The following is a 72089-nucleotide window of genomic DNA, read 5'->3' on the forward strand; positions in this document are numbered from 1 at the left end:
TGCTTGCTGGTCCACGTATCCGTAGTCAGGTGCACCTTGCCACAGATGGCGTTGCGCAGTGCACACCTGATTTTGTCCCCTACTTGGTTGTGCAGGGAAGGGATGGCTCGCCTTGAAAAGTAGTGGCGACTGGGCAGGACGTACTGTGGGACAGCCACCGCCATAAGGCCTTTAAAACTATCTGTCTCCACCAGACGGAATGACAGCATTTCAAAGGCTGTAAAGGCAGTAATTTAGAAATGCTGGAATTCAGGGCTAGGGATCGCGGGTGGGTAGGGGGGTACTTCCTCTTCCTCTCCAGCGTTTGGGAGATGGAGAGCTGAACGATTCCTGGGACATTGTGGAGATGCTTGGTGACCTAGGTGTTGGTGTTGCTGGCAGATCCTCTGTTTGCAGGGTGGCAGGTGGCACTGTCATTCCAGAGGTGAATGAAGAGGCCGAGACTGCAGCAGAAGAGGAAGCAGGAGGAGCCAGAGACCTTTCTTGGTTTTTGAGGTGTCTACTCCACTGCAGCTTGTGCTTTGCACTTAAAGGCCTTCAGGCTCTAATTGCACAGCGTTCAAACCACTCATGTCTTGTCGTCAGCACATTGTCTGAAGAACTGCCACGACAGGGATCTCCTTGGAGCTGGCTTTGGTGTGCACGGTCCCTTGCAGCGGTGGGCAGTAGCAGGCGTACTGTCTAGAGGACGGCCGCTCAGCTTTTGCACCCTGCTCCCTCTTCTGCTGTGCTGGTGGCTTTGTGCGCCCACGCCTCTTCCTCCGAACTACATAGGTCACTCGCATGACCTTGATTCCATGTGGGGTCGAGGACCTCATCGTCCGCCACATCATCTTCCACCCAGTCTTCACCCCTGCCTTCCTTGTCGGTCTGCACACTTTCTAAAGCCCCAGCAGTTGGCACCTGTGTTTCGTCATGATCCGAGACGTGCTGCGATGGTCCTCCCATGTACTTATCTTGAAAGATAAGTGGTTGGGCATCGGTGCACTCAATCTCTTCCACTTCTGGGGCACGGCTAGGTGGATGGCCCTGGGAAACCCTACTAACAGAGTCATCAAAAAGCAGAAGAGACTGCTGCATGACTTGGGTCTCAGACTGCTTGGCTGATTTGCAAGGGGGTGAGGTGTAAGCCTGATGGACATCGGCTGCAGGTGCCAAATGTGGTCTTTCAGCAGGAGACTGGGTGGGAGACAATGTGAAGGAACTGGATCCACTGTCAGCAACCCAATCTGCTATCGCCTGTACTTGTTCAGGCCTCACCATTCGTAGAGCAGCATTAGGCCCGACCAAATACCGCTGGAGGTTTTGTCGCCTACTCGCACCTAAGGAAGGGGTTTCACTTGTGCGTGTAGCTGGATCAGATCGACCACGTCCTCTCCCTGCAACAGGAGCTCCACCAGCAGCACCACGACCTGGGGCACGTCCCTTATTTGACGCTCTCATATTTTTCAAATTTAGGATCTTGCTCTAAATGGGTGTTTAATTAATAGTAGAATAGAACGACAGTATGTAAATGGTGTATCTCACATGGCCTGAACCAGACTAGGCCTCAATTAAAGATTTTTTCCCCCCAAAATGGCTGTATTTCAAATGCCTAAATCAAACCCCTGTATGTAAAGGGTGTATCTCACACTGCCTGACCCACTGTAGGCCTGAATTAAGGATTTCTTTGCCCAAAATAGCTGTATTTCAAATGCCTGAATCAAACCCCTGTATATAGAGGGTGTATCTCACAGGGCCTGAACCAGTGTAGGCCTGAATTAAATATTTCTTTGCACAAAATGGCTGTATTTCAAATGCCTGAGTAAAACCCCTGTATGTAGAGGGTGTATCTCATATGGCCTGAACCAGTATAGGCCTGAATTAAAGATTTCTTTGCACAAAATGGCTGTATTTCAAATGGCTGTATTTCAAATGCCTGAATCTGTATGTAGAGGGTGTATCTCACAGGGCCTGAACCAGTGTAGGCCTAAATTTAATATTTCTTCGCACAAAATGGCTTTATTTCAAATGGCTGTATTTCAAATGCCTGAATCAAACCCCTGTATGTAGAGGGTGTATCTCACATGGCCTGAACCAGTGTAGGCCTGAAATGAATATTGGTGCACCAAATGGCGGTATTTAAAATCTCTGAATCTAACCCAAATGTATTAAGGGTGTATCTCACAATGACATCTGCATCAAAGGCTGCCAACTAAATTTTTTGTGCACAAACAAGTGTTTGTTTAACAACTGATTTTGACAGCAGTATATCAGCCTGTAATTTCACACGTGCTGATCCTGCAAGGCCTGAAAATAGTTGTTTTTATAAAATAAAGTGTGGTTTTTAAAACCCCAGAAAATGATGGGTGTATTTCTAGGTTAAATTGCACACTGACTAATCCAGATGTTATAGATTGTGAAAAAAGTGTTTTTTTGTAACAATATTAACGCTGTATATATTAAACTTGAATTTAACACTTGCAGATCAGGAAAATAGTGTTTTTTGACAAAATAATGTGTTTTTTAAACCCCAGAAAATAATGGGTGTATTTCTAGCTTAAATTGCACACTGACTAATCCAGATGTTGTAGATTGCCAACAAAATGTTTTTTTGGTAACAGAATATGAAAGCTGTATATATTAAACTTGAATTTAACACTTGCAGATCAGGAAAATACAGTTTTTTGACAAAAAAAATGTGTTTTTTAACCGCCTCCGGACCGCCTAACGCAGATCTGCGGTCCGGAGGCGGCAGCTGTGCGCTCAACGATGTATCGGCGCGTCATCTCGCGATAGCCGAGATTTCCTGTGACAGAGAATTCCTGATAACAGCGTCTAATATACCTGCTACCTGGTCCTCTGGTGGTCCCTTTTGTTTGGATCGACCACCAGAGGACACAGGTAGCTGTGTAAAGTAGCACCAACCACCACTACACTATACTACACCCCCCCTGTCACTTATTAACCCCTTATGAACCCCTGATCACTTCATATAGACTCCCTGATCACCCCCCCCCCGTCATTGATCACCCCCCTGTCATTGATCACCCCCCTGTAAGGCTCCATTCAGACGTCTGTATGATTTCTACGGATCCATGGATACATGGATCGGATCCGCAAAACACATACGGACGTCTGAATGGAGCCTTACAGGGGGGTGATCAATGACAAGGGGGTGATCACGCATATAGACTTCCTGATCACTTCCCTGTCATTGATCACCCCTCTGTCATTGATCACCCCCCTGTAAGGCTCCATTCAGACGTCCGTATGATTTTTACAGATCCACAGATACATGGATCGGATCCGCAAAACACATACGGACGTCTGAATGGAGCCTTACAGGGGGGTGATCAATGACAAGGGGGTGATCACGCATATAGACTTCCTGATCACTTCCCTGTCATTGATCACCCCCCTGTCATTGATCACTCCTCTGTAAGGCTCCATTCAGACGTCCGTATGATTTTTACAGATCCACGGATACATGGATCGGATCCGCAAAACACATACGGACGTCTGAATGGAGCCTTACAGGGGGGTGATCACCCATATAGACTCCCTGATCACCCCCCTGTCATTGATCACCCCCCTGTCATTGATAACCCCCCTATCATTGATCACCCCCCTGTAAGGCTCCATTCAGACGTCCGTATGATTTTTACGGATCCACAGATACATGGATCGGATCCGCAAAACACATACGGACGTCTGAATGGAGCCTTACAGGGGGGTGATCAATGACAAGGGGGTGATCACCCATATAGACTTCCTGATCACCCCCCTGTCATTGATCACCCCCCTGTCATTGATCACCCCCCTGTAAGGCTCCATTCAGACGTCCGTATGCGTTTTGCGGATCTGATCCATGTATCCGTGGATCCGTAAAAATCATACGGACGTCTGAATGGAGCATTACAGGGGGGTGATCAATGACAGGGGGGTGATCAATGACAGGGGGGTGATCACCCCATATAGACTCCCTAATCACCCCCCTCTCATTGATCACCCCCTGTAAGGCTCCATTCAGACAAAATTATTATTATTTTTTTTTCTTACAAAGTCTCATATTCCACTAACTTGTGTAAAAAAAAAAAAATCTCACATGAACTCACCATACCCCTCACGGACTTCTTCTCACGCTTTAGGGCCCCTAAAATGCCATGGCAGTATAAATACCCCAAGGTATTCCGTGAGGGGCATATTGAGTCCATGAAAGATTGAAATTTTTGTCCCAAGTTAGCGGAAAGGGAGACTTTGTGAGAAAATACAAAAAAATAATCAATTTCCGCTAACTTGTGCCAAAAAAAAAAAATTCTATGAACTCGCCATGCCCCTCATTGAATACCTTGGGGTGTCTTCTTTCCAAAATGGGGTCACAAGATATTTCTCTCACCCAGCATGGGTATATGTAAAATGACACCCCAAAACACATTCCCCAACTTCTCCTGAGTACGGCGATACCACATGTGTGACACTTTTTTGCCGCCTAGGTGGGCAAAGGGGCACACATTCCAAAGAGCACCTTTAGGATTTCACAGGTCATTTTTTACACATTTAGATTTCAAACTACTTACCACACATTAGGGCACCTAGAATGCCAGGGCAGTATAACTACCCCACAAGTGACCCCATTTTGGAAAGAAGACACCCCAAGGTATTCCGTGAGGGGCATGGCGAGTTCCTAGAATTTTTTAGTTTTTGTCACAAGTTAGCGGAAAATGATGATTTTTGGACTCCCTGATCACCCCCCTGTCATTGATCACCCCCCTGTAAGGCTCCATTCAGACGTCCGTATGCGTTTTGCGTATCCGATCCATGTATCCGTGGATCCGTAAAAATCATACGGACGTCTGAATGGAGCCTTACAGGGGGGTGATCAATGACAGGGGGGTGATCAATGACAGGGGGGTGATCACCCCTTATAGACTCCCTGATCACCCCCCTGTCATTGATCACCCCCTGTAAGGCTCCATTCAGACATTTTTTTTGGCCCAAGTTAGCGAAAATTGTTTTTTTTTTGTGTTTGTTTTTTCTTACAAAGTCTCATATTCCACTAACTTGTGACAAAAAATAAAAAATTCTAGGAACTCGCCATGCCCCTCACGGAATACCTTGGGGTGTCTTCTTTCCAAAATGGGGTCACTTGTGGGGTAGTTATACTGCCCTGGCAATTTAGGGGCCCTAATGTGTGCGAAGTAGTTTGAAATAAAAATCTGTAAAAAATGGCCGGTGAAATCCTAAAGGTGCTCTTTGGAATGTGGGCCCCTTTGCCCACCTAGGCTTCAAAAAAGTGTCACACATCTGGTATCGCCGAGAAGTTGGGGAATGTGTTTTGGGGTGTCATTTTACATATACCCATGCTGGGTGAGATAAATATCTTGGTCAAATGCCAACTTTGTATAAAAAAATTGGAAAAGTTGTCTTTTGCCAAGATATTTCTCTCACCCAGCATGGGTATATGTAAAATGACACCCCAAAACACATTCCCCAACTTCTCCTGAGTACGGCGATACCAGATGTGTGACACTTTTTTGCAGCCTAGGTGGGCAAAGGGGCACACATTCCAAAGAGCACCTTTCGGATTTCACCGGTTATTTTTTACAGATTTTGATTTCAAACTTCTTCTCACGCATCTGGGCCTCTAAAATGCCAGGGCAGTATAACTACCCCACAAGTGACCCCATTTTGGAAAGAAGACACCCCAAGGTATTTTGTGATTGGCATAGTGAGTTCATGGAAGTTTTTATTTTTTGTCACAAGTTAGTGGAATATGAGACTTTGTAAGAAAAAAAAAAGAAAAAAATCATCATTTTCCGCTAACTGACAAAAAATAAAAAGTTCTATGAACTCACTATGCCCATCAGTGAATACCTTAGGGTGTCTACTTTCTGAAATGGGGTCATTTGTGGGGTGTTTGTACTGTCGGGGCATTGTAGAACCTCAGGAAACATGACAGGTGCTCAGAAAGTCAGAGCTGCTTCAAAAAGCGGAAATTCACATTTTTGTACCATAGTTTGTAAACGCTATAACTTTTACCCAAACCATTTTTTTTTTTACCCAAACATTTTTTTTATCAAAGACATGTAGAAAAATAAATTTAGCGAAAAATTTATATATGGATGTCGTTTTTTTTGCAAAATTTTACAACTAAAAGTGAAAAATGTAATTTTTTTGCAAAGAAATCGTTAAATTTCAATTAATAACAAAAAAAGTAAAAATGTCAGCAGCAATGAAATACCACCAAATGAAAGCTCTATTAGTGAGAAGAAAAGGAGGTAAAATTCATTTGGGTGCTAAGTTGCATGACCGAGCAATAAACGGTGAAAGTAGTGTAATGCCGAAGTGTAAAAAGTGGCCTGGTCATTAAGGGGGTTGAAGTGGTTAAACCCCAGAAAATGATGGGTGTATTTCTAGCTTAAATTGCACACTGACTAATCCAGATGTTGTAGATTGCAAAAAAAGTGTTTTTTTTGGTAACAGAATATGAAAGCTGTATATATTAAACTTGAATTTAACACTTGCAGAGCAGGAAAATACAGTTGTTGTTTTTTTAAAAGTGTGTTTTTCAAACCCCAGAAAATGATGGGTGTATTTCTAGCTTAAATTGCACACTGACTAATCCTGATGTTGTAGTTTGCCAAAACAAATGGTGATTTGCAATGTCCCAAAAGCTCTGATGCAGTGCTGGTGCATTGAGCTTGCATAAAATGGCCGCCGCCACCGCCCACCTACCTAACAGAATTATAAAAGTTATTTAATTTTTTTGTCAATGAGCTCAGGGCAGGGTAAAACGATTGTGCCCTGCACCCACACAACTGTTTCTAGGTAGATTGCTGAGTTAGATTCTCTCCTATTCTCTCCCTGAAATCACAAGTCCAGCAGCATCCTCTCCATACACTTGTAACAGCAGAGAGACGTGCAGCGCTACGTGACTCCAGCTTATATCGAGCCTGGGTCACATGCTGCTCTGGCCAATCACAGCCATGCCATTAGTAGGCATGGCTGTGATGGCTTCTAAGGTCAGACAGTTAACCGCTTGTTGATTGGCTGCTCTGTAGCCTTTCAAAAAGTGCCAAGAAAGCGCCGAACACCGAACCCAAACCCGAACTTTTACTGAAATGTTCGGGTTCGGGGTCCAAAAATCTAAAAGTTCGGTACGAACCCGAACTTTACTTCTTTCATTCCTCAATTACAACCCCATATTTGTCTGCTTCTGAGCCAACGCCTGGGGTCCAATCGTATCAAGGTGGGAGCACCGTGACACTCTCATACAACATAAAGGGACATTTTAGACCACCCTATACCACTTGGCCATCCCTACACCTGGGTACCACCACCAATTACAAAAGGGGGCCCGGCCATTGCCGCTACGTTGCACATGGAATATATATTATATTGGTATTCAGGTTAAATCACCGTGTTTGCACTTTGCGATAAATAAGTGGGTTTAGGGTTGCAGTTTGGGCACATGGTCTCTAAAAGGTTCACCATCATTGACATATGGGACGATTAAAGATATTTAAATGAGACGAGATATTTAACAAGGTTGTTCTAAGTTTTTAAGCTTTCCCCTATCTTGTGAACTATCTGATCACTGGGGGCCCCACCAATTAGGAGAACGGGGATCCCATTCCCCCATTGTGATAAAGTGGCAAGTTGTGCATGCACACTGCCGCTCCATTCATTCACTATAGAAGCGCCAGAGATAGCCGAGTACAGCACTCGGCTATCTCTTGTGCTCCCATAGAGAATGAATAAACCGGCAGTGCATATGCCTAACCAGCCACCCCATCAGAACTGCGGAACGGGACCCATGTTCTTGTGATCAGTGAGCATCCCAGCGGTCAGCTAGTTATTCCCTTTCCCAGGGGTCAGCAACCTCTGGCACTCCAGGTGTTGTGAAACTACATTTCCCATCATGCACACTTGCTTGGCTGTTCTCTGAACTACCACAGAAGTGAAAGGAGCATGCTGGGAGATTGTAGTTTCACAACAGCTGGAGTGCCGAAGGTTGTTGATCCCTGCCCTATCATATGGATAGGGGATAACCTTAAAACCTGGCACAACCCCTTTAATAAACTCTAGGTAAAACTGCTTCATTTTTCTTTAAATTTAAGATCTGGAGAAACTCAAAACATGGACATAGCCTATAAAGTATAGTTAACGCAACAGAGAGGAAACATGTCCTCCTAAGAGAACTGCTTTCCCAGAGTAATAGGATAAAATCCATCTTGTTAATCTGTACAGAAATAACATAAGAAGACAATAAAACCAGTATACAAGCCAGGGAACTTAAACATTGTAATATTCAGCTTTTAAAAGTCTACTGTGCGTTCTACAGACAATAATCTGTTTATTTTACAAGACGTTTGTACAGAAGAGCTATTCTAAACTGCTGTCTGTGAAGATAGATCCTGTATATCGCAGATTTATCCTTTTTTAGTACGAAGGACGCCAAAATGCAATTAAAAGATTATAATATGTGCACTGTCCGGTTCTCGAAGTGCTAATGTCTGCTCAAGAAAGATAAATGGTCTTCCATTAAGCTTGTGAAAGTTCCAGAGAAGGATAAAACCTACTGCTTCTAAATCTAAGCTCTAGGAATGGTGTAGCATGTGCACCACCAATATACATCTTCATGAATGATGTCCATAATGGTTTTGAACTTAGTAGCAATGCATAAGCACCTACCTTTGAAATGATTGGTTCATAGCTGGTAACAATTTGTTACAATCAAGGCCACAGATTCAAACCTGATGGATTGAAAACACACAAGATGGCAATGTGTGGCTGGGAAGCAGGGGTCATTTTCAGTTGTGTTTATGTAGAAATGGAAATTAGATTGGACATTTAGTTATATAATTTATGTGACAGGTTTTGTAAAAATTCTGACTTAGATTGAATGTCTTAAATTCAGATTTGCAATCTGTGTTCTACTTCTTCCTTTAAGTAATTGCCAACTTAATACAGTATGTGGTTGAAAACCCTTTTTATTGCTTGCTTCCTCAAAGGGTTTTTTCATGTCTTTTAGATCATATGAAGTCTAGTGTTGAGCGCGAATATTCGAATTGCAATTTTTTTTCTCAAATAACGTAACTTTGAGATTTTGCGAATATTTAGAATATAGTTCTATATATTCGCTGAAATCGAATATTCGTTTTTTTTTTAATTGTTATATTTTTTTCTTTCCCACTTCCCTAAAGTAGTTCTTACCTGTCCTTAGGATTCCTGGCTTCCTGGCTGCTCCAGCCAGTGCCCCGTTGCCGCTTCTGCCGACTTCCGTGCTCATGGGTTCAGGAGATTCATTTTTCCTCATCACCATAGGGAACGTCTCCATATACTAAAATGTACTGTCGGATTTGAGAATTACGTTGAAATCGCAATTCGATTAATTAAAGTTATAATAATCGAATTGCGATTTCATCTTGGACCTGGTTTACTATGGATGGCCCATCCATAGTAAACCAGGTCCAAGTTGAAATCGCAATTCGTTTATTATAACTTTAATTAATTGAATTGCGATTTAAACTTAGCACTGCTATATTCCATATTAGGCTAGAATAACAAATATGGAATATAGCACTATATGTGTATTTTACGAATATTCTTAATATTGCTCTAACTTCGTCTTTTAGAATATTCGTAATATTGTAAAAGACGAAGTTAGAGCAATATTACGAATATTCTAAAAGACGAAGTTAGAGCAATATTACGAATATTCTAAAAGACGAAGTTAGAGCAATATTCGTAATATTCTAAAAGACGAAGTTAGAGCAATATTACAAATATTCTAAAAGACGAAGTTAGAGCAATATTACGAATATTCTAAAAGACGAAGTTAGAGCAATATTAAGAATATTCTAAAAGACGAAGTTAGAGCAATATTACGAATATTCTAAAAGACGAAGTTAGAGCAATATTAAGAATATTCTAAAAGACGAAGTTAGAGCAATATTAAGAATTTTCGTAAAATACACATATAGATTGTAATTTAGCTAATATAGTGCTATAAGCCTTTTTTTTCTCAATTTTTTTTGCCTCTTCTGAACTTCAGTTTTGGAAAATATGTACACTATTAAAAAAATTACTATAGCAGTATATTAGCTAAATTACAATCTATATGTGTATTTTGCGAATATTCTTAATATTGCTCTAACTTCGTCTTTTAGAATATTCGTAATATTACTCTAACATCGTCTTTTAGAATATTCTTAATATTGCTCTAACTTCGTCTTTTAGAATATTCGTAATATTCTAAAAGACGAAGTTAGAGCAATATTACTAATATTCTAAAAGACGAAGTTAGAGCAATATTACGAATATTCTAAAAGACGAAGTTAGAGCAATATTAAGAATATTCGTAAAATACACATATTAGCCTAGCCATAGTCAATTAGTCATAGGAACAGTTGCCTTATACTATCAAAAGAAAAATCGCAATACGCGATTAATTAAATCGCATATTATTCGCGATAAATGGAATAATTACGAATATTCAATTTCGATGAATATAACACGAATATTCAATCAAATATTCGCGAAATATCGCAAAATTGAATATGGCACCTCCCGCTCATCACTAATGAAGTCATAGAAGGTGTTCATCTACTGGGGCCCCCTTCTGTGAGTCATAATGGAGGGTCCTTCGATGGTGGACCCTTGGTCACTCATGGAATGTGATGTCACCATGTAGTGCTCCATTTCTCCGGCAGCCTCCAGCCAGCAGTTGCTTAACCATTTCTCTTTTTTAATTGACTGCATTCTATAGCCATGTTAAAGCAGTTGTCTTCCCAACTTAGTCCAGTCTTCACCTTAGTCCAGACAGTTCCACCCTGTCCTGCTCTTTTCCAAGTCCCTATCTGATCATTGTCTGAGACTATGGCAGAAAAGCTCGCAATACACATGAGACAGTAGTCAGCTAAATGTTTAATGGCCAACAGCCATGTCTCTCTATCCTCTCATACACATCTCAGCTTGGCCAAGCATGCATATGTATGAAATGAGAGAGTCTAGTCGCTGCTAGACAACTTTAATCAATGCCATAACTAGAATACTATGGGCCCTAGGGAAAACTTTGGATCGAGCCCCACCCTGCCCATAATATGGTTGAATGTATTGTACAGTAAAAATGTAGTATTCAACGTGTTACCTAAACTAAATGTGTTAAGCAAACACCTTCAATAGCTTTTCAATGGCTTTTGTTTCAGGATGACACGATGAGTTAAGAAATTTGAGTTAAGAGTTTGTGCGTTAACCCTGCTGCTACATCTGTATGTGATCAGTGGTGGTCCAACGCGTGTAAATGATTGGTGAAGGTCCAACACCTGGGACCCCTGCTGATCAGCTGATTGAGAAGGCACTGGGGCTCCTGTGAGTGCTGTAGCCTTCTTCGTTCCGTCCATTTTATATCGGTTATGCTTGGTATCGAGCAGCTTGTTGGCCATGTGACCGATGAATGTGACATCACTCGACCTAGAGAAAGCTGTGAGTAGACCACGGCACTACTGCGAGCGCCGCTGCCTTCTCAAACAGCTGATTGGCGGGGTTCATGGTTGTCAGACCCCCACCGATCAAATCAGAGGACAGGTCATTAGAACTAAAATCTCAGAAAACCCCTTTAATGCTCTAAAATAACACCAATAAAACTAGCGCTCACCTATGGTATTCCCTGGATGACGTGAATATTGACAACACCATCAGTTGCTTTGCATAGTTGCCAACTGACATTTTGCTATAATCTATCTTTAATCAGAAAATGAGGAGCATACGATTATGTTGGTTTCCCTAATGCACATAGATATTGCACAAAGCGATGTCGCAATAGTGTCCATAATGTGCAGCATTATGGCAAATTGCGGTCCCCAATGCAAGGAACGGCCGACCAACGGGCCCTAAAGCATAGAAATAAAAAGGAGCAGCCTGGGTTTTTAAAAGTAGGCTACAGATGATCTCAGCCTCCTATTAGAACATACAGTATACTCTCATCTATAGGACTACACAACACTCAATTCTAATGGAATTGCGAACATAGTAAACCGCAAAAAACCTTTGTGGCTCAGGTCAGTCTTATGCATTTCATAATTTAGGTATGGCATAATGGACATCAGTCTGTGAGAAGATAAAACCCAGATTATAGAGCACAGTGCTCATTTAATATTTCTGACATGCAGCTCAGGCTTGCACAATTGATGGTATAGTAATCCATGAAAGTATGATATAACAGCAAATAAATTATTCAGAAGAAAAGAGAGAAGATAAGGAAGGACTATATAAAACAGCGGTGGGATTCCCATGCTCTGTACTGCAGTCTCCAAAACAAACAGGCACACAGGAATGGATATGACGGCCGCAGATAACGAGAAGTATGTAAGTATTCTTTAGAAATATAAAACATATTTTTACATATTACGCCACTCAAACCCTTGCATCCCAAAAGGTTTCTCTTAATATATGGATAACTTGACTAAATAGACTTATAAAAGATTAGTCCACTTGGCAAGACTTGAAACAACTCAAATCATCCAAAATGCCTCTCTGCCCAAATAATGAAACTATATACGTACTCACAAATGCTCCTGCTCTCGGTTTTCTGGGATTCTACTTTCAAGAACTATCATTAGGATAAGCCATTAATGAATAATTGTTGAAATCCCACCCTTAGTACCCCACAGATCAGCAGCACAATCTGGCAGCACTATGGGGGTGACATCCATATGCCCACATTTGGTACTGCAGCACAGCTCTGTTCCCTTTGCTGATCGATAGTGGATTCTACTATGGAACTCCCACAGATCATACATTGATAACCTATCTTTACAATAGGCCATTCATGTAAAATCCTGTAAACCCCTTTTAATTTGTCCATAGATGTGAAATTTTTGATACGGGAGTACATGGTGAACTCACTAAAAGAGTTCAACAGGGGCCTGGATGCATTTCTTGAGTATAACAATATTACAAGTTATAGTTACTAGAATTCTGGAGAAGGGTTGTTGATTCTGGAGAAGTGTTGTTGATTTTGGAAAAGGGTTGTTGATTCTGGAGAATGGCTGTTGATTCTGGAGAAGGGTTGTTGATTCTGGAGAAGGGTTGTTGATTCTGGAGAAGGGTTGTTGATTCTGGAGAAGGGTTGTTGATTCTGGAGAAGGGTGGCTGATTCTGGAGAAGGGTGGCTGATTCCGGAGAAGGGTTGTTGATTGGTTTGTTTGTTCTAACAAACCCAAAATGAGAGAGAGAGAGTTAGAGACTAACTTTTCCAGGCAAGTGTAGCAATTTCAACTCAAGTCACATTTATTTGAATTGAATTGGACCACTCATTTGGTCGAATCAGCCCCAAATCAAATTTTAAGAAATTCGCTCATCTCTAGTTGTGGATCCAGAAAGTTATTCTGATCACCAGATTTGGCGTAGGGAAGAAAAAATTGACTTCTATCTCATGTGGATTTTTTGCCTGTAGGATAATAGGGAAAATTGGTTGGATGCATGAATTTTTGGATTGTTTGGGTCTTAATTAACTATGTTAGTAGTTCATATCAATTTCCATAGGATCTACCAACAATCTCATGTCTATGAGGACAACCCAACTGCCCTATGACCTCTTACATTTCGACCAACCTGTTTCTATTGTTTTCCATGGGATAAATGGGGTATTTTATCCTATTTCCCTCCCAACATAGAAAAAAAACCTATTATGTACAGTCAAGTTTACTGGGTATGTTGAATTGGGAGTCAAAGAAGATAACTGTTCGTCAAATGAGGGCTCTACTACATGGCAGGCCAAAGCTACAGCTGGCATCTATGGTATGTTTCTGCCTAATTAGGCATATGGACAGGGGTTATCTTGATGAGGCAGGCACTTTAACAAAGAAGCTAATATGTATTAACACTTCACAGATGGAACCAATTTTGGAAATCAGGGTTCAGGGGATTCATTTTTCCTCATTGTATTCTGACAGCCATCTTTTCTTAAATTTACATACATACATGATGGCATTTTCTTTCAAATTGAGTTGTATTATTTAATAGCACCTTTGAGGTACATATATCTCAGCAATTAACTATAAATTGTTACACTATAGATAAAAGTCATCCGTGATGGCCAATTGTGGCCATTTCAACCCACTATCATATAAAAATTATGTTTGTTATGGCAGACTATTCTATAAACTGGCTCTGCGATTGCCCTGTTTACTTTTTTATGAATTATCCTACCAACGTTCCACCAGCTGCATCAAAGCCGATACATCTCTCTGTGTATGGCATCTTTAGTGATTAATTTCCCTCATGTCAAGACTCAACCTTTTTCCTGTGCTCACTGTCTCTTCCTGCAGAGTAATAAACTTTTTGTAAAAGCCTAGGCCCGACTGAGCAGGAAATTAATGAGAGCGAAACGTTCTTTCCTGATAATGGCTCTGCTCGTCAAAAGTGGTGATAGCTGCCTTTACAACTTCATTGCTTCTGGGCAGCAGATCACTGTTTATACAGACCAATCTGCCGTGCAGAAACAATAATTTTGGTGTACGCTTCAACAATACTTTCACTTGATGGACGATTTCTTAATCATCCGCAACACCTTTACACTGGGCAGTTATCAGGAGCAAGCATTCCCAGGGATGCTTCTCCCAACAATTGTCCCAATTATGTTAAGAGACCATAAAGGCATTGTTCACCCCTAGGGACCTTTTCAACAGACACCTCAGCATGACTATGAAAAAGTGAGGAACCGCACTCTGTTCAAGTCGTATTACCGGTGCCGATCAAGGGCTTATTAGGCCGTATCCAAGTAATGAAATATTGAGGCACTCAGTCTGAAGGTTATGCAAATTAAGTGTATTTTATTTTTTCATTTTTCTGTATTATCCATGTGCCCGTTGTATATTAAAGAATGACAGATTATTTCTGACCAGACGTTTCGGTCACGGTGGACCTTCATTAGTGGTCATGATATCTGTGTACAGGATATGGGTTTGCCTGGGCGCTGGATGTGCCTCAATATTTCATTACCTCAGCATGACTAGACATGCAGTGGTAATCCCACTTTTCTGATCCCCACCACTGAGTTTGGACTCCATCACTTTCCTGCCACTGCTGCTGCTCCTGTGTCTCCCTGAATCACTTCACCACTGCAGCCAATGACTGGCTGCAGTGGTGACGTATCACCCATGTGTTGTTCCCTTTGTCATGTGACACATGGGTGACAAGTCACCGCTGAGGCCAGTCATTTGCTGCAATGGTCACATGACCCAGGTCAAACTGGATGTTGACATGGGGAGACCCATGGCCTGCAGAGCCAGTGGGGCAGCGATGGAGCTGGAACTCAGTGGCGGGGATAAGAAAAGTGGGATTACAAGGTCTGGCCATGCTGGAAGGTCGCTAGGGATGAAGAAAAGCTTTAAGCTGTAGAGTAGACTTTGGATGGGATACATTCCCATACTTGAAATATGAACTGGAACTGCCCTTTAAATCAAGAAAATTGAGAGGAGTTTACAACTTAATGAGGTTTTCTTTTTAAAACCGTGTAAATATGTGAACCCTAAATCTAATCAATATTACTAGATATATCAGTGTGTATGCATCCTCTGTTCAGGCCATTGATGCGCTGGTATTCCCAAAGTGGGACACAATCCATTGACCGGCCATAGACTTTCTTGTTTACATGCACAGTTACATTAAAGTTCCATCCTGCAACTTTTTAACCTCCAGCAGCCGAAAGCTTTGTGGTCTGGGACAATACATGTTTACTCAAGTAAGATTAATAGATGGACCTGCATTGGCAGCCAAGCCAGAGTCTGTTATGACACGAAGGCTTGGGGATGACATGTTGAAGAGGAAGACAGAGGTTTCATATTTATACTGAATTCCTAATGGAATGTTTGTTGAGAAATCTTCAAGTGGTAAAATGCATTAGCTGTTGTTGTGCCTCCCCAGTTATCAAAACAGTTACAGGCGAGCTTCTGTGTCCTTGGGAAAGTATGTGTATATACCCAGAAGGCATCTCAGAGCTGCGCTCCTTAAAGCTGAAATTCTGTATATAGATATATCCAAACTGAATGTTGCTCTTTTTTGAAACAGCTGTGGAGTGTATATAAATTACTTTTATGGGACCTTCACTTATAAAAGAAAAAAAAACACAGGAAAAGTAATGACATGCCAGCTGGAACATATCCCTCGCTCCAAACTGCTTACTTTTTTTCACATCTCAAGTCTTGTTCAGACCAGTGCGAATGCGACGTGGGTCATGTGGTTTAATTTATTTCTAAAATAGTTCTAGGTGAACAATGAAAGGGTTTAGTACCGCCAAAAAAATCTTAATATGGATCGGTAGGCACTTTATGCAGTACTCTATTGGTCCATCTGGGATACTTATGACTTATTACTAGGATATGCCATCAATATCAGACAGGTGTGGGTCCCACCTTTGAGATCTGCGCCTATTTCCAGAACGCGGCCCTCAAAGTGAAGAAGAGCACACACTGCATGTGCAGGATGCTCTCCATTCATCGCTATTGGAGCTCCAAAAATAGCCAAGCAAGTGGGCTCAGTGGTTTTTGGAAATCCCATAGCAGTGAATGGAGAGCACTGTGCGCAAATGCGGCCTCCACTCCGTTCACTGCTATGGGACTACTGGAAATAGTTGAGCTGGTGCTCAGCTACTTTTGGAACTCCGCTCACTTCGGGGGTCCTGTTCTGGAGATATTAGGGGGTCTCAGAGGTGGAACCCACACCTATTTGACATTGAAGGCATATCCTAACATTAAGTAATCAATCTCTCTTATAAGCCAACCCCTTTAAGGTCACATATAGAGTTTTTATGGCAGTTTTGATGCATTTTTTTTTTAAAGAAGAAAATGTATAAATGAATGACTGATATCTCTCCTCTTCCTTAGGCCGCATGCACATACATTTTCTTTCTATGTCTGTTTTTTTTTTTTTTGTGGACCGTATACGGAATCATTCATTTCAATGGGTCTGCAAAAAAAGTTACTCCGTATGCCTTCTGTTTCCGTATGTCCGTATTTCCGTTCCACAAAAAAATAGAACATGTCCTATTATTGTCCGCATTACGGACAAGGATAGTACTGTTCTATTAGGGGCCAGCTGTTCTGTTCCGTAAAATACGGAATGCACATGGAAGTCATCTGTATTTTTTGCTGATACGTTTTTTGCGGACCGCAAAATGCATACGGTCATGTGCATGTGGCTTTAAAGGCAATGTTTCACCTATGATTTTCTGCCAGTTTAATCCAGGCATACATATTGTTTTTTACAGCCTGTTTTTATTTTCTGATTGTAGATTGTAGATTTTATTTCCTTAACATGATTATGGGGGCGGCCATCTTGCCTGAGCTGTTGTTAACAGCGTTTCGAGATATGCTTTACATCAACCACCATGGGTTATAGACACAATAGACAGAAGGAGATATTATTGACTTCTATAGGAGAGTTTTCTAAGCATGCCCCCCTTAATTTCAATGGGAAACAGCAGTTTCATTTTTTTTTCCATGTGGAAAAAATAAGCAGTTGGGGAACAGTCCATGCTAAATCCATGCTAAATCTCATTGAAACAGCTCCGTATGTGTCCATACGTTTTTTTGCACGTTTTCTGCAAAAACCACATAGACATGTTTTCATCAGTGATGATTTTTTTCAAAACACAGTATGCTCTGTCAATAGAGTTTTTTTTATTGTTTTTCCAATAAATTTAAAAAATGCCAGAAAGATTGCATATTACAAATGTATCAAAATTAAAAATGCAAAAAAAAAAGTGTGTGTGTCAAGGAGGCATAAAGGACACAGCCTATGGACATAAAAACGTCACTGGTTTTGGTCAAAGGTAGGCCTATTCTAATCTTATCTAACCCCTTTAAATATCAAAGATATAAAACACAGCCTGGAAAATGTATCTACACTATATACAATATACTATTCTATAACGGCACTAAATTCTGCGACGAACTGTTGGAAACTTCAGATACTCCCTGAGGTTCTGTACTATGGATCTGTAAGAAATTTGCGTAATATTAAATTCTAGAAAAACAGATGTCTGTAAAGATATGTAGAGTTGTGTCCAGGTGGTGGCCCTTTATTGCTCTGGGCATAGTGCCCTATTGAATTGTCAATCACCTCAAGCCAAGAGCTATATTGAGGATACCACTTGACCATAGTAGAGTGCTAAGATCCAAAGCATGCGAATTAGCTCATCTCAGCTAAACCCGAGAATCATCTATAGACATCACTTTGTAGGAATTCTCATCCCTCACCATTATAAGTAATTTGCATACATTTTCCCATGGAGCAGGTACTCCACTGAATCTCATCAATGAAAGCCTGCGACCACCCCCCACCCCCTCTCACCAAACCACGATTCAAAGCAAAGATGCAGTCAAATTTTAAAACTCCACTAAAATACAACCTGTCCTTAGGTGGTCTACCATTCCCCAAAGGTTTCCAAACTCTGAAATTAAAATGGGGTTGCAGCAGTCACATTATCAACATGCCACCCAATAAACAAAGACCAGAACCAACAAGGAACAACAACCAGAAAAGCAGAACTGGACAATTCATTGAAAAGGGTCTGCTTTTTTGTTTTTTGCATGTCAGCCCCCATCTTTACCAAAATCTAATTTTGGACAACCCCCTTAACTGCATTGTGTAGGTGTCTAGCACTTAGCTACACTGTTTTATAACCGGTAATGTGTATATATACAAAATATCCCTAGGCCTGTTCTTATATGAACATATATGTATGACTAGTTTGTATACAAACACATGGGCAGACATTGTATATACACACAAAACACAATATCTATAGCTGTTTACAATGAAGAAAATTACTTACAGCCTTTTGTGGTCAATGACACATTCAACAAAATGCCAGGAACTGAAGCGGTCGGTAGATGTAATGAGTGATTCCATCATGCTTAATAACCCTGAAAAATTAGGCATCAATCTACATTTTTATTGTACTTTGTTCTTACATTTTTTACATGGCAGAGGGGTTGCAAAGGGTTGCTGATTGGATAGGTCAGAATCAGATCAGCGTGGGTCTAACACTTCGCACCCCCACAGCTCAGCTGTTTTTGGCAGCTACTAGAAACTGTACAGCGGACAGAACTGGAAGCAGAAGGTTCTGTCCATCATGTAGTGGCAGTGTCAGGGTACTGCAGCTCAGCTCCCACACCTGGGTCATGTAATGCATGCGTGACATATCACCAGGGCAGCCAGTCATTGCAATGGTCATATGACCCAGCATCAAACAGGATGGTGATATGAGGTGGGGGGGACACACCTGGGACTTGTAGAGCTGACGGGACAGCCATGGATCCAGAAACCAGCAGAGGGGATCAGGTAAGTATGATTACTACTGCAGGTCCAGCCATGCTGTGGGGTCTGTAGAAAAAGTCCACAAAGGGGAACAACCCCTTTAAAGTGGTCGTCCACACCCTGAAAAAATTGGGATGTCTGGGCATGGTGTATGGGTTAAAAAAAATCCCATTCACCTGTTTAAGTAGTCCCAGTTCCTGCAGCAAATCTCTGCCCCTTCCAGTCACCGCCTGGCCAGAAATGTTGACGTGTTGACTCCCAGCTCTTTGCTGATGGCATGCACACTTCACTGCTTAAGCCACTGAATGGCTGGCAAGGATGACACACTTCCAGCCATGAAGGCACCAGAAGCAGCAGGGACAGAGACACACACCGTAGAAACTGGGAGAACCAGAACACACACCATGCCTGAACATCTGCAGTGGCCAGGTTTGGGGTCACACCAAGGCTACGCTGTGTCGCCCGGAAACTGTCAAGGTGTTACCATGTGTTGCTTTCCTCCGGATGGGATGGTAAGCCCTGCTGCAACCCAATGGGAAATAAGTCTAGGGAGTCAGGATCTGCAGTAAGGTCTTACAGTGTGCTTCTTTACTGGAAGAAGTAACATAGTAACATAGTATATGAGGCCGAAAAAAAGACATTTGTCCATCCAGTTCGGCCTGTTATCCTGCAAGTTGATCCAGAGGAAGGCAAAAAAAAAACTGCGAGGTAGAAGCCAATTTTCCTCACTTTAGGGGAAGAAAAATTCCTTCCCGACTCCAATAAGACAATCAGAATAACTCCCTGGATCAACGACCCCTCTCTAGGAGCTATAGCCTGTAATATTATTACACTCCAGAGATACATCCAGTCAAGTGCAAAACAATACAGGAAATGTACTGTATGTGAGATGGGTGGGATGGGTGGAGTATGTGGGATGGGTGGAGTAGAGAAACCCAGTCCAAACAGACACAATGTGATTGTGAATATTCCAAAAGGGCAGTTCAAAAGGGTCTATCGGAATTGTACAAAGGTAGAAACTTATAAAGAACAGAATGATATAATACAGAAGCACTTTTTGGAGAAAGGGTATAAAAAGGAAAATTTTGAGAAATGTAGGCAAGAAGTAGAGGCTGAAGAGCAAGTATGTATTAGTTATGAGAAAAAAAAATTCTTTTATTACCCAATTTAATTGTATTATGGGTTAAATTAAGAACGCTATAAAGAAAAATTGATTGTTTTTAAAAAAAAATTACCCTGTACTGGCAGAAGTGCTTCCAGCCCATCCAGATTTTATATTTAGGAAGGCACCTAATTTGAAAGATCAGCTTGTACACAGTTGTCTACCTTTAAAAAAAGAAGGTGGTAAAAAACAAGTATTCACATGGTGCGGCTTTTGTATGCCATGTACAAATCATCAGAAAAAAGATAGAATAGGCAATATGACTGAAGTGGTGTCTAGAAGTAATAGTGGAAAATTTAAGATTGAAGGTGAATTGACCTGCGAGAATACGGGGGTCTTCTACATGCTGGAGTGCCCATGTGGACTCCAGTATGTAGGACAAACCCTGAGAAAATTGAAAACCCGTATACAGGAACATGTTAGAAATATAAAAAAAGGACTTGAGACACAGTTTCGGCACATTTTAAAAAAGTGCACAACAAAAATCCATCAGGGTTAAAGTTTGTGGGAGTTGAACGAGTGGTAAATAAATGGTGAGAGGAGGACCCAATCACCAAGATTAATCGGCGTGAGGTATAGTGATTTACAAACTGGGGACACTACAACCCGCAGGGCTAAATGTGGATTTTGATTTGAAACCCTGCTTGATATAAAAAGAAATGTGTTGAGTATGAGGAGAAAGAGTTCTATTATATATGTATACCGGTATGTGTAATTTTTATGTAAAAGTATAATGTTTTAATAATGAGGAGCATAAAATGGCAGCAGTGTTCAAATAATGAAATTATTATAGTAGGTGTAGACTGGATGGTGTGAATATTGTTAAGAGAGGTAGTAGGATTTTTTGTGAATGGATCATGATAGTGATTTTTAATTGACCATATTTGGACATGTGATCATGAAGGAGAAAGAGTCTTCCTTGCGTTAAGAGGGAATGGGAAGATATTATGTGAAAGTATATTTTTTAGGTGTACAAATGATGGATAGCAATGTTTTTATTATTTTAAATATATATTTGAAGGTTTTTTTGTTAGTTATTATAATGGATATGTAAATGAAGAGGACATTAGGTAGGTGGAGGAAGGAATTGAACTTGTGTATAAAAAATAAACCCTTGATGGGCGGGACATGCACCCCTGACGAAGCAAAGGTGAAACCCGGGTCGGGTGACAGACGGGAAACCGGTCAAAGTGTTTAATATGTTTGTGTTCTTTTCGATCTTGTATAATAAAAGTTGCTTTTATAAAATATCTACTGTGGTGCTTCACTATCTTTTGCCCATTTGGTTTGACCAAAACAGGAGAGGCGAATGGGTGTGTGGCATGGAAACATTAATTAGCGTATTGATGAATATCAACATATGCTAAAGTGGTCGGAGTGGCACTTATTGGAGAGCAGCGTGGTTTCAAAGTGTGAAAAAAGCCACAATGTTACAAATTTCATCTGTCATACATTTGCATTAGAACTTCAATAATAGTCAGTGGGAATGATGAATAGTGTTGATCACGAATATTCGAATTGCGATTTTTCATCACGAATATCAGCACTTCGAGAATTTGCGAATATTTAGAATATAGTGATATATATTCGTAATTTTGAATATATTGTTATATATTCTTGTTTTAGAATATTACGAATATATAGCACTATATCGAATATATTAGTTTTTTAGAATTTTTATTTGTCTTTTTTTTCCATCTGAAGTCATGATTCCTCCCTGCTTAAGTAACTTAAGCAGGGAAGAATCATGACTTCAGATGGGAAAAAACGAATATATTCGATATATTGCTATATATTTGTTTTTTAGAATATTCGTAATATTCTAAAACAAGAATATATAGCAATATAGCGGATATTCGAAAAAAAACTAATGTAGAACAATTTATCTAATATAGTGCTATAATCTTTTTTTTTTAATAGTTGTATTACAACTATTAGACAAAGAAGAGTATAGCACTATATTAGCTAAATTGCTCTATATTTTTTTTTTTCCGAATATTCGCTATATTGCTATATATTCTTGTTTTTGAATATTATGAATATTCTAAAAAACTAATATTTGTTTTTTAGAATATTCGTCTTGTTTTTTTTAATCTGTACAGTTGTTCCACTTTGGCATACTCCTCCCCGACAAGCGTCCCCGTCACCATTGGAACGCCTGGGGGTTAGAATATACCATCGGATCTGAGTTTTCACGATCTCATTGATTCTCATTACAAAAATTTACATTATGAAAATTCGCAATCAACACTACTCCCAACGAATATTCGAATTCACGAATATTCAACGAATATTTGACAAAATAGTCGGGAAATATCGCAAATTCGAATATGATCACTAATGATGAAGCATTTTTCCAGACGAAAACAAGTCTTGCAAATACAGTGCAAATGAACAGGATATATATCACAGCAAACATATAAAATGCAGTTACACAGTATTAAACAGCATAAGTCAGTGCAAGTTAGCCCTTTAAAGTGCAGTAAAGTAAGGAGTTGATGACTTTGCAAAAGGAAAAAGGGGCAAATGTCCAGACACGTCCAGACTTAAAAGTACCCCTGCTCCAGGGCACTACACACACTTTTAAATTCCACTGAAAAAGCTCTTTAATATTGATTAGAGAAATTTATTGGTCCAAATATCTGTTTCCAAAGCATTTGGCCTTTTATTGACTGGAATGGAGGTTAATTTAAAGTACCTTGACAAATTCATTTTTACTTTTATATAAAAGTATGGGTCTGACCCATCATGACTTAAAATGAAGGTCTTTAGCTCCTGTCCTCTTGTGAAAATAGGGCAATCATATGCCATTCCTCTCTATAGATGTGAATGGGGCTGTCAGTAATGGGCAAACACGATCATCCTGTTAGCTAAAAGTCTCAGCCCAAAAAAAAGTGCAGATCAACAAAGTTCTAACTAAGGTCTGGCATCAGAGAAATGTAAACCTTTGAAAGCTTAATCCTCACACTTACTGATATTTCTCTGTCCTGCGGTCATGATGACATTTCTTGATTGGAGTCCAACTGAAGAGAGTTGATAAGTAATTTTTCAATTCGATAGCACTCCATAAAATTTCAACATTCGTCTGTGAAGTGTCCTCTTGTGTAAATACTACTTGTATAGGTCTTTGAAGAAATTATCAAAAGATAGCGGCGGCGTGCAGGAGCCACACTCCATTATTATTGCTCCTAGTCAATAAGAACCTCACTACTTCAGAAACAATTTTTCAAAGGATATTTCTGTAAATAGATCTCTTTTAAAGAGCAGTAAATTATTCAAGTGGAGAATCAAGGAGGGTTAGAAAGGCTCAAAGAACAAAGATCTGCTGTTGTAATTTTCATTAAGACACAATACTCCTTTCAAGTAAAGGTCTTGTGAAACCATGAGCAGTGGGATGAGATGTGGAGCTGCAAGGATGTATTCCATTTACCTTAGGTTATCCTCCCAAGTTAATACATGGCAATTAGTGCTGAGTGAATCAAAGTATGTGAAGTGGACGTCGATCCGAATTTCAGGAAAAATTCTATTTGTCATGAAGATGAATTTTCCTGCACTTCGTCGTAACGAATCAAATTTTTCTAAAATGATAGCTGAAAAAAAATACTCACCTCATCCACTTGCTGTGAGAGTCATGACATCACGATGTGATCATGCTGGGAGCGTGATGCCAAGCGTGATCGTGTGGTGATGTCATCACGCTCGCCAGGTTGAATGTGAGTCACATATGCCGCAAACAGGATTGAACACAGTATTTGAGGGGTTAAATGATGGTGTGGCATCATTTAACAGAAAGCGATTTGTGGCGAACAGAAAGCGATTTGTGGCGAAATAATTCGTAACAAATGGAACGAGCAGCCGAATCAAATTCTTCAAAACTTCCCTCGTCTCTATTGGCAATTATAAATAATAAAAATTGAAATATAGAACACAATGGCCCATGTTTAGGGATGAGCGAACTCGAACTGTATAGTTCGGGTTCGTACCGAATTTTGGGGTGTCCGTGACATGGACCCGAACCCGGACATTTTCGTAAAAGTCCGGGTTCGGGTTCGGTGTTCGTCGCTTTCTTGGCGCGTTTGTGACGCTTTCTTGGCGCTTTTTGAAAGGCTGCAAAGCAGCCAATCAACAAGCGTCATACTACTTGCCCCAAGAGGCCGTCACAGCCATGCCTACTATTGACATGGCTGTGATTGGCCAGAGCACCATGTGACCCAGCCTCTATTTAAGCTGGAGTCACATAGCGCCGCCCGTCACTCTGCTCTGATTAGCGTAGGGAGAGGTTGCGGCTGCGACAGTAGGGCGAGATTAGGCAGATTAACTTCTCCAAAGGACTTGATTAATCGATCGATCTGCAGCTGTGCATCATTGAGCTGCTGAAATTCAATTGCTCACTGTTTTTAGGCTGCCCAGACCGTTTGTCAGTCACTTTTTTCTGGGGTGATCGGCGGCCATTTTGTGTCTTGTGCGGTGCTGCGACCAAGTGCATCCAAGCTGCGACCAAGTGCATTTAACCCTCAATGGTGTGGTTGTTTTTTGGCTAAAGCCTACATCAGGGTGAAGCTGTCACACCAAGTGCATTTAACCAGCAATAGTCTGTTAATTTTTTGGCCATATACTACATCAGGGGCAAGCTGCGCCTGTCACCAAGTGCATTTAACCAGCAATAGTCTGTTAATTTTTTGGCCATATACTAAATCAGGGGCAAGCTGCGCCCGTCACCAAGTGCATTTAACCAGCAATAGTCTGTTCATTTTTTGGCCATATACTACATCAGGGGCAAGCTGCGCCCGTCACCAAGTGCATTTAACCCTCAGTAGTGTGGTTGGTCAAGCTGTCACACCAAGTGCATTTAACCAGCAATAGTGTGGTTATTTTTTGGCCATATCCCAGTCTAATTCTGTCACTAAATGCATACCGGTCACCCAGCGCCTAAATACTAGGCCTCAAATTTATATCCCGCTAAATCTGTCGTTACCGCTGTACTGTTGTGGCTGGGCAAGTTATTTAGTGTCCGTTAAAGCACATTTTTTGTTCAGGGTTGAAATACAATTCCCAATTTAGCAATTTCATAATTTAGTGGTTTCTGCTATATCAGAGCTATTTGAAATCTATCCCTAAAAGGGTATATAATATTCAAGGTGCACATAGGGTCATTCAGAATAACTTCACACACACGCTACTGTGCATTTCCAAATCTAATTCTGTTAGTAAATACATACCGGTCACCCAGCGCCTAAATACTAGGCCTCAAATTTATATCCCGTTACATCTGTCGTTACCGCTGTACTGTTGTGGCTGGGCAAGTTATTTAGTGTCCGTCAAAGCACATTTTTTGTTCTGGGTTGAAATACAATTCCCAATTTAGCAATTTCATAATTTAGTGGTTTCTGCTATATCAGAGCTATTTGAAATCTATCCCTAAAAGGGTATATAATATTCAAGGTGCACATAGGGTCATTCAGAATAACTTCACACACACGCTACTGTGCATTTCCAAGTCTAATTCTGTTAGTAAATCCATACCGGTCACCCAGCGCCTAAATACTAGGCCTCAAATTTATATCCCGCTATATCTGTCGTTACCGCTGTCCTGTTGTGGATGGGCAAGTTATTTAGTGTCCGTCAAAGCACATTTTTTGTTCTGGGTTGAAATACAATTCCCAATTTAGCAATTTCATAATTTAGTGGTTTCTGCTATATCAGAGCTATTTGAAATCTATCCCTAAAAGGGTATATAATATTCAAGGTGCACATAGGGTCATTCAGAATAACTTCACACACACGCTACTGTGCATTTCCAAGTCTAATTCTGTCAGTAAATCTATACCGGTCACCCAGCGCCTAAATACTAGGCCTCAAATTTATATCCCGCTGAATTTGAATACAATACATTGGGCCAAATAATATTTTTGTTGTTGTGGTGAACCATAACAATGAGGAAAACATCTAGTAAGGGACGCGGACGTGGACATGGTTTTGGTGGTGTTAGTGGACCCTCTGGTGCTGGGAGAGGACGTGGCCGTTCTGCCACATCCACACGTCCTAGTGTACCAACTACCTCAGGTCCCAGTAGCCGCCAGAATTTACAGCGATATATGGTGGGGCCCAATGCCGTTCTAAGGATGGTAAGGCCTGAGCAGGTACAGGCATTAGTCAATTGGGTGGCCGACAGTGGATCCAGCACGTTCACATTATCTCCCACCCAGTCTTCTGCAGAAAGTGCACAGATGGCGCCTGAAAACCAACCCCATCAGTCTGTCACATCACCCCCATGCATACCAGGGAAACTGTCTCAGCCTCAAGTTATGCAGCAGTCTCTTATGCTGTTTGAAGACTCCGCTGGCAGGGTTTCCCAAGGGCATCCACCTAGCCCTTCCCCAGCGGTGGAAGACATAGACTGCACTGACGCACAACCACTTATGTTTCCTGATGATGAGGACATGGGAATACCACCTCAGCATGTCTCTGATGATGACGAAACACAGGTGCCAACTGCTGCGTCTTTCTGCAGTGTGCAGACTGAACAGGAGGTCAGGAATCAAGACTGGGTGGAAGACGATGCAGGGGACGATGAGGTCCTAGACCCCACATGGAATGAAGGTCGTGCCACTGACTTTCACAGTTTGGAGGAAGAGGCAGTGGTGAGACCGAGCCAACAGCGTAGCAAAAAAGGGAGCAGTGGGCAAAAGCAGAACACCCGCCGCCAAGAGACTCCGCCTGCTACTGACCGCCGCCATCTGGGACCGAGCACCCCAAAGGCAGCTTCAAGGAGTTCCCTGGCATGGCACTTCTTCAAACAATGTGCTGACGACAAGACCCGAGTGGTTTGCACGCTGTGCCATCAGAGCCTGAAGCGAGGCATTAACGTTCTGAACCTGAGCACAACCTGCATGACCAGGCACCTGCATGCAAAGCATGAACTGCAGTGGAGTAAACACCTTAAAACCAAGGAAGTCACTCAGGCTCCCCCTGCTACCTCTTCTGCTGCTGCCGCCTCGGCCTCTTCCTCTGCCTCTGGAGGAACGTTGGCACCTGCCGCCCAGCAAACAGGGGATGTACCACCAACACCACCACAACCTCCGTCACCAAGCGTCTCAACCATGTCACACGGCAGCGTTCAGCTCTCCATCTCACAAACATTTGAGAGAAAGCGTAAATTCCCACCTAGCCACCCTCGATCCCTGGCCCTGAATGCCAGCATTTCTAAACTACTGGCCTATGAAATGCTGTCATTTAGGCTGGTGGACACAGACAGCTTCAAACAGCTCATGTCGCTTGCTGTCCCACAGTATGTTGTTCCCAGCCGCCACTACTTCTCCAAGAGAGCCGTGCCTTCCCTGCACAACCAAGTATCCGATAAAATCAAGTGTGCACTGCGCAACGCCATCTGTAGCAAGGTCCACCTAACCACAGATACGTGGACCAGTAAGCACGGCCAGGGACGCTATATCTCCCTAACTGCACACTGGGTAAATGTAGTGGCAGCTGGGCCCCAGGCGGAGAGCTGTTTAGCGCACGTCCTTCCGTCGCCAAGGATCGCAGGGCAACATTCTTTGCCTCCTGTTGCCACCTCCTCCTTCTTGGCTTCCTCCTACTCTTCTTCCACCTGCTCATCCAGTCAGCCACACACCTTCACCACCAACTTCAGCACAGCGTGGGGTAAACGTCAGCAGGCCATTCTGAAACTCATATGTTTGGGGGACAGGCCCCACACCGCACAGGAGTTGTGGCGGGGTATAGAACAACAGACCGACGAGTGGTTGCTGCCGGTGAGCCTCAAGCCCGGCCTGGTGGTGTGTGATAATGGGCGAAATCTCGTTGCAGCTCTGGGACTAGCCAATTTGACGCACATCCCTTGCTTGGCGCATGTGCTGATTTTGGTGGTGCAGAAGTTCATTCACAACTACCCCGACATGTCAGAGCTGCTGCATAAAGTGCGGGCCGTCTGTTCGCGCTTCCGGCGTTCACATCCTGCTGCTGCTCGCCTGTCTGCGCTACAGCGTAACTTCGACCTTCCCGCTCACCGCCTCATATGCGACGTGCCCACCAGGTGGAACTCCACCTTGCACATGCTGGACAGACTGTGCGAGCAGCAGCAGGCCATAGTGGAGTTTCAGCTGCAGCACGCACGGGTCAGTCGCACTACAGAACAGCACCACTTCACCAGCAATGACTGGGCCTCCATGCGAGTCCTGTGTGCCCTGTTGCGCTGTTTGGAGTACTCCACCAACATGGCCAGTGGCGATGACGCCGTTATCAGCGTTACAATACCACTTCTATGTCTCCTTGAGAAAAAACTTAGGGCGATGATGGAAGAGGAGGTGGCCCAGGAGGAGGAGGAGGCGGAGGAGGAGGAAGAGGGGTCATTTTTAGCACTTTCAGGCCAGTCTCTTCGAAGTGACTCAGAGGGAGGTTTTTGGCAACAGCAGAGGCCAGGTACAAATGTGGCCAGCCAGTGCCCACTACTGGAGGACGAGGAGGACGAGGAGGAGGTGGAGGAGGATGAGTATGAAGCATGGTCACAGCGGGGTGGCACCCAACGCAGCTCGGGTCCATCACTGGTGCGTGGCTGGGGGGAAAGGCAGGACGATGACAATACGCCTCCCACAGAGGACAGCTTGTCCTTACCCCTGGGCAGCCTGGCACACATGAGCGACTACATGCTGCAGTGCCTGCGCAACGACAGCAGAGTTGCCCACATTTTAACCTGTGCGGACTACTGGGTTGCCACCCTGCTGGATCCACGCTACAAAGACAATGTGCCCACCTTACTTCCTGCACTGGAGCGTGATAGGAAGATGCGCGAGTACAAGCGCACGTTGGTAGACGCGCTACTGAGAGCATTCCCAAATGTCACAGGGGAACAAGTGGAAGCCCAAGGCCAAGGCAGAGGAGGAGCAAGAGGTCGCCAAGGCAGCTGTGTCACGGCCAGCTCCTCTGACTGCAGGGTTAGCATGGCAGAGATGTGGAAAACTTTTGTCAACACGCCACAGCTAACTGCACCACCACCTGATACGCAACGTGTTAGCAGGAGGCAACATTTCACTAACATGGTGGAACAGTACGTGTGCACACCCCTCCACGTACTGACTGATGGTTCGGCCCCATTCAACTTCTGGGTCTCTAAATTGTCCACGTGGCCAGAGCTAGCCTTTTATGCCTTGGAGGTGCTGGCCTGCCCGGCGGCCAGCGTTTTGTCTGAACGTGTATTCAGCACAGCAGGGGGCGTCATTACAGACAAACGCAGCCGCCTGTCTACAGCCAATGTGGACAAGCTGACGTTCATAAAAATGAACCAGGCATGGATCCCACAGGACCTGTCCGTCCCTTGTCCAGATTAGACATTAGCTACCTCCCCTTAACCATATATTATTGGACTCCAGGGCACTTCCTCATTCAATCCTATTTTTATTTTCATTTTACCATTATATTGCGAGGCTACCCAAAGTTGAATGAACCTCTCCTCTGTCTGGGTGCCGGGGCCTAAATATATGCCAATGGACTGTTCCAATGTTGGGTGACGTGAAGCCTGATTTTCTGCTATGACATGCAGACTGATTCTCTGCTGACATGAAGCCAGATCCTCTGTTACGGGACCTCTCTCCTCTGCCTGGGTGCTGGGCCTAAATTTATGAAAATGGACTCTTACAGTGGTGGGTGACGTGAAGCCTGATTCTCTGCTATGACATGAAGACTGATTCTCTGCTGACATGAAGCCAGATTGTCTGTTACGGGACCTCTCTCCTCTGCCTGGGTGCTGGGCCTAAATTTATGAAAATGGACTGTTGCAGTGGTGGGTGACGTGAAGCCTGATTCTCTGCTATGACATGAAGACTGATTCTCTGCTGACATGAAGCCAGATTGTCTGTTACGGGACCTCTCTCCTCTGCCTGGGTGCTGGGCCTAAATTTATGAAAATGGACTCTTACAGTGGTGGGTGACGTGAAGCCTGATTCTCTGCTATGACATGAAGACTGATTCTCTGCTGACATGAAGCCAGATTGTCTGTTACGTGACCTCTCTCCTCTGCCTGGGTGCTGGGCCTAAATTTATGAAAATGAACTCTTACAGTGCTGGGTGACGTGAAGCCTGATTTTCTGCTATGACATGCAGACTGATTCTCTGCTGACATGAAGCCAGATTCTCTGTTACGGGACCTCTCTCCTCTGCCTGGGTGCTGGGCCTAAATATATGCCAATGGACTGTTGCACTGGTGGCTGACGTGAAGCCTGATTGTCTGTTACGGGACCTCTCTCCTCTGCCTGGGTGCTGGGCCTAAATATCTGACAATGGACTGTTGCAGTGGTGGCTGACGTGAAGCCTGATTCTCTGCTATGATATGAAGACTGATTCTCTGCTGACATGAAGCCAGATCCTCTGTTACGGGACCTCTCTCCTCTGCCTGGGTGCTGGGCCTAAATATCTGACAATGGACTGTTGCAGTGGTGGCTGACAGGAAGCCTGATTTTCTGCTATGACATGCAGACTGATTCTCTGCTGACATGAAGCCAGATCCTCTGTTACGGGACCTCTCTCCTCTGCCTGGGTGCTGGGCCTAAATTTATGAAAATGGACTCTTACAGTGGTGGGTGACGTGAAGCCTGATTCTCTGCTATGACATGCAGACTGATTCTCTGCTGACATGAAGCCAGATTCTCTGTTACGGGACCTCTCTCCTCTGCCTGGGTGCTGGGCCTAAATATATGCCAATGGACTGTTGCACTGGTGGCTGACGTGAAGCCTGATTGTCTGTTATGGGACCTCTCTCCTCTGCCTGGGTGCTGGGCCTAAATATCTGACAATGGACTGTTGCATTGGTGGCTGACGTGAAGCCTGATTCTCTGCTATGATATGAAGACTGATTCTCTGCTGACATGAAGCCAGATTGTCTGTTACGGGACCTCTCTCCTCTGCCTGGGTGCTGGGCCTAAATATCTGACAATGGACTGTTGCATTGGTGGCTGACGTGAAGCCTGATTCTCTGCTATGACATGAAGACTGATTCTCTGCTGACATGAAGCCAGATTGTCTGTTACGGGACCTCTCTCCTCTGCCTGGGTGCTGGGCCTAAATTTATGAAAATGGACTGTTGCAGTGGTGGGTGACGTGAAGCCTGATTCTCTGCTATGACATAAAGACTGATTCTCTGCTGACATGATGCCAGATTGTCTGTTACGGGACCTCTCTCCTCTGTCTGGGTGCTGGGCTTAAATTTATGAAAATGGACTCTTACAGTGGTGGGTGACGTGAAGCCTGATTCTCTGCTATGACATGAAGACTGATTCTCTGCTGACATGAAGCCAGATTGTCTGTTACGGGACCTCTCTCCTCTGCCTGGGTGCTGGGCCTAAATTTATGAAAATGGACTCTTACAGTGGTGGGTGACGTGAAGCCTGATTCTCTGCTATGACATGCAGACTGATTCTCTGCTGACATGAAGCCAGATTCTCTGTTACGGGACCTCTCTCCTCTGCCTGGGTGCTGGGCCTAAATATATGCCAATGGACTGTTGCACTGGTGGCTGACGTGAAGCCTGATTGTCTGTTACGGGACCTCTCTCCTCTGCCTGGGTGCTGGGCCTAAATATCTGACAATGGACTGTTGCATTGGTGGCTGACGTGAAGCCTGATTCTCTGCTATGATATGAAGACTGATTCTCTGCTGACATGAAGCCAGATTGTCTGTTACGGGACCTCTCTCCTCTGCCTGGGTGCTGGGCCTAAATATCTGACAATGGACTGTTGCATTGGTGGCTGACGTGAAGCCTGATTCTCTGCTATGACATGAAGACTGATTCTCTGCTGACATGAAGCCAGATTGTCTGTTACGGGACCTCTCTCCTCTGCCTGGGTGCTGGGCCTAAATTTATGAAAATGGACTGTTGCAGTGGTGGGTGACGTGAAGCCTGATTCTCTGCTATGACATGAAGACTGGTTCTCTGCTGACATGATGCCAGATTGTCTGTTACGGGACCTCTCTCCTCTGCCTGGGTGCTGGGCTTAAATTTATGAAAATGGACTCTTACAGTGGTGGGTGACGTGAAGCCTGATTCTCTGCTATGACATGAAGACTGATTCTCTGCTGACATGAAGCCAGATTGTCTGTTACGGGACCTCTCTCCTCTGCCTGGGTGCTGGGCCTAAATTTATGACAATGGACTGTTCCAGTGGTGGGTGACGGGAAGCCAGATTCTCTGCTATGGGACCTCTCTCCAATTGATTTTGGTTAATTTTTATTTATTTAATTTTTATTTTAATTCATTTCCCTATCCACATTTGTTTGCAGGGGATTTATCTACATGTTGCTGCTTTTTGCAGCCCTCTAGCCCTTTCCTGGGCTGTTTTACAGCCGTTTTAGTGCCGAAAAGTTCGGGTCCCCATTGACTTCAATGGGGTTCGGGTTCAGGACGAAGTTCGGATCGGGTTCGGATCCCGAACCCGAACATTTTCGGGAAGTTCGTCCGAACTTCTCAAACCCGAACATCCAGGTGTTCGCTCAACTCTACCCATGTTTAAAAAGACTAGTGTTTCAAGGGCCAGTCAAAAAAAAAAAAGGATTGCTGGAGTTAGAGATGAGCGAACCTGTCGAGATTCGCTTTGTTTCCGATTCTCAATTTTTTTTCAAAGTTCGGTTAGGACCTCAATCAATTTAGGCCAAACCAAACTTGCTCTCATTGTTCTGGAAATTGGTATATTACACCATCTAGTCTAATTTTTAGGAAAATATATTTTCCTTTTTCATTCATTTTTTGTTGCTTTTTATCCTTGTCGTCCCTAAGCCCTTGAACCCAATGGCAGCAATAGTGAATCATGTCTGAGTGACACTGACATACTTAGCTATGGGTAAATGCATGTTTGATGGCTTTAACAGCGTGTTTAAAAACACACCGCGAGGCATGTGTTATGGTTTTTCATAATCCAAAGCTTCCAAAAATTGTCCCTTATCAAGGCAGATAGTCTTTAAATACACACCGTTTTATGAGAAAATAAAATGTGGATTGTTGGAGGACCAAGCTTCCAAATATTATGCCTTGACAGGGTCAGAATGGCTGCCCATATAAAGCACAGAATTGTCAGAAAATGAAGGCTTGTTTTTCGAAGGGTGGAAAACATTCCCCCATTTTGCTTTGATAGCAAAGATCTAAAAGCATGGCTATCCAGTTATCATCAGACTGCTTGATGTCAATGATACGCCAGCGTGCCCAAGAAGCTAGTTCTTTCCAGCTCTGCCCCCCACTGAGACGATTAGGTGTCATGGCCAGTACCATTGTCATCATCATCCTCTTGCTCCTTTTGGCCTAATGTACACAGTCACACAAAGTATGGAATGGTTTGCAAGTCTGTTTTCTGGAACTTAAAGTGTAACTGTCATTGTTTTTTATTTGCTAGTTTATTAGAGCTAGGCATGTATACTGTACCCGAGTTAGTCTGTCAATGATTGCCAAAAGATCTGTAATTACCTTATAATAACAACTTTCATTAATGTTCTATGTCCCTTTCCACTGCTCTATTAAAAGACCGTTGCTAGGGCTTATGTCACAGGACGCCGGCGACGCGCATCCTTTCCCTTGCGCTGCCGACGTCCTGTTCCTCTCTGACAGCTGCAGAAGGGTGGAGCGCGCCCGCCTGCACGTTTCTTCTATGTGTGGCCGGCGTCCTCTGTTGCCAGGATACCTGTGTGGACTGAGCGTCGAGCCGGACACTCAGCACTCAGCGATCAGTCCTGGTATAGGTCATGTGGCCACGTCACATGACATCAGCCCTTCAGTATATAAGCAGGCAACCTGCTGGCCACAGATTGCCTGTGATATTGTTTATATAGGCTCTTGATACTCTGCTCCATTGCTCTTGAATTTGACCGACAGCTAGTTATTTGACCACGCTCCTGCTTCTCCCTTGTACTCTGACGCGACCTCCAGGTTTGACCTCCGGCTTGTTATTGGTATTGTTTTGCATCTCCCTCGTAGTTTGACGTGACCTCTCGTTGTGACCTTTGCTAGTTTGTTAAACCTTCTCGACTGCTGTACGCTCCTGTCGCCGCCCATTGCCTGTCTCTGCTTCTCTCTGTCCCTCCCGCACTTACTCAAGTTAGGGATCGCCGCCCAGTTGCGCTCCGTCGCCTAGGACGGGTAGTGCAAGTAGGCAGGGGCGTGGGTGGCAGACTAGTGGGGGCAAGCTCTCCTTCTCTCCTTCCGGGGTGGCGTGACAGCTTGTCTGTCTTCCTTTTAGTATAAACAGAAACAGCGGGGTGGTATTCCACACTGCATGCCAGCATTAGGCTTCAGAGTGAGGAGGTGTGTCTCTCAGTAACCCAATCTGATTGGCTGGCAGGGAGCTGCTGGCTACAGCAAGTGTGTATGTGAAGTGAGGGAAAGTAGTTTTGGTCTCAGAAAACTGACAGAGGAGCCATCTTGAGGAGGTCCTCATATTATAAATGTTTAAACAGCCGTAACTAAGGGAAAAACTCAAGGAAAACAGTGGTATGTGAAGAAACTAAAGATTGCTTTATGCATAATGCTGCTGCAGCAGTAACATATGCTAAAATGATTTTTTTATGAAAACATGACAGTTACCCTTTAAAGACAGAGAGGCGTGGTGTGTCTCACTTACTTCCGTGGGAGGAGCCACATCTACCTGCCGGCACGTGCAAGCATCACGGTTGTTTCAAAGTTTCGGTTTGCTACACGGTATAGTGCAATACTTAAAGTGTGTTTCTGGTCCGTCACCAGGTAAGTACTCGTCCAATGGAGCGCGCTGCATACTTGCGGCCACGGGTTGGTCTCCCCTTCTCGCGGATGGCGTGCGGTTCACGGTGAAACGCACACGTGACCGCCGGGCCTCCTCAGGCATCTGTTTTTCTTCAGTGTGATTCGCTGCACAGCGCTACGTTCCTGAGAGAGGTCTTCGTTCTCAAGTAAGTTCCTGGAGCACGGTGCTCCCGCATATTTACGGCCGGCAGCAGCGCTCCCCTCACGAATGTCCTGCGGTCCAAGGTGGAACGCACCCACTTCCGCCCGCCTCCCTCAGGCACTTCCAGCAGAGCACCGATTGTTTTCCCTCCCACACATGTCCGCGATTCCCTCCGGAGCACGCACCCCTATCATTATCTTGCGCAGGTTGGCAAAGGCGTCACAGGGGGAAGCAGAGTGTGCGCCGGGTGCCAGCAGCGAGTCATGCGGTCGCAGCCCAGAGCTCAGCCTGTGTTGTCGGCAAGAATTAAGGTCGTCCAGGCCAAGTTTCATGTTTGTGTGTTACCTGGATCGCCCAGGACGAGTTAAATGTTGTACGTCACCTGGATCGTCCAGGTTCAGCCATTTCAGTCCCCATGCAAAATGTCATTTGTCTCGTTACCTGGATCGACCAAGTCGATTTGAATGTTGTACGTTACCTGGATCGCCCAGGACGAGTCAAATGTTATGTGTCACCTGGGTCTCCCAGGTTCAGCCGCTGCTCATTCTACGCTATATGTCATGGTTTGTTATCAGGTTTATCTAGGCTAAGTCTTTTCACATGTCCCTTCAGTTTATTCAGGCTCAGTCTTTAGTTAGGAGTCCCCTGGATCATCAGGAGATCTTGCGGTCCTCATCCTATCTCCACGGTTACAATATTGAGTCTACTTAAAAAAAAAAAAAAACAGCAGAGATGCACAATGCAGCAGAGGCGGCACAGGTAAGAAGCAGTGGGCACATTGGGTGCCGGCGGCAAGTCGGGCAGTGGCAGCCCGGCACCCAGCCTGTGTCGGGGGCAATATTGCAAAATATATACTTATTAACTTGACAAACACAATGGGTCAGTTAAGGTTTATTTGGAACATGCAGGCCGGGGTTGCTTCATAATATGGAGGCGGGGCCTCACAATGCCAGCAGGTTCCAGGGGTCCACGATTGCGCGTAATAGGCTCATCGCTTTCCAACACATGTCCTAGCCGGGAGGATTTGATAGTGACGAGTGAACAGTCTCAAACAGGCCCGTATGTTATCCGGTCCGTCCGAGTTCAGCCGCTGCAAATACCGGCTCTGTCATTTGTTTTTCGCCTGGATCGTCCGGGCCGAGTTCAATGTTGTATGTCACCTGGATCGTCCAGGCCGAGTTCAATGTTGTATGTTACCTGCATCGCCAAGGCCATGTTGAATGTTGCATGTCACCTGGATCGCCCAGGTTCAGCCGCTGCCGTTACCAGCTATGTCTTTGTCTGTTACCTGGATCGTCCAGGCCGAGTTTAATGTTGTACGTCACCTGGATCGTCCAGGCCGAGTTAAATGTTGTATGTCACCTGTATAGTCCAGGCCGAGTTTAATGTTGTATGTCACCTGGATCGTCCAGGCCGAGTTCAATGTTGTATGTCACCTGGATCGTCCAGGCCGAGTTTAATGTTGTACGTCACCTGGATCGTCCAGGCCATGTTAAATGTTGCATGTCACCTGGATCGCCCAGGTTCAGCCGCTGCCGTTACCAGTTATGTCTTTGTCTGTTACCTGGATCGTCCAGGCCGAGTTCAATGTTGTATGTCACCTGGATCGTCCAGGCCGAGTTAAATGTTGTATGTCACCTGGATCGTCCAGGCCGAGTTAAATGTTGTATGTCACCTGGATCGTCCAGGCCGAGTTAAATGTTGTATGTCACCTGGATCGTCCAGGCCGAGTTAAATGTTGTATGTCACCTGGATCGTCCAGGCCGAGTTTAATGTTGTATGTCACCTGGATCGTCCAGACCATGTTAAATGTTGCATGTCACCTGGATCGCCCAGGTTCAGCCGCTGCCGTAACCAGCTATGTCTTTATTTGTTACCTGGATCGTCCAGGCCGTACTAAATGTGGTATGCCACCTGGATCGCCCAGGTTCAGCCGCTGCAGTTACCAGCTATGTCTTTCTCTGTTACCTGGATCGTCCAGGCCATGTTAAATGATGTATGTCACCGGGACCGCCCAGGTTCAGCTACTGCTGATATCATGCCATGCCATTAATCTTGTCTCTTGGATCACCCAGGACAAGCTAAATGTCTGGGTGACAACTGGACCGTCAGGCCCAGCTGCTGCTGTTACCACGCTATATGTCATGTTAAAGCTGCCACACCCCACTTCAGTCTATCCAGGCTCGGCCTTAAGTTAGGGGGCTCCTGGACGGTCAAGGGGTCTCGTGGTCCTCATCTGATTTCCACGGCTACGTTATTCAGTCTCCTTAATGTTCCCCTCAGATTCCTAGAAGTGTCTTCTGGCCACTATCGTTCCCAAATCAGACAAAGCCTCCACAAGGTAAGAAATGCGCAACAAGGGTAAAGGCGGTTTCAGCAGCGAAACACCTCATAAGACAGTCGTTAGCTCCAAATATGACCAGGAATTACAGAGCTGGGTTGAAAGCGTTCGATAGTTTAGACTTCTCGATACTCAGGGCGGCTGGAATGAAATATCTTACATATTGGCGTTCATAGCTTTCTGTTTCTCCCAACAGAAGCTTTTGTGCCTAGCAGGCCTCTAACACCACTTCATACTTAGTAACCCAGGTCGCTCTTCCAAAAAAATATAAAAAAAAATATAAATAAAATAAAATAAAATACAAAGCAGGCTTCCACCCGCAGACGACCAGTGTCCAGCGAGTTGTTCAGGGAATTGTCTTCTGCACTGGACGGCAACCCTTTTGGGCCCTTTACCAGCGGTAATTCAAGCGGCCATGTTCCTATGGCTTCCTCCGGCTAGGAGAGTTCACTAGCAGCTCTCCGGGACACGGCTGTCTCCGCATAGAACAGCTGTCTTGGCATAATAACTACTACATACTAAGTACCCATTGACCAAGACAAACCAGACGGGGCCGCCCACGGAAATTAAATATTTCCCCACCCAGAATAACTGGTGCCCAGTCCAGATCCTAAATAAATTAATGTCCCTGTTGCAAACAGCACCTCCTGACAGTCCTCTCCTGCCCTTCAAGAACAAGCCACTCTCTTCAACCAATTCACGTCCCATACCCGCTCCCTGACAGCAGGTCTTGGGTACGACTCAAGAGTCATTTCGGGCCATTCATTCCACATCGGGGCAGCATCGTCAGCTTCAAAACACCAGGTCCCCGCTCATGTTATCCGATCAATGGGGCGCTGGAGATCGTCTTGATTCGGCAGGTACGTTCCCAGTCCACACAGGGAGATCTCCCAGGATTTTCAGTTATTGGCGTTATAGTTCATGCGTGTTGGAAAAATACGAATAAATTGGTCTAGTCAACATAGTGTCCTTGACTTTTTGCCCTCTCCAGGCCTACCCACGCCCGTGGCTCCAGGCACAACTCAGCCATATAGTTCAGGTTTGGCATGCCTTACCCACGACCAATACGTGTTCAGCCCTGCCCATAAATACACAGATTCCACAAATACAAATACACAAATTCTGAAAACAGCTTGCTCAAGTGTAAAAGTTTCCAACCTGCTAACAGATCATTCCCCCATCCTTCCACACCAACACTTGAACTATCTGGAGATACTCTGACACAAATTTCAGACTAGTATGGCCTCATGCACACGACCGTTGTGTGCATCCGCGGCCGTTGTTCCGTTTTCCGTCTTTTTTCGCGGACCCATTGACTTTCAATGGGTCCGTGAAAAATTCGGAAAATGCACCGTTTGGCTTCCGCGTCCGTCACCCGTTTTTCCACTCCGTGAAAAAAATATGACCTGTCCTATTTTTTTCACGGATCACGGTTCGCGGACCCATTCAAGTCAATGGGTCCGTGAAAAAACACGGATGCACCTTATAAGCCTTCCGTGTGTCATCCGCGTCCGTTTTTTCTGCGGATTGGTTGCCGGGAAACCTATCTCCAAGTCATTTTGCACAAAAAAAAAAAAAGGAGACAGGAAGTTGAAAGTAGACGATTGGCAAGCCTTGTTTGTGAGGAGATTTACCTCAGACAAGAATTGTCATCAGGAAGTTTGGTGCAAGGTCACTATCAAACCGACAAAATGCCCAAATGGAATGTAGAAAAGTTGATAACTTTAGTACAAGAAAGGCCCGAGCTATGGGACACTCGCTCCTCCGCCTATCAGGACCGCGTACGGAAGGAGATCTCATGGGAGAAAGTGGCCCGTCGCCTCAAGCCACGCGAGTGGGAGAAAGAGGATAACAGAGGTCGTGCAGATCTAGGTACGTGCAAGCAATGTCGCAAAGAGGTTTGGTACTTGTGTAGTCCCTTAAGAAAAAGTAAATTAGTTCAGAGAATTCCCAATCATGTCCCATAGGAGGCCTGGCTTAATTGTGTATTGCAGGGATGCTCAACATGTGGCCCTCCAGCTGTTGTTAAACAACACCTCCCACTAGGCCCTGCTGTACCTGAAGGCCTGCTGGGAGTTGTCATTTTGCAACAGCGGAAGGGACGCAGGGTGAGCATCCCTGCTCGCGTGGTATGTACATGTAGGGGCCCAGCTGTAGGCGAAGCAGGTGAAGCAGCTACATTGTGTCCATGAGCTTGAAAGGCCCTATCCGGGAAGAGGGGGGAGTAGATTAAAATACTTTGTCATGGACCCCTCCACAGTGTCTGCACAGTTAGATATACAGGAACAGTATAGGTAATCTAAAAAAGCTAGAAACAGCATCCTGAGAAAAGAGAGTGTTCATTACTAGCCACTGGACTCGAGTCGGCTTGTAAGGAAGGTGTTGCAAACAAATTACTGTGGTAGGGGGGCCATCTTTGACATTTGTCATTGTGGCCAGTCATTTATCTTTACGCCCCTGGGTATGTTTGTACTACTTTTCTAGTATTATTTTACGCCCCCTTCCTGTTTTAATGTCTGTTCTCACCTTACCTTCTGCCCACCGTTGTAATGTATTCTGTGGCTTTTTTGGGCAAGTTTGAACACATGTGCCATGTTGAACAGTATCTTTAATCTGCTCTCTCTTGGCAGTTACATGAAATAGTCTTTTGAAAAGCCAATATCCCCATATTTTCGCCATTCCTGAAATTGTCTACCATTCTCTTTCACCCACAAGTGGAGATGTGCATATTTTAAATTTGAATCATTCCATAAATTCAACGCGCTTTTCTTTTGAAATAAACAAATTTGAGTAATTCTCAGTTTATTCAACTTTGGATGCTTGTTTTGACAGTGAAAAATGTAAAGGTCCGCTGGAACAGCTGTAGGGACCAGTTCCGGAGGGAGCTAAACGAAAAGGGCCGCAGCGGAGAAGGGACGTCGCGCAAAAGGCCCTACATCTATACTCAGCAGCTGAGCTTCCTTCGTCCGGTGATGGAGTTGAGGCCGTAAGTTTTATTTGTTACCGTCATAAAAACATTTTGATTCAATTCATGTCCGAAAACACCATGCAAACATATATGTGTTATACCTTTAGGCTCGGTCTGCACGACGACATTTGGTGCGCATCAAAAAGTCAACCAACAGATAGGATGCAACAGTTGTGGGGCAACATTTTGATGCCATCATCTTGTGCGACAACTTTTAAAAAGGCAGTTTTTGTTGTTGCACTCTAGCATGCGACATTTGACGACTGCGATGTGTCTTTTGCTCTAAAATCAGTCGACAATGGATTTTAGGCGACAGTGGCGTTGCAATCGCAGCATGTCGCATGTTGCAGTGCGACACCCTTGACTGCCTGTAATGACCGGCGTCACACACAGGGAGGAAAACAGGGAAAGCCCTGGCCAACGGAGAGGGAAAGGTGGTGACCCCTAACTCACCTTGCGGCAGGCACCTGACGTCCCTACACGGGTTCCTCACCCGTGCGGCAATCACGTGGCTAAACCCTGGCTTTCACAGAATTGAGAACTAGATAGTGAACGGGCCAGTGGGATCGCTAGTCCTCACCACTGCACTAAGAGGGAAACACCAGGGAGAGGACAGACAAATACAAACCAACACAAAACACCCAGGTGGACGACCACAGCAGTCCACAAAGGTCCAACAGGGATCCGGAGGGTAACGTTCTGAAACAACCATCCGTGAACGCAGCAACACAGCTCCAGTGGGTCAGGATAGATGTCCAGGCAGGAAGCTCTATCTCTGGCAACCAGAGAAGTGTGAGAGGGGAATATAAGGAGGTTGGGAGTGCTGGACAAGGAACAGCTGAGAGAAGGAGCTACGGATCCCTGAGTGAGCGAAAAGGGTTTTCATTGCTAACCCAGAAAGCTACCATAAGGAAAACAGCCCTATCTTACATAGAGCGCGCAGCCAACCGCTGCGACTTCCTGACCCCGGGTATAACGGAGTCAGGCGTGGTTCTTGACACCCTCGTGACACTGCCATTCTAAAAATTGATGCGCAACATTGGTGCTACAAAATGGCTCGCCACAAATGTCGTCGTGTAGACCTTGCCTTTCTCCAAGTGTGTGATGCAATTTTTGAAGTTGCAGGTTTTCTTCACACATAAGGGGGTTGCCTTTCCACAGGATCGCCAGAGCCACCAATGTATCCCTTACATTTGAGAGAAATCTCCCTTTTTGTTGTGTATTTTGAAAATGATGCCTACTCATTGTTGGTTTTTAGTGTAACCAACTTATTCAAAGTAAGTTACCTACCTCCTCAACTATGGGCATTTTGAGAGGATATGCGGCTATTGGCTTACAGCAAATCGTCTGTCCGATGGCAGTTGGAAAAAATTCACCAGCATACCCCTGATTGGGAAGGTGGACACATTGCTCTTGCGGCACATTTAAATATTTATGCAAAACCGAATGCCTAAATTTGCTGTGTGCATGTTCCTTGACTAGCATCTGACCAGTATAATATCCAAATTTGTATAACTTATATCATGATTTATAACGGATTGTCAGTACACCCTGGAACTCTATCAAGGGGTTCTCTTACCCCATTGTTCTTGGTTTACCAGAAATCAAAGTCCGGCCTGACCCTTGAGCTGGACGAGTAAATGTCGTCAGGCACATCCATACTGGTACACTCTGGCAACGTTAAAAATGCATCCACCAGCATCAGGGGAATATTTTCAGCTATTTGGACATTAGAACATGCTGGTAGTGAAATTTACAACCAGTTAAGGTGGCACATTTCTTCAGTACGGATGGCCGAGAAGGCCAGAATCTCTTCTGTTGGCTAAGGCAAAACCTGCAAGATTCTAATCTGGCTCCCAAACAACACCCCTTTGTTTAGTGGTTTAAACGTACGCTACTGAAACACTGTACATATCATATGTGCCCAAATGAGTAAAGTATGCAAAGTGTCATTTGTTTGAAAATCTCAAATAGATGGTTTATTAGACCTTTTGTGATATATGTTGCATGCACATACATATATTAGCCATATTCATTGTCCAAAAATAGTTTGGGATGTGGGATGTTGGATTGGCAACTTGAAAAATCTTTATTTATTTACATTTGTGTGATTTATATCTACAGAACTGTGGACAATCTGGAGGACAGTGATGAATCAGAGGAGGGCGGTGAAGAAACCCCTGCTGTATTTTCCCCGGATTCAAGCCCCCAACATTCCCCAGTGTTGGAAACCACTGAACCACCCATGGGAACCAGTGGTGGGGAACCTGAAAGGCCTGAAACAAGACCACAGCCCAGGAGGAGGAGGAGGAATGCCCCTCAGTCGTCCTCTGAGCTAGCGAATCGGGAAATGATAGATGCCCGAGTCATCCAGTTCCTAGCTCAGAGGAGGACTGATGGGCATGAAGAAACTATGCTTAGGGGGCTTGCGCCAATGTTGAAGCTCGTTCCCCAAGCGAGCCAGCAACAATGCATGGCCTCTCTTTTGTTGGTCCTTAAAATGTTCTCCCTGCCATACCAGGGAGACATTTTAGGGGATATCAATAATTTATTGAAGAAATACATGGTGGCTACGAATCAGCAGCCACCAACTTTTCAGCAGGCACCGCATCCTTTCCATGGACAGCAATCTGGGGGTCCCACTTTCCAGGGCTCCCAAGAGCAGAACCCTACCCTTGCCCAGTCCTTTAATGTGGGCATGTTTGCTGCTGCTCCCCCTCAACCAGCCCAGGTGCGTCCGGCGTCGTCGTACGCCCCTGGCTCGTTTTCCCGAGACTTATTTGAATTGTAAATTTTAGTTTATTTGGTTTGTGTGCTGCTATTGCTTGCATTATTAAGTGACAAAATTACTCTTTTTGAAATCAAAAAAAGTTTTATTGTTTTTCAGTTAAAATATTTATCCAACAATCAATTGACTTATGTTTTTTCATTTATACAACACAGTGGAACACTTCAACCAGTTTTAGTCACAACAGATATTACCCAAAAAAAGCCCCAAACACACTTCATCTTGCAAGAGAATTTTTTGAATTAAAAATTGGTAAAGAGGTATTAGAAGGTTTGGGGATTCTAAGTTTAAAATCAAAATTCCTTGATGTTAGTCATCGCCCCAAAGAAAAACGGGAAAAAAAATGCAAAGATTAGGAATTTTAAAAATAGAATTCTCCAAACCTCAGCCCGCAAGCCCACGTCAAGGGTCCTCAGTGTCTTGCGAGTCCCTACACTCAACTATACCACAGTAAATATTTGCAAACTATCTACAAAATAAAAAAACACTAATGAGACCAGAAGATTTCAAAAACTGCCACGAATTGCGTCCCTCTGCCATGGCAAGGACCCCTCGGGGCTTGAAAAGTAGTCTGCATAGAGTTCCCGAACTGCAAGTCCAGCAGTCCCAGGTCGCCTATGCAGGGTCCGATCCAAACCCAATTCTGATGACGTCGGAAGGTCTTCCATGTCACCAGAAGAGGAAGCCTCATGAATCCTGGTGAAGTTGTGTAGAACAACACAAGCTTGAATCACCAGGGTAGCATTATCCGGATTCATCTGTATGGATGACAAAAACACCCTCCACTTGCTGGAGAGTATCCCGAAAGCGCACTCCACATACCGACGGGCACGAGTCAACCGGTAGTTGAAGATACGCCTCCTGACATCCAAACCACGCTTTGGGAAGGGCCGCATAACATGGGTAGTTAATGCAAACCCTTCATCCGCCACGATGACAAATGGAGCCGGCGGACCAGCAGATCCGGGCAGTCTTCTGGCCTCAGGCAGGGCAAGCTGGTTGGCACGAAGCCGCTCACCCATTCTAGAAGCACTAAAGATGCGAGCATCAGCAGTGCTTCCATAGGCCCCGATATCTACCATTATAAACCGGTAGTTACTGTCAGCAACAGCCATCAGTACTACCGAACAAAACTGTTTATAATTGAAGAATCGGGACCCTGAGTGAGGCGGCTTCTTCACACGGATGTGCTTGCCATCCATTGCCCCGATGCAGTTTGGAAACTGCGCAGAAATTTGGAAGCCCTCAGCAATCCGAAACCAATCGTCCGCCTTGGGCTGCGGCATCATCGTCTCTCGGAGTTGCTGCCAGATGACTTGACAAGTGTGACGGACTATCCGAGATATCGTCGAGGTTCCGAGGAGAAACTCAAAATGCAGGGATGCAAATGAGTTACCAGTAGCAAGGAATCTGTAGGCAAATGGAAAAGAAAGTTAAAATTCGACACAAAAACAAAGTGCACAGCAGATGCAGGAATCACATTTAATCTTTTAGATCCAAATAATTTTCAAAAAACAAGGGCAATGGAGTCCAACCTATGGCACGGACGCCAGAGGCAGCACTCTAGGGCCTGTCTTTGGCCACACGCTCACCCTTAAATCTCAATTGAAAAACCCAAATCAAATAACTTTGCATTTGCATACCATTCATCAGCAGAGGCCACACTAAGAACGGGACATACAGCACTGAATGTAGACAGTCTATTATAGTTGTGATGAATAATACATGGAATCAAAACGAATTCTGAAAGTCGAATATGTGGTAAGTTGTGGGTTAAATTTGGGGATCACATTGTTAACTAAACAGCTCCATCACACTACCTAATGGCCTTTGGTGAATAAGCCAAACCCCTTTAAACCCGTAGTAAAGGGCTAAGAGCCAAACAATACCAGCTATTGGGATGAGGCCAGTATTAACACAAGTGCACAACTGTGTTTGGAGCCTTGGAAATTATGACATTTTCATGCCACTTCAGAAGTATGTTAACATTGCACACAATTAGTATGGTACCTGAAAAACCCTTGAGTTTCATTGAACCAAAACTCACTCAAAATAACGTCCTGCACGGTATTTAGGCGACAAACTGGGGGATGCATGCAAAAAGGGCTCCTGACTGAGGGCACCAACTCTTCAAGCCAATATAATAATACACAGCACTCGACAGTAGTTTGAAACCAAAAAGAGAGTTATTCACTCATACAGGCAGGTTACTGCCTGCTGGAACCTGGCTGACTGACGAAATAAATCAACTTTATACACAAACTACTGTCCAGTGCATTGGATTATTGCATTGTCTCTTAAACGTTACCTGAACACAGGTTGCAAACTTGCAGAAAGGTGGAATACTGAAAGTCAATTTAGAATGTCATATGACAGTGATTACCTGGATTTTAAAGCACAAATTAAATTTAGCAATCAGACAAATTAAGCTTACTTTAAGCAAACAGTAGCACATGTCTAGCAGCAGCCATTTTCTGGCACATGTTCCTCCAGATACAAGCACGGCACATTACTGGGGTTACTTTACAAGTACTATACTGCTTACCTCAACGTGACGATGAGCCTTTCCTCAGGTGAAATGCTGCGCCTCATAGTGGTGTCCATAAAGGTAAGGACAGTACGTAGAGACGACAGCAAGCGATCAAAGGTACCCACTGACATCCGACAGAAGGCAAAGAACTTCTCAGGATGCAGCCGCAGATCTTTGTAGAGGGTATGGAAGTGTCCTTTCCGGTAACGTTGTGAAACAATCGGATGGACCCAAAATCGTCGCCTTCTACGCGGTTCCTCCTCCAACAAAGGAGTGCGCTGTCCCCAACGCCGAGAAACCAGCCAATGCAGCACGACCTCTTCCTCTGAATCCGACATGGTGATACAGCAAAGAGTAGCAGCCAAAATAACCTCTGTACTCTGGAAAGACTACAGAAAATGGCCACAAAACCAAACTCAGGTGCCCTTGATTTATACCAGTTTCTAGGGTGGAGTTAGTAAAAATTCATTTTTTTCAACAGACCATGATTTTGTACGGTCCGCAAAAAAAACGGACACGGAGACACACGGAAGCACAACGGATGAAAAAACGGACACGGATCACGGAACAACGGAGGCCCGTTTTGCGGACCTTAAAAAAAAACGGTCGTGTGCATGAGGCCTATTTCACATGTTTTCACTGATGGTTTGTGTGGCGGTAAAGACCTTCACTGAGAGCAGGGGATGTTCGGTACTGCTCCAGATAAAAGTTAGCTGTTGGGGCAAAAATATGGCCAGTTCAGCCCTGGTAGAGGGTGAAATCTGCTTGGAAACTTCATGACAGAATTGGAAAATCTGCAGCATGTCTTCAAAACTGCCACATTTTTTTTATTATACTGCATGTAAATGATGGGGTCCTAAAAATCCCATTCACATGTACTCTACTGTGTTGGTACAGAAAATCTACAAAGAATCTGCCATGTTTGATCAGGGTGTTTGGGTGACATGTTGTTTCATTTTAGGCAAAAGGTCCACAGTTTTAGAATCAGAAGAGGTTTTTCAATGCACCGCCTTGCGTTGTGGTAACATTCATACTCATATACCTGCCCCTGCCTGTCCCTGCCGCCTAAGGTGCCTGATGGCAACAAAAACTTACAAGATGGTGGGCAGCGTGATCTCCTGCTGCTCTCCCCGCTCCATGGACCGGAATGAGGGAGGAGAGCAGCGGCGGAGATTCAAACTTGCCGCACTCCCCCACATGCCGCATGGGGACCAATCGCAGGCGATCCTGAGAGGTGACGTGATCGCCACCTCACAGGATCGAAGGACGGTGATTGGTGGTGTATAATCACACCACCGATCACAGTCCTTTCCGGGTTATCGGGTCATCAAAGACCCGAATAACCCGGAAACGCAGAAAACCGCAGGTCTGAATTGACCTGCGCTTTTCTGCGATCGCCGACATCAGGGGGTCACAAGACCCCCCTGGGCATTGGTACAGAGTGCCTGCTGAATGATTTCGGCAGGCATTTGGTTCTGATCACCGCAGGCGGCGCTGCGGTGATCAAAAATTCTCAGGATGTACCGGTACACCCTATGTCCTGAAGAGGTTAAAGGGGTTATCCGGGGGCCTATCCTCAGGATAGGTTATCAATATCAGATTGTCGGAGGTCCGATAACCAGGAACCCCACCAATCAGCTGTCAAAAGAGGCCAGATACTCTGTGAGTCACCGTATATTGGCCACATAGCCTAGCCGTAGCTCAATTCAATTCAATAGGGCTGAGCTGCAATACCAAGTACATTGCTGTGCTTGATAAGCACCCAGGAGGCCACTACACTCACCAGAGCTCTGGTGAGCACCGCAGCTTCTCAAAACAGTTGATTGGTGGGGGTTCTGCCTTTAAGGGGGTTATTTTTTATGATAATTTCTGAAGTTTGTTTTTCTTCAGTTACGGCTGGAATAATTTTTGTCCAATTTAAGTTGGACAACTTTGTCCAACTTTACACCCTACCCTTTTGTCTAGAAATGCTACTTCACTTTAATTATGCACTCACTTTCCAAAAGTGGTGGGTGTAGGGTAAAAGATGAAAAAGGCACAAATTTTTGCTCAAAAATAATGTGCACCAACTTTTTTATGACACTTTTAAGTCAATATTCTGGCACAAACTAAATAAGTATAAGTTACCCCCTATCACTTCTGTCTTTTGTGATGTTACTCCACTTGCATCCAGAACAAATCTTTCTCCTTCAGGCCACAGACCCCTTGATAAAGGTCGTCATCCGACCGAAATGTTGGGACTCTCTCATGGCCTTTTAAGTCAATTGTAAATTCTGGATGAAAAGCAGGTAAGTACTGCCCTCACTGTATTGCCTCACTATATAGCACCCGATAACGCGTGTTCAGCTCATTCGGATAGCTGAGCATAGGAAGGGAAAGACAGTGTAGGGAGTGTAATTGAATATTATTTCTGTATAAAAACATTTTTAGAGACCCAAAAGTCCTTGTAAGGACTATTGTGTGTGACAGCAGCAATATATGTTTGTAGCGCAACCTGCGCTAAATTGCTCAGTGTTAGGGAGAGCTGTGCATAGGAAGGGACAGAGAGTGTAGGGAGTATAATAAGATTTTTATACAAAAAACTTGTCAGAGACCCAAAAGTCCTTTTAAGGACTATTGTGTGTGAGACAGCAGCAATATATATTTTTAGCGCATCCTGGGCAAAATACCGTGTAATAGGCCGCCGCGGACAGTTAAATTATTCACGCCACATCTCCTGTGTAAAGTGTGCGCATTCCTAAAATATCAGTGACATCCAGTGCACTTTTTCCGTAGACGTCCGCTGCGGACATTTAAATTATCTGCTGTGTAACGTGTGTGCTTCAAAATTTTTTATGTGACATAAAATTAAATTTTTAATAGACGGTGTCCGCTTCTGACAGTGACCTTACCAGGCCCACATCTGCTATGTGACGTGTGCGCTTCCCAAAAATTTCGGTGACATAAAATTTTCTTTTTCAGTAGGTGGTGTCCACTTCTGACAGCGACCTCACCAGGCCCACATCTGCTATGTAACGTGTGCGCTTTAAAATGTGTTTTGTAACATAAAATTGTATTTTTCAATAGACTATGTACGCTTCTGACAGTGAACTGACCAGGCCCACATCTGCTGTGTAATGTGTGTGCTTCTAAAAATTTTCTGTGACATAATTTAATTTTTCAATAGACGTGTCCGCTTCTGACAGTGACCTGACCAGGCCCACATCTGCTGTGTAACATGTGCGCTTCTAAAAATTTTCTGTGACATAAAATTTAATTTTTCAATAGACGGTGTCCTCTTCTGACAGTCAGGAATTGTTAATTTGCTCGCCCCCCGCTTGCCTTCCTTGGATGTGCTAGCCGTTTCTCAGGCTCCCTCTCTGGAATCGAACACTGATTCCCCGTTACCCGTGGTCACCATGTTAGGCGCATAAAAGAACATCGAAAGTTGATAGTGCAGACTTCCAAATGGATCATCGATATCACGGGGATGTGCGATCAGGCAGAAGGTATCTAGAGTTAACAAAGGGGCAGCAGGCCCTCGCCCATAATGTTTGCGATGGTCAGCTCACCTGCAGGCCCTCAAACATTATTTTTTCGATGATCAGCTAAGCAGCAGGCACTCTCCCATAAGAGTCTGGTCAACACAATCCTCATCGTTGGGGGTCATGTAACTAGTTAGCACGGAGGAGTCTCATTGGTTGTCGGAATTAACAAGAAAAATTGCTCCACCAACTCAGATCGGCCATGTACCACCACCCACAGAATCGAGAAAGAACTATCAATCTGTCAATCCTTTCAGTGTCCGGGCCAGGTGAGGTTTGCCGTGTTGAGTCAAATTAAGCTGCAGGCTCCACTCCAGCTCACCAGCAGGCCATCAATCATAATTTTTCAAGGGTGTATGATGCCCTCATTTATGTGTAATAAAGGGTGTATTGGAGTGCCGGTTCCTTGTAATTTTTGGCAGCCCTTTCACTTAGTGCACACGTTTTACGAGTGTAGGAGTCCCACTATCTGAACAATTGTACCACAATGTGAATGAGGCCCTCCTTTATGCGATATACAGGTTGTATCTGAGTACCTCTTCCTTGTAATTTTTGGCAGCACTTGCACTTTATATACAAGTAAAAATACAGGAAAGAATGTTTCCTAACAATTTTTCCTCTAAAATCGATTTTATCTCCAGTTTTGTGCATATTATTGTCAGTCTATTACAGTGGCATACAAATCGGACAACATCGTTCCCAGAAGCGACCTGGGAGTCCAAGATGCATCCAGACATCCTCCCTATGCAGTTCCCCAACAATTTCTGACCTTTTCCTATGAACCAGGCACCCTCCCCTCTTCAGAGCAGGGGGTGCCTGGTTTAATGCAACCATACGCAGGATGCCACATCATGCTGCGGCCATAAGCAGGAATATTTTATACCACCTGATGCCAGATGCAGAAGATCACTTGCTGAGCCATATCTGAGGAACCTTTGGACAGCTAAGTACACAATGTATATCAGCTTGTGAATGTTCCAGGGAGCCCTGACTGGGTCCCTTGATATAATAACACCATTTTTGGAATGGTCCCTTGAGGACTTGGCGGATGCCAATGAAACGCGTTGGAGCAATTGTGTTGATTCTATTTAGGAGTCCCTTCTTCTTGTCTCTCTTTCTGTATTACTTGATGAAACTAGGCAGTCACTGTTATTTTGGAAGAGGGATTTCAAGGGTCATTTGGAGTGTCTATTGGGTAGGTACAGGGACACATAGGGCTAGCGACCCAGTATCCCTGTCTCTTCAATATCTATTATTTTCTACCCTCTGTCACCTTTATATGACATTTACTGTATGGTAGCTAGTTGTCGCATCTACCAGGCTTTAGGCTACATGCTTTTTGGATAAAAAAAAAGAATTGATTTATGGGCCCACACCTTTTAATCTAGCTTTAATTAAATGTTAAGTTTTTATTGCGGTTACCCATTTGTGTGAATTGTTATCACGGGAAAGGCAGCCTAATATAAAGTCAGCCATGTGTGCCAGAGTCCCAACAGACAAGACTTTGCTGTCCTCATCAGGAAGATGACTCTCAATCTCCTCATCCTCTTCCTCCTCTTCTATCCATCCATGCTGAATAGATGGAATAAAATTTCCATGGGTACTACCCTCTGTAGTGTAGGCAACCATCTCCTCCTCATCATCCAATTTGCGCTGAGAAGACGAGCCAAGAGTGGTCTGGCTATCACCCTGTGTACTGTCTTTCCCCATTTCCACCTCTTCCACATGCAAAGCGTCCACCTTAATTGTGAGCAGCAAGCGTTTGAGTAGACACAGAAGTGGGATTGTTACGCTTATAATAGCGTTATAGCCGCTCACCATCTGTGTTGATTCCTCAAAGTTTTGTAAAACCTCACAGAGGTCAGACATCAATGCCCACTCGTCGATTGTGAAGAGTAGAAGCTGACTGGAAAGGCGATGACCATGTTGCAGCTGGTATTCCACTACTGCCCTCTGCTGCTCACAAAGCCTGGCCAACATGTGGAACGTGACTTGCGACTTCACCAGTAGCTCAAACAAATTGAGGTAGGTTTTGAGAAACCGCTGAACCACAAGGATTAACACGTGGGCTAGGCATGGTATCTGTGTGAGCTTGCCGAGCTCCAAAGCCATCACCAAGTTACGGCCATTATCAGACACAACCATGCCTGGTTCCACATTGAGTGGCGAGAGACACGCTCAGTCTGGTCCCTAACCCCCTGCCACAGCTCTATGGCAGTGTGCTGTTTGTCACCTAAGCAGATCAATTTAAGCGTGGCCTGTTGCCGCTTCCCCACTGCAGTGCTACACTGCTTCCAGCTACTGACTGATGTTGCAATATGATAATTCAGAGGTGGAAGTGTAGAGGAGGTGGAGGAGGAGAAGGGGGGGTTGCAGCCACTAACATAGGTGGTGGCGGAAACCCTGATGGAAGTAGGGCCCGCAATCTTTGGCGTCGGTAGCACCTGTGCCATCCCAGGGTACGACTCGCTCCCAGCCTCCACAACAATCACCCAGTGTGCCCTCAGGCCAAATGTAGAGTCCCTGGCCAAAAGCACTTGTCCATGTTTCAGTCGTTAACTGGACCTTCCCAATAACTGCGTTGGTCAGGGCACTGGTGATATTACGGGACACATGCTGGTGTAAGGCTGGGACTGCACACCGTGAAAAATATTGGTGGCTGGGGACAGAGTACCATGGGACAGCAGCCGCCATTAGGCGGCAGAAATGAATAATGATATGCACTATGGTACTGCACTATGGTACTGGTGGTCCTGCCTACTTCTTTTGTCCCTGCCTAATTATGATGCCCGCCTTCTATCACTTTGGATCCACCTGCAACATGGGACCACTTTTAAAAATTTTTCCCAGATCACTTTTAGTTCCCAGTTTGCCCTTGATTCATGAGCATAAGAAGTTTGATCATTAAAGTAGCTACCGCTTTACACGATTCTAATTAATGTAATTGAATCTGTTGTGCACAATTATTAGGCACAAAAATAATGTGGAAGCAAGAACTAAAATACAACAAAATGGTGACAATGATTGATATGGATGGACCTTGGAAACAAATATCCACAGAATTCCCTTACTTTTTTTCACTTGATATATTAGGGCTCTTTCACACTTGCGTTCTTTTCTTCCGGCATAGAATCCTGATCAGTTTTATCCTAATGCATTCTAAATGGAGAGAAATCCGTTCAGGATGCATCAGGATGTCTTCAGTTCCGGAACGGAACGTTTTTTTTGGCCGGAGAAAATTCCGCAGCATGCTGCGCTTTTTGCTCCGGCCAAAAATCCTGAAGACTTGCCGCAAGGCCGGATCCGGAATTAATGCCCATTGAAAGGCATTGATCCGGATCCGGCCTTAAGCTAAACGTCGTTTCGGCGCATTGCCGGATCCGACGTTTAGCTTTTTCTGAATGGTTACCATGGCTGCCGGGACGCTAAAGTCCTGGCAGCCATGGTAAAGTGTAGTGGGGAGCGGGGGAGCAGTATACTTACAGTCCGTGCGGCTCCCGGGGCGCTCCAGAGTGACGTCAGGGCGCCCAAGCGGATCCGTCTTTAAATGCTTTCAGTACACTTGCGTTTTTCCGGATCTGGCGTGTATTTCCGGCAAGTGGAGTACACGCCGGATCCGGACAACGCAAGTGTGAAAGAGGCCTTAGTTCTAATATACAGGGTGGATCACAAAAAAGTAGCCCGCCTCCAACTATAGTATGACCAGATGAACGAGTAAGTGGATTTTTTTTTTTTTTATTACCCACAAGTCACAAAATATTCTGAAAGTGGTCCCCATTCACGTCTATGCATCTGTCATAGGTTAAGGGAAAGGGAAAACACCAAATACACACCACAATGAATAGACAACAATCTAGGCCTCAAAAGCTAAGGAAGAGGGATGGTGACCTCCTAGTAATCCCTAGGCCTTTCCCTATCTCCTGCCAGTATGAGCAAATCCTGATGGTGGAAATACTCATACACCGGATACCTAAAGCCCTGCAAAAACTGACTGAGCCCTAGGATAGGTAGCAGGGGATGAGACAGCTGGTTCCTTCCAGAATGAAGGAACCTGCGTCTCCCTGAGGCCTAGACACAACACACACCAGATAATAAGAAACAGCGAAGGCAACAAGTACTTAGCTTAGAGATGTATGGAGAAGCAGGAGATCCAAGACAAACCAGTACTAGCAACTCCAAGCAGAAACTATCAACCGCATGGTCAGCAGTGTGAGGTGGACATAAATAGAGCCTCATCACTGATAACGAGCAGAACCCGAGGAGAGGTGAGATCCTGCCAAACAACAACATACATAAAGGAAAACAGAGAGAATTGTCAGATAGCCTCACGTGCAGCAAGTCTATCCGATCTTCTCACCTCTCTCACAGGAGGGACCATGACAGCATCATTAGGCACCCCAGATTATGTTGGCTAATACTGCTTTCAGCTTTTCAACAGTGATGCTGCAGAAGAAAAAATGTCCTGCTTTTTCCAACAAGATGGGGCAACATGCTACACCTCATGGAACTCACTAGCACGGGTTCATGAACTGTTTACAGAGAAGCCAACTGTGAGCAGGGGGTTATGGCCACCATGTCCCCCAAACTTGTCCACATGACTTGTCCACATGCGATCTTTATCTGTGGGGAAATTTAAAACAGAAAGTGTATGCTAACAAAAAAAAAAAATTTGACTTACTCATTCATCTTGGCATACTATGGCTTGAGAGGGGCTACCTTTTCGTGGGCCACCCTGTAGTATGCAGTTTACCAATCCATAATCTACAGAGCCAGAGTTTATCTTCTGGATGCATCATAAGAATGGTCATGAAGTATAATTCTTCTTCTCCTGATTGAGTTCATAGAAACCTAGAACTGACCACTTATTTACATGCAGAACCTGAGGCAGGACCACTCATTTACATGAAAAACACAACCTGGCCATTGGACACAGCGACAATCAGGACTGCACCCAAAGGTTGCAGAACATAGAGATGTGGAGACCAGGGCCGTTTCTAGGGCTGGGCGAGGGGTGCCACCGCACGGGGCGCAAGTCAAAGGGGGGAGCTGGTCACACTGGCGATGCAGGGGGGAGGCAACGGGTCAATTGCCGCCCCCAACCCCCGAGAATATAATTAGAGTCATGGCGGAGAGCAGATCGGAGGATCATTGTGGAAGCGCTCATCTCCATAGTCATCTGTATCACCGTCCTCCTGACAGAGATACAGATGGCTGTGCTGTGGCAGGGAAGGGAGAGGCATTTCCCTTCCCTGTTCCTCTGACAGGCTGTCGGCATTAGGCCAGGAGCCTATTAGAGGCCGGTGCAGGCGGCGCGATGACGTAATCGCGCCGCCTTAGCCGTACAGCGTGGGACACAGGCCGGAAGAGGCCTGCATCGCATCACTGACATGAAGGTAAGTATAAGTGTGGCACATGATTGGGGGGGCATGGAGAGGTACTTCTAACTGGCACATGATTGGGGCATCTATAGGGGCACTTACTGGTACATTATTGGGGGGCATCTATGGGGCACTTACTGGCACATTATTGGGGGGCATCTATGGGGGCACCTATTGGCACATTATTGGGGGGCATCTATGGGGGGCACTTTCTACTGGCACATTATTGGGGTCATCTATGGGGAACTTACTGGAACATTATAGGGGGCATCTATGGGGGCACTGTCATGGAACCATGAACCAGACGTACAACAAGAGATAAGTGGAAAATAAGAAGGCTTTATTGAAAAGCAAGCCGTAAGCAAAAGTCCAAACGGATGGCTAAACCGAAGCAGGGTCTTGCGTAGACAGAGGTCAGGAACCAGAAGGGTAGTCAGACGAAGCCTGGATCAGGAACCAGCAGGGTAGTCAGACGAAGCCAGGATCAGGAACCAACGGGGTAGTCAGACGAAGCCAGGATCAGGAACCAACGGGGTAGTCAGACGAGGCCAGGATCAGGAACCAGAAGCAGCAGCAGTCTTAGAAGCATGTGAACACAGGGGGACCAAGCAAGGAACTGAAGCCACAGACCTCCTATATATATATGAGCTAGGCATCCAGCTCCTCCCAGTGGGAAGGAGAAGCCGCAGGGTGGGAGGCTACAAGAAACCCAGAAACCAAGATGGCCGCCAGCACATGTCAAACGAAGGAGAACAGTAAGAAGGTAAGACCATGACAGTACCTCCCCCTCAAGGGCCCCTCCTCCGCGGAGTAAGGAGCGGTTTCTGAGGGAAGCGTGCGTGGAAGGCTCGGAGCAAAGCAGGAGCATGGACATCTGCGGAGGGAACCCAGGAACGCTCCTCTGGACCATAACCACGCCAATGGACCAAAAACTGCAACCGACCGTGGACCAGGCGTGAGTCCAGGATATTGCTCACCTCATATTCCTCACGATTGCCCACTTGGACCGGACGGAGCCGAGGAACCGAGGAAGTGAAACGATTACACACCAATGGCTTCAACAGGGAGACATGAAACACGTTGGAGATCCGCATGCCAGGAGGAAGCGCAAGGGCATAGGCTACCGGGTTTACCCTGCGAAGCACTCGGAAGGGACCAACAAAGCGAGGCGCCAGCTTGGGAGTGGGCACTCGAAGGTTGAGGTTGCGGGTGGACAACCATACACGGTCTCCGACCTGGTAGGAAGGAGCGGGCGCTCGTCTGCGATCAGCCTGGAGTCTCTGGCGCTGCGCAGAGACCTCAAGGGACCTCTGGATCTGTACCCAAGAAGCACGTAGGACGGAAAGGTGATCCTCCACAGCCGGAATATCCTGGGGAGAGAATACCTCCGGTAACACGGCAGGTTGGAACCCATAATTGGCCATGAAGGGAGACGTCCCAGAGGAAGAGTTCACTGCCGTGTTCCTGGCAAACTCAGCCCAAGGCAGGAGGTCAACCCAATTGTCTTGGTGATCGGAGACATAGCAACGAAGGAATTGCTCCAAGGCCTGATTGGATCGTTCTGCGGCCCCATTGGACTGAGGGTGGTAGGCCGAGGAGAAAGAGAGATGAATCCCCAACTGGGAGCAAAAGGCGCGCCAGAACCTGGACACAAACTGACTCCCCCGATCCGACACAATCTCCTTGGGCAAACCGTGCAACCGGAAGACCTCCCTGGCGAAAATCGTGGCCAACTCTTGTGCAGAGGGTAACTTCTTGAGAGGAACACAGTGGCACATTTTGGAAAACCGATCCACAATCATGAGAATGACCGTATGGCCTCGGGATGCAGGGAGGTCCACAATGAAATCCATCCCCAGGTGTGACCATGGGCGCTCCCCGGTGGCTATGGGTTGCAAAAGGCCCAACGGAAGGTGCCGAGGGGACTTACTCTGGGCACAAACGGAGCATGCCGCTACATATGCGGCGATGTCGGAACGTAGAGAAGGCCACCAGAACAGACGTGAAACAGCCCAGGACAGCTGATTCTTTCCAGGATGCCCCGCGGCCTTGGAGTTATGGTAGGTTCGCAACAACCGAATGCGCAACTCCTCAGGCACAAAACACCTGCCGTTGGGTCTCCCAGAGGGAGCACCAGATTGAGCCGCCAAAATCTGCTCACCCAGGGGAGAGGTCAGGCTGGTGCGAATGGCGGCCAGGATCTGATTCGGAGGTATGACCGAAGTCGGAATCGACTCCTCCCCGGACAGCTCGGAGTACTGCCGTGATAAGGCATCCGCTCTGATGTTCTTGGAACCGGGTAGGTAGGAGACCACGTAATTAAAACGTGACAAGAACAGAGCCCATCTGGCCTGACGTGGTGTCAATCTCTTGGCCTCAGAAAGGTAGGTCAGATTCTTGTGGTCCGTCAGGATGAGAACCGGAACCACCGAACCCTCGAGCAAGTGCCTCCATTCTTTAAGGGCCTGCACGATGGCCAATAACTCCCTGTCACCAATCTGATAGTTGCACTCCGCGGAAGACAGTTTCCGGGAGTAAAACCCACAAGGAAGCAGAGGCCCCTCTGGTGTTCTACGCTGAGACAGGAGGGCGCCTACTCCCGTCTCAGACGCGTCCACCTCGAGGACAAAGGGCAACCCAGGGTTGGGATGCGACAGAATCGGAGCCGACACAAAGGCGGACTTTAGAGCCTCAAACACTCGGATGGCCTCGAGCGGCCAGACCTGGAAATTACTGCCCTTCCTGGTCAGATCCGTGAGCGGCTTGGCTAGCATAGAAAAGTCCCTGATGAACTTCCGATAATAATTGGCGAAGCCCAAAAAGCGCTGCAGGGCACGGAGACCACTGGGCTGGGGCCACTGTAAGACAGACGAAACCTTCTCAGGATCCATGGAGAACCCCTCAGCGGAAATGATGTAACCTAAGAAGGTTACCTGGGATCGGTGAAATTCGCATTTCTCAAGCTTACCGAACAGCCTGTTCTCTCGTAACCGTTGCAACACTCGTCTGACATCCATAATGTGGGCCTCCATGGATTCAGAATATACCAAGATGTCATCCAAATAGACCACCACACACTGCTGCAACAGGTCACGGAAAACATCGTTGATGAATTCCTGGAAGACTGCGGGCGCATTGCACAACCCAAAGGGCATAACCAAGGATTCATAATGACCGGTCCTGGTGTTAAACGCGGTCTTCCACTCATCGCCCGCCTTGATCCTTACCAGGTTATATGCCGCCCTCAGGTCGAGTTTGGTAAAGACCGTGGCCCCTTTGAGGCGATCGAACAGCTCGGAAATCAAGGGTATCGGGTAAGCGTTCTTGATCGTGATGCGATTGAGACCCCTGTAATCGATGCAAGGCCTCAACTCACCGCCCTTCTTTTTCACAAAGAAAAATCCAGCCCCTGCCGGGGACGAGGATTTGCGAATGTGTCCGCGTGAAAGCGCCTCCCTCACGTACTCCTCCATGGCCTCATTCTCCGCTACCGACAGTGGATAGACTTTGCCACGAGGAGGAACGGCACCAGATTGTAACTCTATGGCACAATCGTATGGGCGGTGCGGAGGTAGGGCAACCGCGCGCACCTTATCGAATACATCCCGGTACTCTTCGTATTCAGGAGGCAACAGAGATTCCGAGGAAGTACACAGCAACTTGACAGGCCCATGGATGCAACTAGCCCCACACTGCGGTGACCACGAGAGGATCTCGGCCGATCTCCAATCGAAAGTCGGATTATGCTTCTGGAGCCAGGGGTACCCCAAGACCACCGAGTAGTGTGGAGACTAAATCACCTGGAAACAGACCGACTCTCTGTGAACGGCACCAATGGCTATCCCCACTGGAAGGGTCTCATGAGTCACGTGTGGCGGCAGAAGGGGTCTGCCGTCTATCGCCTCAAGAGCCAGTGGGGAACCTCGAGGCTGCAGAGGAATGGAATTGGCGGCAGCGAACACACTATCAATGAACAAACCACCAGCACCAGAGTCCACCAACGCCTGGGTCGTCACCGAGCCCCCGACCCAGGAGAGGACAACAGTGATCAGTGGTTTGTCAACACGGGAAACCGGGGACGAGGAGACTCCACCCAAGATCTGCCCCCGACAGGATCTCAGGTGCGAGCGTTTCCCGGACGGTTCGGACATGCCAACCGAAAATGCCCACCGAGACCACAGTACATGCATCGGCCCTCGCGTCTCCGGAGTACCCTCTCCCCCTCGGACAGGCGAGCAAACCCCAGCTGCATGGGTTCACCCCCAGACAAGTCATCCCCAGGAGGCGTGGGAGGAGAGGGAGGCACGGGTGGGACAGCAAACGTAGGCGCCAATCTGTTAGAAGACCTCCGCAGGCTCTCCTTAAAGGAAGGTCTCTCCCTGAGTCTGGTGTCAATCAAAATCAGGAAAGAAATAAGAGACTCGAGCTCCACTGGTAGGTCCTTAGCTGCAACCTCATCCTTCAAGGCATCCGAAAGACCATGAGAGAAAGCAGCGACCAGAGCCTCATTATTCCAGCCCACCTCTGCTGCCAGGGTACGAAACTCAATGGCGTATTCAGCTACGGATCGTGAACCCTGTCTGATGGACATAAGGAGCTTCGCAGCAGAGGCAGCACGAGCCGGCACATCGAATACCTTCCGAAGAGAAGCAACAAAACCGGAAAACTCGGCAACCACCGGATTGTTGTTCTCCCATAAAGGGCTGGCCCAGGCCAAGGCCTTGTCCGAGAGCAGCGAGATCAAGAAGCCCACCTTTGATCTCTCAGTAGGAAAGGCATGTGGCAGCAACTCGAAATAAATGCCCACCTGGTTAAGGAAACCTCGGCACTGAGTTGGCTCTCCCCCAAAGCGCTGTGGAAGGGGGGCAGAACCGGTCATACCCCGAGACACCGCAGGCGCAGCAACAGGTGTCGGGGTAGACTCTGGCGCAACAACCGGAGCGGCAGTAGGAACGGGCCCAGGAGCGACAACCGACCCATCGGCAACGGAAGCGAAATGAGCCGTGCGTTCAAGCAGGGTTTGCAACGCCACAGCGAACCGACCCAACAGGTGATCCTGCTGATCAAGTCTGGCAACCAGCGTAGGTAGCGAGGATGGCCCTGTACCGTCAGAATTCATGGCTTGGTCCTAATGTCATGGAACCATGAACCAGACGTACAACAAGAGATAAGTGGAAAATAAGAAGGCTTTATTGAAAAGCAAGCCGTAAGCAAAAGTCCAAACGGATGGCTAAACCGAAGCAGGGTCTTGCGTAGACAGAGGTCAGGAACCAGAAGGGTAGTCAGACGAAGCCTGGATCAGGAACCAGCAGGGTAGTCAGACGAAGCCAGGATCAGGAACCAACGGGGTAGTCAGACGAAGCCAGGATCAGGAACCAACGGGGTAGTCAGACGAGGCCAGGATCAGGAACCAGAAGCAGCAGCAGTCTTAGAAGCATGTGAACACAGGGGGACCAAGCAAGGAACTGAAGCCACAGACCTCCTATATATATATGAGCTAGGCATCCAGCTCCTCCCAGTGGGAAGGAGAAGCCGCAGGGTGGGAGGCTACAAGAAACCCAGAAACCAAGATGGCCGCCAGCACATGTCAAACGAAGGAGAACAGTAAGAAGGTAAGACCATGACAGGCACTTACTGGCACATTATTGGGGGCATCTATGGGGCACTTTCTACTGGCACATTATTGGGGGGCATCTATGGGGGCACTTACTGGCACATTATTGGGGGCATCTATGGGGCACTTACTGGCAAATTATTGGGGGGCATCTATGGGGGAACTTCTTACTGGCACATTATTGGGGGGAACTGTGGGGGCTTCTACTGAGGCCACAAAGAAGGGGTATTTCTATGGGGGCTCTGCATGGTACTACTATTATCAGGGTTTTATCTGTTTCTGCAGTATAGTATTGGGGAGCACAGTGGCACAATATTGGGGGTAGTAGTATGATTTGTCCAGAAGATGGGAGGATGATGTAAAAGTAGTAAACTAAGATTTTTTTGGTCAAACTGCAGAGACGAAAAATGGCTGAAAGATGATGGTTTAGTCTGAAGGTCTGAAAGGAGATGAGGAAGAGGGAAGGAGCATCTATATCAAAGGAGATGTCACTGGATGTAAGAGGTATGTGTAAACAAACTAAAGGGACCAAACTGAGATCTGTGGAGACTTTAAAGAGGACCTTTCATGGGTGCCAACATTTCAAGATAACTATCTGGCCATGTAGAGCAGCGCCCAGGGATCTCACTGCCCTTACTATTATCCCTGGGCGCCGCTCCATTCACTCGCTGTGGCACCGTTACCTTCTCCTGTTGCGAAGTTAGCAGCAATTACTATACAACGCGTGGAATATACCGGGGGCCAGAGCGGACGAACAGCGGCGCCCAGGGATAATAGTAAGTGCAGTGAGATCCCTGGGAGCTACTTTACACAGCCTGATGGTTATCTTGCAATGTTGGGACCCATGAAAGGTCCTCTTTAAACGTGAATGGGGGGGGCGCTTTTGTATTGATCACCCTGTTGGCAAAATTCCCTAGAAACTGTCCTGGTGGAGACCCTATCTAGCAGGATGAATCTTGTCATCACTATTCTGAATATTACATCTCCAGTGTATCTGCTATAGTGCTATAGTGTGTGATAAACTACGCATCATGGTGTAAAAGTCCTTGAAGACCATACGCTATGGAGCAATTGTCCAGGTAGACCACTCTGTAAATGTGTTCGTAGACAATAAACTATGATATACCTACCTTCATTATCTTACAATAGAAGCAAAGTTGAATGAAATACCGTTACATACAATCACAACCAAAAGTAGCACTACTATATATACCGGTAATTCAGACATAAGGTCTCATCATCAACTATAGGGGTTGAGCAGTAACTGCAGTTCTATTTTTTCATTTGTCAGAATAAATGCAATGTTCATTGCTAAAACTTCCAGCACCCAAACTGTTATTTTACCAAAGTTTTTTCAGACTGGTATACAAGTACACTATTGTAACATACCACAGGAGCTTGTGTTAATTCTGCTTAGGCTAATACATAACCCATGAGCAGTCTGAGATAAAGCACACACATTTAGGATGCCCCAAGAGGATCTCTTGCTTCACTTTTTCCATAAATGAATAACATAGGCAAATATAAGAAATGTTGTAATATATCAGAGAAAGTTGTTTCCTTCTCCTCATATCAGGCTCCTCTAGTAAACCGCCCCTCTCCCCGCCTCCTCTTCACTCTCAATCACTGCTCAAATATGTCTTCAGTCAAGATGGGTTGCCTATAATGTTGGGCGAGCATGCTTGGCTGAACACTAATTTCATAAATTTCATAAATATACTGCTACCTGCATCACAGTATTCAACTGCATCGCTGTCCTGTGGATGTCAATACAGTTGAATTCAGGATGGCACCTGCTGGCTAGGAGTGTAAGATCATTATGTACCTGGCTGGTGGTCATATAGAGGGTTTCGGGGGCCCTCCTAGGCATCAGCCAACCGGGAAATTTCCCTGTAGGGTCTATGGCTAATCCGCCCCTGTCATTAATTATTTCTTCTCCATTATACCATTTATTCTGTATATGCAGAGAATGGCTCATTCAACATAGTCATAACTATAGTATGTTTTCTATTCATCCTGGCCATGGTTCTTCTGTCAGAGCAACAAAGAAAATTTTTTGCACAGCTCACCCAAAGTCCACAATGTAGAATACCTCCTGATAAGTACCAAAAAAGGACGCACGGATGAGTCCCCTGGATCTGGGGTGATGACCAGCTTCAATTTCAAATTTTGATGGAGCCAGCGCCTTTGATTAAAAGATAACTTTTATTCAAGTCAGATTAAAAACTCTATAGTCTCCTCAGAGGGGACGCATTCCGTGCATATCATTATTCATCAAGCCTGCAATGTGCATGAATTGCGTACCTTCCGAGGACACCATGGAGTTTTTAATCTGACTTGAATAAAAGTTATGTTTTAATTCAAGGCACCAGATCCATCTTGAAATTGATGCTCTTCTGACAGAGCACCATGCAAATGCTTGTGCCACCAATTGGACATGAAAATGGGAATCTTACAATAACTATATATTCTCTTAGGAAGTCTACATCTGAAGATCAGTGAACAGGGAACATATGTACTATAGGCAGTCTGTGCAACTGCGATGCAATCTGTGGAGAGAGGGGGACGACCAGCCTTGGTAAATCCTGTCCACTTTTTTATTGGGTGGCGAGAGCCTGTGCACAACTTTAGACAGAAACTGCATTAATAGCAAACTGAAATGTGGTAAAAAGGACATAAAGGATGAAGTAGGGTTGCATGCATAACTGCCAACAGTTCAAAATTTGGAGTGTCCCTACTTTTCAGAGACAGTCCCAGCAAATTCAAGCTGTCCTGAGGCCAAAATGTGAGTGGCCATTCTGGAAGGGTTTGGAGCATTCCTGAGGCTGGGATTACATGTCCCAAATGTACCATCTACAGTGTTGAAAAATATGTGCCATGGGTAACAAAATCTGCCATCTTAAAGGAGGGGCTTGTTTGATTTTTTGGTCAGTAGTTCTATGTATACCTTTACCAATGCATTCCTTAAAGGCCATGTACACCTTTGGGGGAAATTTTCTTTCTATTATTGCATTGTACTCATTTTGAGCAAAACATCATTTTTAAATTGGTCTTTATTAAACATTTTGAGCCATTGTCTTTGTGCAGTCTTAAGTTTATCTAGTAGCCGGATCTGAATTTTAACTCACCTGATGGCTCCTTATCTCTGACCTTCTAAATACTCATTATAGCCCAATTCTTAACTTACCGATAAGAGTGTTGCTTAAATAAGTGTTTGTGACCTTTTAGTAATAAGGTGTATTAGATGACTAGCACAAAGTGAAAGTAAAAAGTCGGATTACTAGTCTCAGCAGTTATGTGTCCCCTAAAGGCACTTCTGGGGGCACATCATCTTTGATTCCAGTGCATAGGCTGCAGCGATGCACATACAGTACAGACAAAAAGCTTGGACACATCTCATTCAAAGAGTTTTCTTTATTTTTATGACTATGAAAATTGTAGATTCACACCGAAAGCATCAAAACTATGAATTAACACATGTGGAATTATATACTTATGAAAAAAGTATGAAACAACTGAAAATATCATATTCTAGGTTCTTCAAAGTAGCCACCTTTGCTTTGATTACTGCTTTGCACACTCTTGGCATTCTCTTGATGAGCTTCAAGAGGTAGTCACCTGAAATTATTATTATTATTATTATTATTTATTATTTAAGCGCCATTCAACCATATGATACAAATGGTTTTCACTTCACAGGTGTGCCCTGTCAGGTTTAATAAGTGGGATTTCTTGCCTTATAAATGGGGTTGAGACCATCAGTTGCGTTGTGGAGAAGTCAGGTGGATACACAGCTGATAGTCCTACTGAATAGACTGTTAGAATTTGTATTATGGCAAGAAAAAAGCAGCTAAGTAAAGAAAAACGAGTGGCCATCATTACTTTAAGAAATGAAGGTCAGTCAGTCTGAAAAATTGGGAAAACTTTGAAAGTGTCCCCAAGTGCAGTCACAAAAACCATCAAGCGCTACAAAGAAACTGGCTCACATGCGGACCGCCCCAGGAAAGGAAGACCAAGAGTCACCCTCTGCTGCGGAGGATAAGTTCATCCGAGTCACCAGCCTCAGAAATCACAGGTTAACAGCAGCTCAGATTAGAGACCAGAGTTCCAGCAGCAGACACATCTCTAGAACAACTGTTAAGAGGAGACTGTGTGAATTATGCCTTCATGGTAAAATATCTGCTAGGAAACCACTTCTAAGGACAGGCAACAAGCAGAAGAGACTTGTTTGGGCTAAAGAACACAAGGAATGGACATTAGACCAGTGGAAATCTGTGCTTTGGTCTGATGAGTCCAAATTTGAGATCTTTGGTTCCAACCACCGTGTCTTTGTGCGACGCAGAAAAGGTGAACGGATGGACTCTACATGCCTGGTTCCCACCGTGAAGCATGGAGGAGGAGATGTGATGGTGTGGGGGTGCTTTGCTGGTGACACTGTTGGGCATTTATTCAAAATTGAAGGCATACTGAACCAACATGGCTACCACAGCATCTTGCAGCGGCATGCTATTCCATCCGGTTTGCGTTTAGTTGGACCATCATTTATTTTTCAACAGGACAATGACCCCAAACACACCTCCAGACTGTGTAAGGGCTATTTGACCATGAAGGAGAGTGATGGGGTGCTGCGCCAGATGACCTGGCCTCCACAGTCACCAGACCTGAACCCAATCGAGATGGTGAGCTGGACCGCAGAGTGAAGGCAAAAGGGCCAACAAGTGCTAAGAATCTCTGAGAACTCCTTCAAGACTGTTGGAAGACCATTTCAGGTGACTACCTCTTGAAGCTCATCAAGAGAATGCCAAGAGTGTGCAAAGCAGTAATCAAAGCAAAAGGTGGCTACTTTGAAGAACCTAGAATATGACATATTTTCAGTTGTTTCATACTTTTTTGATAAGTATATAATTCCACATGTGTTAATTTATAGTTTTGATGCCTTTAGTGTGAATCTACAATTTTCATAGTCATAAAATAAAGAAAACTCTTTGAATGAGAAGGTGTGTCCAAACTTTTGGTCTGTACTGTAGCTGGAGGTCAACAAGTCTGGGACCGGAAGATCACAAGTGGTGAGGACTTGGTGTGTATGATTCTTTTATTAGATCGACCACACTAGGAAGGTTAACTTAAAACCAAGGGGATTCTTGACAACCCCTTTCAAACTTGGCCAACCATGGATTTAAGAATAGAGGGTCAGATAATTCTTATTTTTATAGGCAATACAAGTTATTTACAATAACAGAATAGTCAGGAGAGATGACAGGTCCTGTTTAACGCTTGTCAACCAAGCATGAGACCATGATTTATATCCATGCATGACTACCACAGTTTGATAAAGAATTTTGAAAGTTGACTTTGAAATTTTGTATTATTGATGATAGGCAAGTATGTGATTTGTTTTAATTGGAGAGAAAAAGGGTAAGGAATACGAGTCGCTGGCGCCCACATCTGTTTCCGTTTTAGAGCACTGTAGCATTGCACATTTGTACATCACTTTGGGATTAATTAGTGAAACTTTTATAACTTCCTTATCTATTAGGAAAACACGATCTTGCTTTAGTTTGGGTGGAAAAGATCATTGAGTTTGTTGTTACTTCTTTTATGAAAAATTGTAATGTTGTATCTAGGTTTTACGGCAGTTGGCAAACTGTTACTGACTTCATCATAGGGAAAGCTTATAGTTTGTATAAACCTTAAAGGTGTTTTCCATTATTACTATAGACAGATATAACAGATATGCTCATGCAGTTGCTTACTAGTGTTGATCAAGCACCAAAGTGCTTGTGTGCTCGAGTAGAACACTTTGCGATGCTCAGGTAGTGTTAATCACGAATATTAAAATAAAATTTTTTATTGCGAATATAGGTACTTCAAAAATTCGCGAATATTTAGAATATAGTGATATATATTCGTAATTTTGAATATTCAAGTTTATTTATTGCGAATTTTTGTAATGCGAATTTTCATAATGCGAATTTTTATCGCAAATTTTTCAATTGCCGACTAAAAACATGATTCCTCTCTGCTTCTTGCTTGTAGGCCAATGACTTTAAATGGGAAAAATTATGAATATTCTAAAAAACTAATAAATAGCACTATATCGAATATATTAGTTTTTTTCGAATATTCGTAATATTCTAAAGCAAGAATATATAGCAATATAGCGAATATTCGAAAAAAAACCTAATATAGAGCAATTTAGCTAATATAGTGCTATAATATTCTTTGTCTAATAGTTGTAATTTGCTTCTCATATGACGTTCAGATTGGAAAAAAATGCCAACTATTGAAAAAAAAAGATTATAGCATTATATTAGCTAAATTGTTCTATATTTGTTTTTTTTTCTTCGAATATTCGCTATATTGCGATATATTCTTGTTTTTGAATATTACGAATATTCGAAAAAAAGAATATATTTGTTTTTTCGTATATTCGTAATATTCTAAAACAAGAATATATAGCAATATAGCAAATAAAAAAAAAAACTAATATAGAGCAATTTAGCTAATATAGTGCTATAATCTTCTTTGTCTGATAATTGTAATTTTTTTCTCATCTCAAGTTCAGATTGGAATTTTTTTTAAACTTTTTTAAAAAAGATTATAGCACTATATTAGCTAAATTGCTGTACATTCGTTTTTTTTTAAATATTCGCTGTATTGCTATATATTCTTGTTTTAGAATATTACGAATATTCGAAAAAACAAATATATTCGATATAGTGCTATGACTCATTGGCCCACAAGCAAGAACAGGGAGGAATCATGTTTTTGCTCGGCAATTGAAAAATTTGCGATAAAATTAGCATTATGAAAATTCGCATATTACGTGATCATTACCATGTCGATTTTTCGAGTAAAAAAAATCGTAGAATATAACGAATATTTGAATTTGAATATGACCCCTGACGCTCATCACTACTCAGGTGTTCTACCGAGCACTCTAGCACAATGGAAGTCAATGGGAAAACCCCAGGCACCCCCTGCTCTAAAGAGGGGAGGTTGTTGGGACCCTAGTTCGGCTAAGGAGTCCCTGCTCTGACTCCATATTGTCACGATGGTGTCAAGAGCCACGTCTGATTCCGTTATACCCGGGGTCAGGAAGTCGCAGCGGGTGGCTGCGCGCTCTATGTCTAAAGATCACGTTGTTTCTTTGTGATTGTTTTCTGTGTTTGCCTTGCAATCCTTTTTGTCTCACTCAGGGATCCGTAGCTTCTCCTCCTCAGCTGTTTCTTGTCTGTCACTCCCAACCTCCTTATATTCTCCTCCCACACCTCTCTAGTTGCCAGTTATAGAGCTTCCTGCCTGGACATCTATACTGACCCACTGGAGCTGTGAATCCTGGTTGTTGTTCCAGAGAGCTACCCTCCGGATCCCTGTTGGGCTTTTGTTGTCTCCTGTTGCCGCCCACCTGGGATTAGTGTTCCCACCGCCCTGTTCACTATCTAGGGCTCATCTTAGGGAAAGCCAGGGTTTTAGGCACGTGATCGGCGTACGGGTGAGGTACCCGTCTAGGGACGTCAGGGCAGCCAGGTGCCAGCCGCAAGGTGAGTCAGGGGTCACCACCTTCCCTCTCACTTGGGCAGGGCCTCCCTCTTTCCCTCCCTCTGTGTCACGTATGTGACAGTTACGCTGATCGTGATATTATAACTGGCCCTTATTTTTTGAGAAAAAAAAATATTATTTTTTTCTCTACTTAGAATCCAATATGGATCCTATTGCTGCTTTGGCAAAACAGCTTCAAGGCCTGTCTTTGGAGGTGGCAGGATTGAAGGCGTCTGTCCTCCAACAGCAGCAGCAAATGCAGCAGACCGTAAGTCCAGCGTTTGCTATGGGTAACCAGGTTGTTACAGAACCCAAGGTTGTTCTTCCTGACAGATTTTCTGGGGGAAGGGACAAATTTGTGACGTTCCGTGAGGCCTGCAAATTATATTTTAAGCTGCTCCCTTACTCCTCAGATAATGAAGAACAGCGGGTGGGGATTGTTATTTCCCTGCTTCAGGGGGACCCGCAATCCTGGGCGTTCTCTTTACCCCCGGGTTCCCAGGCTCTCCGGTCAGTGGAGGGATTTTTTGGGGCCTTGGGTCTCATATATGATGACCCTGACCGAGTCGCCCTGGCTGAGTCGAAGTTACGGAGACTCCTACAGGGAGATCGGCCAGCAGAGGAATATTGCTCAGAGTTCCGTAGGTGGGCTACGGATACTCAGTGGAACGACCCGGCTCTCAGGAGTCAGTTCTGCTCTGGGTTATCTGAAAGGGTTAAGGATGCGCTTGCGCTGTATGAGACAACCCTTTCCCTTGATGCTGTTATGTCCCTCTCTATCAGAATAGATAGACATCTTAGGGAGAGATCGAAAATTCCTGAGCAATTGGTAACCTCTCCCAAGCAGCAGTTAGTCTGTACTGACTTAGATGAGCCTATGCAGCTAGGAGGAACTTCTCGTCAGGTCCGTCCTCCTGAGGTTCGCCGTAGGTGGGGGGCTTGTTTTTTCTGTGGGGGGAGGGGTCATTTCATTAATGTCTGTCCCTCCTTTCTCAAAAACAAAAGACCGTCGGAAAACTACTAACCCCAGGCTGTGCGGAGGATGGCAGCCGGGGGGTATACGTTTCCTCCATACGAACATCTCAATTTGTGTTGCCAGCGGTTATTGTTTTTGGTGTTAAGACGGAGTCTATTTCTTTTTTTCTAGACAGTGGAGCAGGGGTAAATTTGATAGATGCCCATTTTGCCCGCACTATGGGTTTGTCTCTCTGTACGCTGCAGAGACCTATTCCCATATTCGCTATTGATTCTGCTCCTCTGTCTCAGAGAAACCTCACTCACATTGTCCATAACTTACACCTTCGGGTAGGGGACCACCATAATGAGTGTCTTTCATGTTACGTTCTGGAGGGCCTTCCCTCTCCTGTGGTATTGGGTCTTCCCTGGTTGGTAGCGCACAATCCAGTGGTGGATTGGCAGGCCAGGGAGATATTGGAGTGGAGTGAGCATTGCAGAGAGAATTGCTTAAATAACAATTGCTTAATCACCTCCATAGCTTCCCTACCTACATTTATTTCGGACTTTGAGGACGTTTTTTCTGAAAAGGGTTCTCAGAAGTTACCATCTCATCGTCCTTATGATTGCCCGGTTAACCTGATTCCCGATGCAAAATTACCCAAGTCCAGGTTGTATAATCTTTCGGGTCCCGAGAGACAAGCCATGAAGGATTATATCTCCGAGAGTCTGGCTAAGGGACACATCAGACCCTCTTCTTCACCCGTGGCTGCAGGGTTTTTCTTTGTTAAAAAGAAAGATGGGGGCCTGCGTCCTTGCCTAGATTTCCGTGAACTAAACCGGATAACCATCCGAGACCCATACCCTCTTCCTCTCATTCCTGACCTTTTTAATCAGATTGCGGGTGCTAGGTGGTTCTCCAAACTTGATCTTAGGGGGGCCTACAATCTGATTCGTATCAAGGAAGGGGATGAGTGGAAGACAGCTTTTAACACCCCTGAGGGGCATTATGAAAATTTAGTCATGCCTTTCGGTCTGACCAATGCCCCTGCTGTCTTCCAACATTTCGTTAATGATATTTTTAGTCATCTCATCGGCAGGTTTGTAGTCATATACCTAGATGATATCTTAATTTATTCGGCTGATCTGAAAACACATGAGGTACATGTCAGGCAAGTACTGCAGGTCCTACGGACGAATAAATTATATGCGAAAATTGAAAAATGTGTCTTCGCCGTTCAGGAAATACAGTTCCTGGGATATCTATTATCTGCTTCAGGTTTCCGTATGGATCCTGGGAAGGTCCAGGCAATTTTAGATTGGGATCTTCCTGAGAACCTTAAAGCTCTACAACGGTTTTTGGGTTTCGCAAATTTCTATAGAAAGTTCATTAAAAATTATTCAGTGATCGTTAAACCCCTTACTGAGATGACTAGGAAGGGGACTGATTTTTCTAAATGGTCTGACGCCGCTAAAATTGCATTTTCCTCTCTAAAAGAGAGATTTACCTCGGCACCTGTTCTAATTCAACCTGATGTCTCCCAGCCTTTTATTGTTGAAGTAGATGCGTCAGAGGTGGGAGTGGGGGCTGTATTGTCTCAGGGTCCGTCTCCTGGCAAATGGCGTCCTTGCGCTTTCTTTTCCCAAAAGTATTCTACAGCAGAAAAGAACTATGATATTGGAAATAGGGAACTGTTGGCGATTAAACTGGCGTTTGAAGAGTGGCATCACTTCTTAGAGGGAGCAATCCACCTCGTCACGGTGATTACGGATCACAAAAACCTTCTGTACCTAGAATCGGCTAAGCGTCTCACCCCTAGACAAGCTAGGTGGTCGCTATTCTTTACCAGATTTAACTTTGTAATCACCTATCGTCCTGGGGCAAAAAATACCAAGGCAGACGCATTATCTCGTAGTTTCCCTGGAGGGGGTAATGTTAGTGATCCGGTACCTATTTTACAAAGAGGAGTGGTTGTCTCTGCTGTACACTCTATTCTAGAGGGAAAGGTGTTAGAGGCCCAGGGGGACGCCCCGGCCTCTTGCCCCTCAGAGAAATTGTTTGTACCGTTAAACCTGCGTCTTGAATTATTAAAGGAACATCATAATTCGGCACTTGCTGGGCACCCGGGTAGTAAAGCAACCTTGGAGCTATTGTCTCGTCGTTTTTGGTGGCCAAGGTTGCGTTAGGATGTAATGGTTTTCGTGTCTACTTGTTCTACTTGTGCACGCGCGAAAGTCTCTCATACACGTCCAGCAGGGTCTTTATTGCCACTTTTCATCCCCAATAGGCCATGGACACATCTGTCAATGGATTTCATCACTGACTTACCGTTGTCTGCGGGTAAAACAGTTATCTTGGTAGTAGTAGACAGGTTTAGCAAAATGGTACACTTTATTGCGCTACCCGCACTTCCTAATGCTAAGACTCTTGCTCAGGTGTTTATCAGTGAAATCGTGAAGCTTCACGGGGTCCCTTCCGATGTGGTTTCGGATCGGGGAACCCAGTTTATTTCTAAGTTTTGGAAAGCTTTTTGTTCTCGTTTGGGGGTACACTTGTCCTTTTCCTCAGCTTTCAATCCTCAGTCGAATGGACAGACTGAGCGTACCAACCAAAACCTAGAAACATATTTAAGGTGTTTTGTGTCTGAAAACCAAGAGGTGTGGTCATCATATTTACTGTTGGCCGAGTTTGCCATAAATAATCGCTGTCAGGAATCCACTGGCAAGTCACCATTTCTTGGTGCATACGGTTTTCATCCCCAATTTTGTACTTTCAAAGAGGGGGGGGTCTTCTGGGGTTCCCGAAGAGGAACGGTTTTCTTCATCTCTTTCATCGGTATGGCAGAAGGTGCAAGCTAACTTGAAAAATAAGAGTGGTAAATATAAATGCATGGCCGATAAGAAACGGTCGCCAGGTCCGGACCTAGGAGTGAATGACTATGTGTGGTTGTCTACTAGGAATATTAAGTTGAAGGTTCCCTCTTGGAAACTGGGCCCTAGGTTCATTGGTCCTTATAAAATAGTAGCCGTCATTAACCCTGTGGCTTTTCGCCTGGAGCTACCTCAGACTT

General features: G+C 44.9%; 1 protein-coding gene across 1 annotated transcript; it reads left to right on the forward strand.

Moving 5' to 3' along the window:
* Positions 1–39337: 39337 nt before the first annotated feature.
* LOC122936015 lies at positions 39338–43480 on the forward strand. Its single transcript, XM_044292005.1, has 2 exons — positions 39338–40706; positions 42813–43480. Exons 1-2 carry the CDS (start codon positions 40537–40539, stop codon positions 43477–43479), a joined length of 837 nt encoding a protein of 278 aa, XP_044147940.1. The 5' UTR covers positions 39338–40536; the 3' UTR covers position 43480.
* The last annotated feature ends 28609 nt before the right edge of the window (positions 43481–72089 follow it).

This window comes from Bufo gargarizans, chromosome 4 (genome assembly GCF_014858855.1).
Source record: "Bufo gargarizans isolate SCDJY-AF-19 chromosome 4, ASM1485885v1, whole genome shotgun sequence".
Classification (NCBI taxonomy): Eukaryota; Metazoa; Chordata; class Amphibia; order Anura; family Bufonidae; genus Bufo; species Bufo gargarizans.

Bases quoted from the DNA above. Each gene is read 5' to 3' on its own strand.
- LOC122936015 (XM_044292005.1), top strand. From the start codon at position 40,537: ATGCTTGTTTTGACAGTGAAAAATGTAAAGGTCCGCTGGAACAGCTGT. The intron at 40,707-42,812 runs GTAAGTTTTATT...TTATATCTACAG, and splicing joins CCGGTGATGGAGTTGAGGCC to AACTGTGGACAATCTGGAGG.